This window comes from Chinchilla lanigera, unplaced genomic scaffold (genome assembly GCF_000276665.1).
Source record: "Chinchilla lanigera isolate Chin_1 unplaced genomic scaffold, ChiLan1.0 scaffold00031, whole genome shotgun sequence".
NCBI lineage: Eukaryota > Metazoa > Chordata > Mammalia > Rodentia > Chinchillidae > Chinchilla > Chinchilla lanigera.
In genome coordinates this window covers 11,107,494-11,179,582 of record NW_004955432.1, presented here as the reverse complement: position 1 = coordinate 11,179,582, position 72,089 = coordinate 11,107,494, and the positions used below count along the sequence as shown (strand labels likewise).

General features: G+C 40.2%; 1 protein-coding gene across 1 annotated transcript; it reads right to left on the bottom strand.

Annotated features, from left to right (window-relative positions):
- Nucleotides 1-15,437: 15,437 nt before the first annotated feature.
- On the bottom strand, nucleotides 15,438-51,622 carry Col1a2 (collagen, type I, alpha 2). The gene is made up of 52 exons (XM_005388041.2): nucleotides 51,402-51,622; nucleotides 48,945-48,955; nucleotides 48,363-48,377; nucleotides 47,692-47,727; nucleotides 46,456-46,548; nucleotides 45,141-45,194; nucleotides 42,083-42,127; nucleotides 41,932-41,985; nucleotides 41,786-41,839; nucleotides 41,414-41,467; nucleotides 40,954-41,007; nucleotides 40,406-40,459; nucleotides 38,887-38,931; nucleotides 38,538-38,591; nucleotides 38,392-38,436; nucleotides 37,953-38,006; nucleotides 37,369-37,467; nucleotides 37,200-37,244; nucleotides 36,993-37,091; nucleotides 36,523-36,576; nucleotides 36,297-36,404; nucleotides 35,913-35,966; nucleotides 35,711-35,809; nucleotides 34,732-34,785; nucleotides 34,196-34,294; nucleotides 33,771-33,824; nucleotides 33,212-33,265; nucleotides 33,005-33,058; nucleotides 32,707-32,760; nucleotides 31,682-31,726; nucleotides 30,313-30,411; nucleotides 28,914-29,021; nucleotides 28,201-28,254; nucleotides 27,224-27,277; nucleotides 26,482-26,535; nucleotides 26,323-26,376; nucleotides 26,128-26,235; nucleotides 25,594-25,647; nucleotides 24,646-24,699; nucleotides 23,508-23,669; nucleotides 22,699-22,806; nucleotides 21,938-22,045; nucleotides 21,517-21,570; nucleotides 21,324-21,431; nucleotides 21,129-21,182; nucleotides 20,489-20,596; nucleotides 19,958-20,011; nucleotides 19,745-19,852; nucleotides 18,947-19,205; nucleotides 18,357-18,541; nucleotides 17,225-17,467; nucleotides 15,438-16,427 (listed from the first exon to the last, which is right to left on the bottom strand). Exons 1-52 carry the CDS (start codon nucleotides 51,469-51,471, stop codon nucleotides 16,281-16,283), a joined length of 4,101 nt encoding a protein of 1,366 aa, XP_005388098.1. The 5' UTR covers nucleotides 51,472-51,622; the 3' UTR covers nucleotides 15,438-16,280.
- Nucleotides 51,623-72,089: the final 20,467 nt, after the last annotated feature.

Below are 72,089 nucleotides of genomic sequence, written 5' to 3'. Positions count from 1 at the left end.
TATCTGCAGTTTATTCATAGTTTTATTTACCATCTATATGGATAGATTTAAAATTTTGGAAGGGTATACTTTAAAGTTTTAGTTATGATTTTCTCTAGTAATATGAACATGGTAGATAACTTTATTCATCTCTAGCTTTTATCGAGAAACAAGTTCAAATACGCTATGTGTAATCAAATATAGAACAATTTAAATATGTGCAGTTCATTGTGTGCCAATTGCTTCTCAATGAAGGCATTAAAATTTATAGTGTGAGGGGCTGGGGATTTAGCTCAATGGCACAGTGCCTGCCTGGCAAGCGCAAGGTCGTGAGTTCGATTCCCGGTACCAGAAAACAAACAAAAATAAAATAAAATAAAATAAAATTTATAGTGTGGAGCTGGCCAATAAAATATAAAGCAACTTTCACTTACTCTTTGTAAGGAGGAAAATGAATATTTAATAATGCAGAATGTTTCTTTCTTACTACTCCCTGTTCATTTTATCTCATTTACAGAGTGCTCAAGACGTTAAAGACCTTTCTTGGCTGGCATCGGGCGCAATAATGAATGAGCATTTTGGGGTCTGGGGATTTAGCTCAGCGGCACAGCTCCTGTGTGGCAAGCTCAAGGTCATGAGTTTGATTCCCCGTACCAGAAAAAAAAAAAAAAAAGAATGAGCATTTGAAATTACCTCACACAGTGTGGATCTGTGCATTCTTTACAAGGGTGGGGGGAGTGGCATAAAATATTTCTACTTATGAAGATATAGAAGTCCAGCAAAATTAATGAATATCATGTCCAAGGAGGTATAAACAAACATTCAATTATTTTTTATCACATGACAGTAATTTCTTGTGATTAGCAAACTTTAGCAAGCAAACACACATGGTAGGAAATTTCAGAAAGAAGCAACTGAGACAGTAGAATCTCTCATGAGCACATCCTGCTCTTCAACAGTAATTTTATTGATTGTGTGACCTGTTAAATAGTCCAGCTGCACTGCAAATGTAACGGTGAAATTGAAAAAAGCCATCAATTTATTTTCCTCAAACCATTTCAGGACTAAATTAAATAAAAACTTTGATTTGAGACAGCCAGCCTTTTCTGATAAAGCTTTCAAATATCCAGCATGTTAAAAGCGTGTTGCTAGCTACATAAACAATGATACTTGACAAAGAATGACACTGTCTCAATCATTTTTTAATAAAGGAAAATATAGAGCTCTCCTGTGCAGCTGTACCGTGCACGGACACTGGGCAGTACTAATATGTGTTCAGGGATCCGAGGGTGCAGCCATGCGCCTCCCGGAGCTGTGCGGAGCCCTCCTGCGAAGATGCTCCATGTGACAGCTGGTTTTGCTGGCCGGTGTTTCCTGAGAGGCTCACCGTCTTGAACCCAAGCAGTTAATTTTTAAATAGTAACATAGCACAGACCTCAAGAATGAAGAGAAAGATTCATCCCTGAGGCATGTCACGCGTTGATTATAATAAAAATTGCTTAATTATTTATTAGTAGTTGCTTTATAAATTACTCTGGTTTTGCTGGAGGGCGTGAACCGTGAGATGAGAGAAAAGAGTTCCGGAGGAAACACGGACAGGGGACCCCCACGGTGAGCGTTTCCCACCCCACACTGACACCTTTTGCCGTGATCCTGTAAGTGCTAGCGGAGCGACTCTTCTAACAGAGATGGAAAAGTCAGATTTGTGGTTTTTTTTCCTTTCCTGTGTGTTGGAAGACAGATTGGAAGGGGATATACCAAAGAGGTAGGTAGCAGTTAAGACTATGAGAACTTGAAGTGAAGAGTCTCAGGGTGTCTCAAACCAAGAGCGAGGAAGCCCCCAGCACAAAGCAAAGCAGGTAGGAGGACCATTTGGGAGAGCTTGGTACGTGATTGATGGGAGACGGTCAGCGAGAAAGGAGACGACAGTTCTCCACTCGGGTGGACAGCGAGCCCCTTCACCGCCCATGAAATCACAGGTGCTGATACAGATTAGAAGGGAAACATAAGTGGCTGACTGACCCACTTTCCTAATGGACACGTTCAGTCGCCTAGAAATTTTACAAAAGCGAATTGTATGGACAAACATAATAAACAACGACAGTAAAATTACAGTCCTCCAACCAAATCACAAAAGACCAGGAAAGGATAGGAATCGTTTTTTTTTTTTTTTTTTTAGGAAGCTGATGTCAGGGACACAGACAAAAAGGGAACAGTTAGATTGTATTAATTGTATGATGTTACAATGGGTATGGATGTACTCGCTCCACTAATGAGCCGTGTTACAATGGGCATTCGCTTTGTGTCTCACCTATTCACTCATTAGAATGAGGTTTCATTTTTGTTTCCTTTATAAAGTCAATATGCAATAAGATCAAATAAATTTTGATGATGGCCGACAGATGTTGAGGGGCTCAACTTCAGGACCATCTGATCTTTTGCTTTTCAGTTCTTTCCGGCTGTTCTTTCTACTTAATTACTTTCCCCTCACTTTCTAATCCCGTCTATGTAATTCTACACCATGATTGGGTCTAGCACGCTCTCATAATTTTCCACAGGCTACACTGCTTTCTGATAAGGTGTTCGTTCTTTGTCGCTATGCTGCTAGTGCGTCTAAACAGTTTGGTTTTAGCTGAATTTTCAATCTTCCTTGAACCACGTCTTTCCTCAATTTATTAATCCAGTTTAACGCTGAGAGTTTAGAATTTACTCCTGTAATTTAATCTTCTTTTACGTTTATCAAAGCTGCTCAACAACCGGTAATTTCACATAATCAAAGAACTACTTTAACTGACCTGTCTTTTATAGCCTTCTGATATGGGACATTTATTTTTTCCAATCATTAAAGCAGACTTCCTAGAGTGATGTATGTATTTCAGTAAGGAATTTCCTTCATTACATGAATGTGTCTATGCAACTTTTATGAATGGAGGAGAGAAAGTATTGCTGTGATACATATTTTAGTAATATTTCAGGGAAGCACCTCCAGGGTAGAGGTAGTTTCCTATGGACTTTGTATGTATATTTATATAGTCTGTTTTTAGACAGAATCCTTCCTTCCCTTGAACAAGTACATTTTAATGTCTAGAGCAACCGAAGGAGGCTGTTTCAACAGTCCCTAATAACCCTGCTTTATCAAGGTAGACTGACAAAATCCTGCTGATTGAGACACTGTACATCATAAGTGTGCTCTCAGATTTTGTGTGGTTTAGTAGTAATTTAAACAAGTGCTTCCACTTTTGATACAGAAATTTCACACCCAAAATTACTACATTTTGTTAAGCATTTGTAATAAAATAAGGCTTAGTTTTAAATATACTTCTATTTCTGTCATTTAAAAATAGTCTTTTTTTCTGGTAATGAGAACCAATATATGTTTACTTAAATTTTCATTAAAAATTATGAAAAAGATTTTGAAAAAACCCTGAACGTACTGCTCATGTCGTTGAGGAAGGCTATATAAATTTTTGCGTACATTCTTCTGGATTTCTACGCATATCTGTAAACAAAAGTGGGCTCACATTGTGCATTATGAGTTATAAGGACAATCATTACACATGTTTAACTTAGGTAGATTTCACTCTGTGTGTGTGAGAGGCAGTGTAAGTAGATTAAAAAAAAATACCTTCATTTTGCTTATGAGAAGCAGCCTGAGATGGGGGGTGGGAATGTACTGCTTCCTTAATCAATTCCAATTTCTGCGTCTTTCTGTGACTGTGATCCTGATTTTCTTACGTGGTCTAAACTCAAGCCAGCTCTGTCAGGTGCTTATTCATGGAATAGCTACCTATTATAACAGAAAAGGAACATTGTATTGATCCTGTGGTGTTTGGTCTCTAATCTGGAGATGTACAAGGGTAACACTGACTACCTAAGGTCAGTTTCCGGGGGTTGGAGATATAGTTCAGTAGCACAGCGCTTGCCTGGCAAGTGCAGGGTTCTGAGTTCAATTCCGGGTACCAAAGAAAACAAAAAGATCGGTTTCTGTCACAGACGGCTTTTATTTTATTTTATTTTATTTTTTGGTTTTTCTCCGGTACTGGGAACCGAACTCACGACCTTGCGCTTGCCAGGCAGGCGCTTTTGCCGCTGAGCTAAATCCCCAGCCCCTATTTTTATTTTTTTATCTTTTTTTTTTTTTTTTTGGACAGACCGCTTTTAAAGGCTAACTTCTGCATGAGGGGAAACGCCACTGTGTCTCCTTGTTTACTTGAATATGCAGTTATTAGTATTTTACATATCATTAAGTAAAACTTTGAGAACATTTAAAGTAACTGCATGGCAATCCATCATACAGATGCCCCCTATCTACTTTAATCTACTATTAATAGACATCTGGTTAATTTCCAATGTTTTGTTATAAATAAGGCTGTGATAACTGTTGTGCTGAGACATGATATGAGGGTTGCTCCTTATTTTTACACAAATTCTTGATGCTGTTTTCATGTCTTTTTTTATGGCACTTTTATCACTCTCCTGCTGATAAGATATAGAAAGGGCAGGAATGATTTCACAATAACCAGTTAGGGGTTGCCTGCAGCGGACACACAGATAGTAAAACATGAATTTTTAGTGCACTCTTTCGGTGTGATTTTGTGGACCCTTTGCTGTGACCCCTGATGGGAGGGCTCGATTGCCCTTGGTCATGTGAGCTGGTTCAATGTCTATTTGGGGGAGCTGTTCGAGAGCTGCTCTTTGGCAGTCCCTTCCTGGCTCTGTGCTCCCAATAGCAGTGGCACTTTCCAAAGTTAGAATACGTCTGTGATCGCAGGGTTTGCCCCTCAGACCTGTGTAGCTCTCCTTCCAAGCTTAGGTTGCCCTGAGCCACTGCATTGGGTAGTCACGTGCTCTTCTGATTTGAAGGGTGGATGGAAAACTAGGAGTCTTCTGGCTTTGTGAAAAACTCTTCAATGGACACTCTTTGTCCAAAAGTCTTTAGAAAACTCAAAGATTCATTCCTAGGATACATTCCCAGGTGTGGAATAATAAATGGTCAAAAGCATAAACATGTTTGAAGCTTTGGGCATATACCGACAAACTCTGCTCTAGAAATTTGGTGCCAGTTTACACTCAGGGTCACTATATGTGAAAGTGATATTTTGGCTAAAGCGTTATCAGCACTGTTATTTTCAAAAGGAGCATAGCCATCAATAAAATGAAATTTTGCTCTGATTTTACACTTTTTTTTACTAACGCAGTTGAACTTTTTTTGTATTTTAATGGTGTTTTATCTTTTGTTATTCATATTCTTTTTCTCCCCCCACAAGCAAGCATTTTCTTTTTTTCCTTTTTTTTTTTTCTGGTACTAGGAATCGAACTCATGACCTCATGCTTGCCAGGCAGGCACTGTGCCGCTGAGCTAAATCCCCAGCCGAAGCAAGCATTTTCTAAATTGTTGTCTGAGAACTCTGTGTATTTTAAGTCTTTATTTAAAGATAATGTTCAGACCATGTGAGGTAAGGTACATATTTTTTAAGAGTAGGAAGGGGTAGGAAAAATATGGCAAAGAAAGGCAGCAAACACTCACACAAAAGTCTTAGTTAAGTAAAGTTTCTGTTTTACCTGGGAGACTGTGGGCTTTTTGCTGTGGCTTGTCGGAGGGATGTTACAGCCTTTCCTACTTCAGCTCCTGTAATAATTGCCCCACCCACGGCTTCCGAAGCTAGGGTGGCCACATTTTATACACAGGACTCTCGGGATGGGATGTCTACTCAAAGGTCACCAGTTAATAGGCTGCCTGGGGATTTACGAACTGTGCCAGAATTTCTCGCCAGGAGTTAGAATGGGGGGGAAGATGGCCAATTAGTAGCAGATCTGAAAGAACAAACACAAGGAAGGTGAGCGAGCTAGACCGGGAGTGGCACTTGGAGGGGAATGTCATCAGGCTCTCCTGCCTCGGAGATCACCCAAGCCACTGTCACCTTCAGTGTGAGCTTCAGTGAGTGGATCTCTGTTAGTTATAATTAAATTAACCTGAAGAAACAGGATGATTGTAAGAAAAAGTACTTCAGTTATGGAATTAAAACTATCTTAGTTACTGTAACTCCACAGAGACCCCATGGAGCCATTTTTATAGTTCTTTCATTTAACAATTGCTCAAAATAAAACCAGCATGTATACAAGTCTGTATTATTTATTGAGCTGAGGGTAGAGATACAGAGATGAATCCGACAGTCTCCAGAAGCCTAGAGTTCAATCACACTTCCACATCACATGGTCCTTCATTACCGCAGCTTGTCAGATCAATGGTGACCAGCCAGTTGCTAGGCAACTTGAAAGATGGGGATGCAGAATGGATGCTGCTTGGTTGTGATATGAATTCTTTTTTTTTTTTTTGAAATGTTTGTCAAGAATTGTGAAGGATCTGAAATTTTCTCTATTTTAAAGATGGTAGCCTGCCGCTGTTTAATAGATGTTTGCACACAACATGGGACTTGTGGGCCACAGAGACAAAAGACTTTATTATAGCAAGGTGAGGGACACAGCTTTATGTTTTCTTTAGGACCCCTTGTCCTTCTATCTCACGGGGGGCAGTGTGGAGAAATCCAACTGCATGTGTCATAGCTGAGAATCACCAAACACAACAAAACCAAATCTTTTACAATGTTCTGCAAGTGAACCTGCCTGACACTGACCCCATGGGGGGACATTATATTTATTATGCTGGGCAGTAACTTGCCCTCTTCTCTGGAGGGAAACCCTATCTTTGTTTTCCTAGGTGTTCACTATCATTATACAAACATCCTTGAGCAGAAAGTCCCTGGGCAAACGTTGTCAGTGTCTCTGCTTGGAAGAAATACACACGTGCCAAATGTTCTTGGGGGATGATCCCGACAATGTTCTCTGCTTGCTTTTTGAAACATATCATTCATAAACTCGGCTCTTATTTCTACTTGCTTGAAATGTCTACTTATTCTAAGCTTGTCCTGTATTCTTTTATTTTTGCCATATCCTGTTTTCTGGGTATATTAGTGAGAACTATTTGTATTTTACTTAACAGAAATTAACTTTCTTGAACGAAAACCAAAAGGAAAGTTAGTGGAAGGACTCTGGATTATTTGTTAATTTGAAGAACTACTCAGTACTTAGTACTGTTCTGGAACCTTGCCTGCCAAGGTTTGTGGCCATTTCTGGGGTGCTGTCTTTAGCTTGTCTTAACATTAGGGCCTCCATCCTTTGCTGCCGTTCTCCACTCCAAGTTTAAATTCTCGGAAGACAGCAGGTGATTGGGCCACCCTGGCTACAGATCTTCTAGCTTTTTAGTTATGCCTAGAAGGAAAGTGTCATAGAGGCATAGACCTAGTAAATCTTGGCTGTTCTTACAGAAAAAGGGACGGTGTGTTGGCAGCTTCCCAATTGCTTCCTATTCTGTCTGAATTCATTTTAATTAATACTCCGTCACTTATAGGAGGAAAACAGTTGTTTTGAGCATTATTTCATTTCATTTTTTTAAAAAATCAATTAAGCACAGTTTCTTCTTGTATGTTATTTTCTGGGCCATCGTCTACCATTTTCTATTTTCTTTCTCTGGAAAAAATTTTTGGAGTTATTTTGTGAACTGATCTTATCCAGTTTAGTACTCGCAAAATATTGGTAAATAAGAAGTAACCTCTGGAGGTGGAAGATAGGTAGGAGTATATATGTCTTCTGACCAGTCTTGATATTGAGAGGAATGCTACAAGCAAAGCAAGACTTAGCCCAAATTTTACTACTGTTACATATTTACTAGCTAGCCATCTACCTTTAGGAACATTGCTTCAACAATTAAAAAATTTTAACATTTTGTGTTCATTAGCATACCCGCTAAGACGATTTGAATGACTCTATTTGAAATGGCAGAGTAGCCAACTTTAAAGTTATAGATTTTCCTCACGGGGATATTTCCAAGTCTAATCAGTTCTGGAGTACACACTCATTCCCTTATTTCCCACATGTACCTACATACATGAGAGCTGCTGAAATATTTTTTAAAGTAAATTATTAGACAGACAATCAAATGAGCCAGAATTTAGGCTGTTAGTCATGCAGTCTTGCTAATTTCCATACTCCTTTGTAATTAACATTCCTCCTGACTGGATTAATTGGGTTTGCAATAAGTAATCACATTTGTAATACTGCAACTGTTCTCAAATTAATTGCTCATATGTTCAATGAGCCATTACATGTTCTTTTTAAAAGCTGCTTGGAGAGCCCACAGTTTGAGCGCTATGGTCCTAAACATTTTGGGGTATGTGACACAAAATCATCCAGGAATGTGATGAAAATGATAAAGCAATGGTTCCTAGATGTTTAGAGTGTAGGAAAATCACCTGGGTTTACTAATGAAAGATGCAGTTATCTTGACTCTACTACAATTCTAGTGGATACTATAAGGACTCTGGAAAGGCTTTGAGAAATATTGTATATATTGTCTTCCTGAGAAAAGGCACACTTTTACGTACTTCCGTCTTTTCCAGTGATTTGAAGTGAGGGTTTCACATAGGTATAGCTTTAGTCTAGCACACAGCTGTTTTTCCTCAGATGTGCTGCAAGTTACAATTGCCAAGGGAGTTTTAAACAGTGTTTCAGGTCAGTTAAATCATAATATGAGTAGTTGTCTATGGTGACTAAACCATCTGAATGATTTTTTTTTTCTTCCCAAAACCTAGGTTGGAGACTAGATTATCACTTTGTTTTTTTTTTGTTGTTGTTGTTTTTTTGTTTTTTTCCGGTACCGGGAATCGAACTCAGGACCTTGTGCTTGCCGGGCAGGTGCTGTGCCCCTGAGCTAAATCCCCAGCCTGAGACTAGAGATTTTCCCCTCAATATATCAATCTCTTTTTACTGAATTAGACTCAAGTGGCAGATGCCTTGCAAAAGTGAGACTAAAAAGAAATCTGATAATCCTATAAATCTTATAAGATACACAGTTTAATTTGTTTATTGGTGAGAAAGTACATCATTTTTGGCATTGATTTTCCTTTCTCTCTTTAAAGGTTCAAAGGATTTAATGGACTTTGTGCTGTTTGACAGATAACGGCCCCCAATTTGAGAAAAGAAAAACAGGCTTAAAAAATTTATACTGGCAGGCTAAATATTTATTGTGATATTTTAGTTGAAGAAGCCCAAGAAAACATGTGGAACTTAAAATTGATCCTAGAGGCATCATATTTTAATAATATGCCAAGCAGTAGTTAAAAGTAAATAATACTTTAAATAAAATGAATACTTTAGGGGCTGGGGATTTAGCTCAGCGGCAAAAGCACCTGCCTGGCAAGCGCAAGGTCGTGAGTTCGCTTCCCGGTACCGGAGAAAAACCAAAAAAAAAAAAAAAAATTAAATAAAATAAAATGAATACTTTAAATAAAATAATACAATAAAATGAATAACCCAGACAAATTTGGTAGATGAACAATTTTCTAGATGTTATCTGAAGAAAAATTTTTTAAATTTCTTTGATTAGGAAAAAACTTACCACGATGAGCAAAGTACCCAATGGAAAATTTAGTGACATTACTAAAATTTTAGAAATTATTTGAAACTTCTATATTATAAGGGAAAAGTAGATCTTTAATCAGCCATAGAAAAATTATGCTGGAAATGACTATAATCATTCTATGTTTCTTTGAAGTGGATCCACTTACAATATTACTCATATAGACATTCCAAGTGCTAGTACTAATGGGTGATTTAACAGTGTTGAAAACCCTTCAGTAAACCCATATAAGCCCAAGGCTTTCTCTGAGGACATGAATTTAGTAATTAGGGTTATTGTGCTGATAACTCAAGATTTCCACTGCCAGAGACAAAGTTTTAGAGGATCAGATTGCAAAAACGAAGCGACACAGTTTGATAGCTTCAACCTGGGTGGGTTATTGTCGAGTTGTATAGAAGAACTGGTTCTAAGTAAGCAAAGCTCATTTTAAGCCCGGAGAGCTTTCATTCCCAAACTGGCTATTCTTAATGGCATATGGCGGTGACCAGCTAAATTCAGTCCATTCTTTTGTCAGTCTTTTTTTTTTAATTGTGAAGGTGGGATTGTTAGTTTACTTTTATAAAAGATTGAAAAGACTTCCATTCTTTGAATACAAGCCTAGGAATTTCTATTCAGTTGTAGAGAAGGGCTCACCCAAGTTGCGGAAGTGTGAAACTTTGCTAAGGTTAACGGAAGTATGCTTGACTTGCAGATGTACCATCCTGCTAGGCCATTATTGCTAGAGAAGGGTGGAGTAAAAGGTTGTTAGGGAGGTCCCGCCTTGGGATGACATAATGGACCTAATGTTGCTGAGTGTCCACTGCCCTCCAACTGTACAAGTTGTTTATTCCTATCTGTGATCCTAACAGCCTCATCATTAGTAGCGCTACCATTTTCTTCATCTTACAGATGAGGAAGTGAACAACAGCATTAAATTTCATATAATTTTAGGTCCTAAGCCCTTCTTGTTTCTGTCGTACCTTTTCCTCTCTGTTCTGGAGAGTCTCTCAAACATGCCTACCCACTCTTTGCTGAAATTCTCAAAGGTTGCTCACTGTATTTTGGAGCACCAGTTTAGACAGCTCTACTTTAAAGACTTTTCTCTGTGGAACGTATATTTGTGACTTCCATTACCAGCTCCATGGGAGAGAAATTAAAGATGGATCAGAAAGAGGCAAGGCGAAGAGGGGGGCCCTGTGTCCATGAGATCTGCCACTACATAGCCTGGAGAGAAACCAGTGTGTGGGGGACAGATAGAAAATAAACACAGGGAGCTGTTCTATTTTCTCCTTCTAATTGAATTTTCATTCTCTGTGAGAGCGCGAATGGCCACGAAAGGAGTGGGGTGTTCTATTTTCCAGCCAGCAGGGGGAGCAGTGAACTAGAAGCGACAACCCAATGGGAGAAAAGGCCACGCGCTCAGCCCTGTAAGGTAGGTCTCCGTGTTCTGACCCTACACGGTAATCCTGACGGTAACAGATTCTGTTTTAAAAAGATCCTTTCTGCTTTTGCCCATTCTGTTTATGGTTAATTAAGTCATGGGACTCCAAGAGCAATACGGCACTAGAAAAAAAATCCACTTTGGTGGTAAAATGCATTTTCTGTTTATGAATTTCATTTACTATGTGGTGAATCACAGTTTTATGTTTATCTAAGAATCCACTAGGATTGTTAATTCTAGCTAAAATTATTCTTATAACTCGGGCTGGGAATAATAGATTTGCTTGGGAGCACCCAGATGGGAGACTTCGTTTTATGAGGACATTTAAGATCCGTGGAAAGAAATTACTGTTCCTCCAACCTTTTACAGTGCTGGGAACTGCGGTCCCTTTTAAGTTAAATCGTATCACTCTTTTCTAAAAATTAAGTAACTAACAAATTCATATTTTATCTAAAAGAAGTTGCTGGTTAATTAACGTCCATTATTTAGTTTGTCTGCTTTTGAGGTTTTCTGTGCAGGTGCATTTTGGTGTTGCAGTTTAAGTTTGGGTTGCAAGGTCTCAAGCCTATTAACGGATAGCGCAGAGGGCTTTTACCAAGAAACAGGAGGAATTAGAAGCCTCTGTTTTGATTTAGCAGGTGCAGTGTTGGTTTTTTGGGGTATTAAGACAGGGGAAGCAGCGTATTTTGAGTAAGATACTCAACATGAGTTACAAAAGTCTTAGTTCAGAAGTCCAAGTCTGATGAAGTGAGAAGCATGTTTCCAGTGGCTCCTAATAATTTTTTGGGTCATGGACTGCTTAAGGGTATTTGAAGACAGTTGTGAACCTTCTTCCAAGAAAAATGTACACACATAAAATCTTACGTAGTGTTTAGGCATTCATTGATGAAACCTCCTGAGCCCCAGCACAGGTACTTCTTTAGATCATTAGTCTTTAAAATTGGAGATGTGGTGGGTAAGGATGCAAATAACCCACTGAAGTATGGACTCTTTCATTTGTTTTTATTTTCTCCTTTTGCATTTGTTCCTGTGGAGGTTTTATATTACACATAATATATTAATACCATAGTACATGTAACATACACAAAGATTCAATTAGCTGTCAGAGCTCAAATTTTTATTCATAGGGAGACACAACTTAAAATCAATAGATTATCAATTTGAAGAATCATGCTAATCCAGTTCTAGACTCTTCTCCCTAAATTTCAGGGCCATTGATAGGAAACTAAATCAAGAGGTTACTGCCAGTGACTTGACTGTTGAGACTTAGCTATACAAAGTCATTTGTGCTTGGCAGTGTGCTCCCAGGCACACCCCATTTGGTGTCCCCCGCATGGTTCTGGGAGATAGCTCAAGTGGCTATGCTAATGGAAATCTCTGAGACCAGGTATGTTAATCCAGTCCTTGGATAATTTAGGAGACTTTTCTCCAGGGCCCTTGACTAGTTGGTTAATGGTGGAGCTGGTGCTGTTAACCACAAATTCTGTGCTTATTTTATTGACCTACACAGGGATAATTCAGTGATTATGGGCTGTCTGTGGCCCAGTGCTGAAGTTACTGGTATTCTCTGAGGCTGCAGAGTTGTTGAATCCCTGGATGATCTAGGCACACAGCTAGGAAACATATTTTAGCTACACGATCAGAGGGCTAAGAAACTGAGCTAATACTTCAACATTCTCGTTCCTGTTGGTACTGTAATACCAACATATTTCAACACACGTAGAGGGCCCTGGAAGGGATTAGATACATCTATGTACAACGAAGATTTACAATGAGTTATTAAATAGGTGTTCTGAGGCTGGCTTCCCTAGAAGTGCCAACTACTCTTTTCCCCAAATTTCCCCTGATACCACTGTCAAAGGCAAAGTACTCATCTAGATAGATTTTTTGTTTTGACCTGGAATGACATTTTCAACTTCTCTTATCTATAATCCAATTTCTGAACTTCCTTTTCAGTGATATCAAGTGGAATAGCTTTAAAAAGTCCTGCAGCATTAAAGATAATAAATGTGTTCAGCATTGCCCAGGTGTCTCTGCTCTTTGCCAGTGCATTATTTGCATTGATTTTAGAATTTTGGGTGACCCTTTTTATCTGATTTGATTAATATCCTCTCTCCAGACCTCGACTGTCTGCTTTTTTCCCCTCTCCTGTTCTTCCTTCTCATGCTCATGCAAGTTAGAGGTGGCTGACCTTCACCCAGCCGAAGCTTAGGAAACACCCTGAGAAGTAGCCCTTAGGCCTGGTAATCGCCTCTAAAGGGGACTGGTGATGGAAGGGTCAAGTCTTCAGGACAGTGCTCTATGTCGATTTTCTGACCCCTGGCTCAGGAATAGTCACAGAGGACCTCTTGGCTTCGTAAATACCAGACTGTTTTCATGTGTGGCTTCTGGAGCAGAAGCATTTAGCCAGATGGAGGGCTGGAGAGGTGAAATGAGATCTCTAGAGAGAGAGGCAAGTTCAATCCAAATATCCTTGTACTGTCTGAGACTGAGGTTAATTTCCTGAGAGTCCCTCTAATTAATTAATAGTGTCCTCTGCTGTCCTTGGAGAGTTTTTGTTTAAAATTCTATTCACACATTAGTTTATTCTGTTCTTGCAGCTGAACTCTGAGAACCCTGATGCTGCTGCTGCCTTGGCCAGGTTTATTCTCCCTGCCCTGTGTCTCCTCAGGGCTGCCGGCACATGGCGAGGGCAACCGTGAGGCTTTCCTCCTCCTTTAGCAAATAGGTGCGTGGGAAGCTGCACACACTTTCACTGGAGAAGGCCACTCTTCCACTAGGATTGCCATCCCTGGTTGATGACTTGTTTCTTTTCATCATATTTTGAGTTATCTTATTGTAAATGACAGCAATAAAGTAATAAAAAGTACAAGTAATAAAAGTACACTATAGAAAGTTTAGAAAATTTAGACCTAAATATCTTACCTAATAACTATACTATGTGAGAGTACCCACGCTTAACACTTTTAAAATGCATGTTTAATATATTTCTAATGACAATGTGCTTGAATATTGTATTTTAAAGACTGGATATTCCATTCTAAGCAAGTTTTCTTTTGTTCAATCATGTCATAATGTTACTAGGATACCAATAATTGATTTCACCATTTATCTTATTGTTTTTTTTTTTTTTTTGGTACTGGGAATCGAACTCAAGACCTTGCACTTGCCAGGCAGGTGCTTGTGTTGCTGAGCTGTAGCCCCAGCCCCATTTATCTTATTGTCATTTATTAGGTATTCCACAATATGTTTCCCTGTTGTTATATAGTAGATATACCATTGTGTATCTAAGTATCTGCATTTAGCTTGACAAAGGTCTGTTATTGTTCTAGTAAAGGATTGGGCCCACATGTAGTAATTATTTCCTAAATGATGGTTTTTCTTCCTTGCACTATCAGTTTGAGGGTTTAGTTTATATTTGATTTAGAGAGTCCTCATTGTTTTATCTTATAGGTTTGCCCTATTTCAGTTACTAATTTGCAGCCAGTTCTAGCACACTGATTTCAGAGGTTTGACTCTCTTTATATTACTTGATTAGGCACGTTGATGGGTTCAAGTCAGAGACAGTATGTTAGAGCTACTCAAGGACCTTGGAAGTAACCTTATCCAGTGGTTTCCTAAAGGGGGGAAGGTCAGACTTTCACAAAGTGCTCGTGAACACAGGTTCTTGAGCTCTGAATTGGATGCATGAAGACTGTGAGTCTATATTTCAAATAAGGACTCCGGTGTTCTGATTCCGGTGGTCCAAAGACCATAATTTGAAGTTGCCATTTGGTGAGCAGCTCTAACTAACTTTTTAGAGTCAATGTTACAATTTCATCATGTTCAGTCATTTGCTTTTAACACTAATTCAATCTTGAGATGAGTTATAACAGGAGACAAATATTACAATCACAATTATGTTCTGCAACAGGAAATAAGCTCCAAATGAATCTTAACATTTTACTTGACACATCACTACGTTTGAGTGTATTGAAGATGTCACTGAAAGGTGCAGGGGAGGAAAATGAACTTGATTTGGTGGGTGGGTGTTCATGGTACTATTATCCACAACTGTCTGCACTGATTGACAGCACACACATTACTTCTTAGCAGGCATTGTACTCAGCTGCATCACATTTAAGTGTATGGCATTTTTACTGAATATTTGAAACTGTTTTAGTTAATAATATTAATTGTGCATGAACCAACTTTCAGCCACAGTTACGAAGTGCTTAATGGATGATTACCTGGAAGTTTCTACGGACCTTTGCTTATCATAATCCTAGGTCAACAGTGTCGCGTTGCTTGTGTGTTACCCCTTCCAAGTAGGGCAAATGTTTAATCACGCAGAGAAAAACTCGCCCATATTATAGATCTGGAAACTGAACACAGGTTCCACAGGCTCAAGATCACTCACGCATAAGGACCAGAGCCAGAACTGCCCTTGTTCTTGGCTCTTTCCACCCTAGCAAAACCCCCTGTCTCATAATTTCTATCGAATGGTGGGCACTTGGTCTAATGGCTGGTAGAGATGCACATTTACATTGCCAAGAGCATTGAAGCAAGGAATTTTACTCAATATTTTCTTTTGGAAAACCAAACATGCTTTATTTCATTTGTTCACAATTTATTTAAACATCTCACATATACAAAATAGGTACAATTTAATTTTTTCTGCTTGCTCAAGAAACAAGGCTTCTTTGGAACCAAGGAAGAGAATGAAAATTAGACTGGCAGAGAGGAAATGCTGAATCTAAGGAAGAGAACAACTTGGGGCAGATGATCTGTATATCTTTAGTTGGGGATAAGATGGCAAATATGGGTGTTAAGTCAAATGTTAAAAACCACACAACACAACTCAATACAGAAGAGTATTTCTTCTCAAATTCTTCCAGCACCATCAACATTCTTCAAGTATCTGAAATACTGCTAATTAGCACCTTTGTTTATGAACAAAACAAGTACCTCAGTTCATGTCTGTCTAGGTCAGCACCTGGTGAGGATCACACTCACAGGAAAGTCTTTTGAGGTAGTTTAAACCTTTGGAAGTTCGGGTTTTAAACTTCCCTCTATGGAAGATATTCAGAAGCCACAAGTGGTGTGAATGTTCATGGTTTTTATTTTATTTTTCAATTTTTATTTTGGTTTTCTTACAAAGGTTGACATTTTCCACAAGAGGTGTAAGAGTGTTGAAAAAAAAAATTCTAAATCTTTTGGGGAGGGGTTGTAGGGAGGGAGTTAATTGAATTGTATTGCACAATGCTCTGATTGGTCCTTGTGTTTCGTTCACAATTAAAGCGAGTAGATGGTTCAGAAGAAGTGGAAGGATTCAGCTTTCAGTTAAAAAAAGAAGAAGAAATGACAAAGAGAGAGTTTGTTCAGGTTTTCTTTTTTTTTTGGTTTTTAATTTAGGTTTGAGTTCATTTATTTGAAACAGACCGGGCCAACATCCAGACGGATTTCTTGGTCAGCATCACCAATGTCCAAAGGTGCGATATCGAGGAAGGGCAGGCGGGATGGCTTGTTTGTTTTGTATTCAATGATCGTCTTCTCCCATTCATTTGTCTTTTTCTGTTTAAGAAAAGAAGGGAAAAGAGACATAAAGTAGCACTATTTCTGCATCTGATTAACATCTGAAACTTAGATTTTGTAAGGACCACTTTTTGGCTTGTTCAAGTCTTTCTGAAGATATGTGTCCCAGACCAACAAATTATCTTTGGACGTGAACCACCAGGGACCTTCAGGGTAGCAGCTTCCTGTTTAATCTCCGTTAAATGCAGTTCAGCATACATCCTAAGTGGCTTATTTCTACAACATTACTTTCAAGATTGGGGTGTGTGTGTGTGTGTGCATGTGTGTGTGTAAAGGGACTTGGGTGGAAATGCAATATTGCTGTAAGTGAATATTAAATTTTATTTATAGCCTATTACAGATATTATGTTATATATTTTTCCCTTATAAGGAAAATGATACAAAAAGTTGAGTATATGCCGTAATCAGAAGTAACATAAATTACCTATAACTATAAATGATATAAATTATAAATAAGACACAAATTATATCTTAGGTCCTTTAAGCTCAAGAAATTTTAAGTTCTGGGCATATATTATTGTTTAAGAAACTCATTTAAAGGAAAAAAATCTAATGCACGGACATAGGAGTTGTTTAGGTTATTTCAGAGGCCTTCAGAAGGCAGTATCTCATAAGAACTCCCTGGATTTAGCACCTGAATTTAAATAAATATATTTATGCAACAGGATCAGTAAGTTAAGTCTCTTATGCATCTGTTCGTTTAATGGTCTGAAGTAGAACTCTCCCTGCCCTGCTTCCCCCAGTAAATGTTACTCCTCGATTTCACTATTACTTACAGAGCAGCCATCCACGAGGACAGTGTAAGTGAACCTGCTGTTGCCCTCGGGGACCAGCTCCACATCATTGGAGCCTTGCAGAATGACAGCCTTATTCAGGCTGCCGGTCTCCTCGTCCAGGTAGGCGATGCTGTTCCTGCAGTGGTAGGTGATGTTCTGGGAAGCGCGGTTGGCCAGCAGGCGCATGAAGGCAAGTTGAGTGGCCATTTCCTTGGAGGTCACTCCTTCTGTGTTGTATTCAAACTACAACATAAATAATACGGGGATTCTAGTTACAAGGAGAAGGACTCAGACACCAAACATCTAAACAGTCTGGCATAAGAAGGAAGCTCATATTCAAGCCTTAAAGAAAAGGCACTTTGACAGGAAACTCAATTCACTTGTGTTTGAAGCCTCACTCACCTAGAAGGACACACCATCTAAAACGAACACCTATTTCAGTTAAGTATTTTTGTTTCGTTTTATTTTGGTACCAGGAATCAAACTCACAACCTCATGCTTGTCAGGCAGGCACTGTGTGGTTGAGCTATATCCCCTGCCCTCAGTTAAGTGTTAATGTGCTTCATTAGAATAAGAAAGCACTGAGCTAGAACTCCAAGCCTCTTTCTTTTTCTGTAATTCTGTAATGTGCTGCATTCTAGTAGATAGTAAAGTTGGTGAACAGTTTAATTAAAGATTCAGAAAAGCTACTCAGTTTTTGCAAACACCCATGCACGGTGTGGAGCTGTATAGAGGCCAGTAAACTTTCATACTACATGACGTTAGCCTGTTTTGTCAATAGTTACCAATCAAGTCAAATTTGAATAATAACTTTGAATTATGTAGCTGGCTCAAATCAATCCATCTTTTAATGTGCAACCTAGGACAGAGCTGGAACCTGAAAAAAGAACAGGTTCTTTTTTTTTTTTTTTTTTTTGATAAATCCATTTTAGTAAGGGATTAACACACAGATAACTATTTTTTTGAAAATTTTTTTTTTGGTACCAGGAATCGAACTCAGGACCCTGCACTTGCCAGGCAGGCACTTGTGCTACTGAGCTGTATCCCCAGCCCTAACACACAGATAACTAAAGAACAAATAATCCTAAGGAAATAATATGGTAGAAGCAGGAATGATTGTGGGATTCCTCACCTGGCTACCACCATTGATAGTTTCTCCTACCCAGACATGTTTCTTGGTCTTGGAGTTCCTGTACCAGGTCTTGGGTGTGACGGTTTCAGGTTGGGCCCGGATACAGGTCTCACCAGTAGAGAAATCACAGTATACTTTGATAGCATCCATAGTACACCCTTGGTTAGGGTCAATCCAGTAGTAACCTTTTCAGAAAACAAGATCCAGATCATACAACTTTTCACTGAGCATAATGTACATTCTAATAATAATGAGTCAAAGACATTGATTCCCTTAAGAAACATTTTTTATCACACCGTTATATCATCTATGCCACACTTAACAGCAAGAAGGTGACTACTTTTAAGATTAGACAGGTTCTTCTCTGCTGTTCTCCATTCAAAATCGAATCATGGTATTTACTGCCATGAAAAGAGCAAAAAATGTATATGAAGAACAGCTTGAGGAAGGGTGTTAGTTGGGAGAAGAAAATGATGCTTCATTACCTGGGTGTGATTTCACGTAATGTGATTTCTGCCCAGATACATTTGCATTTTAAATGCCAATGGGAACTGATTTCCGCGAAGCCCCGATCTGGTGCTTTGACCTACCACTGCTCCACTCTGGGTGGCTGAGTCTCAGGTCACGGCATGTGCGCGCGGGGTTCTTCCTAGAGCCCTCAGGAGTGAGAAGGGTCTCGATCTGGTTGTTGAGAGACTTCAGAGTAGCATCAACTTCATAATCTTTTGGTCTGAGAGAAGGTGGTGAGCGGGGCTGGTCAGCCCTGTAGAAGTCTCCATCGAAGCCGAAGTCATAACCACCACCACTTGCACCAGGAGGACCAGGGGGGCCAGGGGGACCAGGAGGGCCCTGAGAAGGTCAAAGAGGAGAGGAGAACTTGGATATAGTTGCAGGAGAAAGACATCAATGGGCGCATATTTTCAATTGAACTTCATACACAAGCGTATTTTAATAAGCAGAAAAGAATTGAGTTTGTATAAATACATAACTTTCTTCCAGGCACACTTGCAGGGATGAGTTTAAAAAGCCCACTGAATATGCACACTTTTCAGATCTCTCTCTTCCTCTTCCTTCTCTCTCTTTTTATGGTATTGGGGATTAAATCTGGGCTTTTCCACTGAGCTATATCCTCAGCCCCTTTTTATTTTGAAGACAGGCTTTTAACAAGTTGCTAAATTGCCTAGGCTGGGCTCAAACTTTCAATTATCCTGCCTCAGTTTCCTAGACTGCTGGGGTTACAGGTGTGCACAAACACACCCAGCTCGGATCTGATAAATATACCAAGGTGTGTCACCTTTAAGGCATTGTCGACATTGCCTTGTGTGAGTCTGAAGAAAATGTGCCTTGGGTCACTGAAGTTCTTCATTATTTCCCCAAATCATACTTACCGCAGGTCCTTGGCTACCCTGAGAGCCTCGTACACCAGCAGGTCCAACAGCACCAGGATGTCCAGAGCGACCATCTTTGCCTGCAGGACCAGAAGGACCAGCAGGGCCCTAGGGAAGGGGGATATTGAAACAAAAGCATGAGCAAAGCTGTGCAAAGTTCATCAGCCACAGGGGGCCAGTGTCAGAGACGAACTGTCTCTTAGATTCACCTACCCTGGGACCCGCAGGACCCACAGGGCCAGGAGCACCTTGATCACCATGTTGACCCTAGAAAGAGAGAATAGGAAAAATCACACATTCAAAACACGTGTCAACAGACACAATAGACTTCTGTTTTTCAAATTAAATGGAAAATTTTACTTTCAATGGGCTCTGGATTAAGAAAATTGAAAATAAAGTGGGGCTCTTTTCTCCCATTATGTCTATTATATTCAATTATTTTTTTCAGAAGCTATTTCCACAGTGCAATATTAGTCATTCCTCTAATTATATTTATTCTAAGTAGGGTTGAAGGACATTGTTGCCAGGAGATGTTAATATATGTATGTTTTTCTCCCTTAACCCTTGGCTTTTCATGTTAGGATGAAATTGCATCATCCCTGAGAAGATGGAGTGGGCCAGAAAATGGGATATGGAGATGAGACAGGATGTTTTAGGACATTAGCAGGGAAGATCTGCAGAGGGTCCTTCCAGGCTGAAGGTTTTTAAGGCAGTCTGCACACAGGATGACCGTGTGTTACTTACGGCGAGACCAGGGAGACCTTGCAGTCCATTGTGTCCCTTCATGCCAGGAAGACCTCTGGGCCCTTTATCACCAGGCTCTCCCTTGTCACCTCGGATGCCTTGTGGGCCCTATCAGGAAAGAGGAGGACAGAGAGAACTTTTACTTTTTAAAAAATGTGACACCCACCTTTTCACAAATATGGCTTGATCCATTTAGAAAGTAGCCTGAGATATCCAAGGGTCTGCATGGGTTCTTAATGTTTCCGAGAATCTGTTTTAGCTCAGTTGTTTGTAAAAGGGCAAGCTCCTGATGATTATTTAATGCAAGCAACAGAAAAGCTTTAAAACAAGGCAAGTTACGTCTATCAATTCTCAGCATGGACTAAATCACTTTTTAAAATATGAAATCTAGCCTACATGTTATCTAATTTTTTTCTTTCTTGTTTTTTGGGACAGGGTCTCGCTAAATAGTCAGGTTGGCCTTGAACTCACTATGTAGCCCAGGCTGGCCTCAAATTCATAACAATCCTCCTGCCTCAGCCTCCCAAGTAGTGGGACTACAGGTGTGCACCATCACACCTGGCCCTACCTACTTTTTAATTGGTGGTTTGGAATGATTCTTACATATTAACTTGTATAGAAAACTTCACCATGTACGTACAGTTGGACCTCTTGGACCAAAGGCGCCGACAGGACCAACAGACCCAGCAGGACCCTGTGAATCAGAAAAGAAAAACACAACCCATCGGTGAAGTCCAGGATCCTCTTCCCAATGCCCATGCTGTTCCCAAGGGTAAGGTTCACAGGGAAGCCCAAGGAGGAGGCAAAGTGAAGGGATTAGCTTTTATAGACTTACAGGTTCACCACGGTTTCCGTGTTTGCCAGCAGGACCCACAGGGCCGTGAGGACCAGGGGCACCTGCAGCACCAGTGGGCCCGATGTTGCCAGGGTAACCGCGCTCTCCCTACCAGAGGCAAAAAGAAGCTTAGCGTGTCTGGCTTATATTTGCACCATTTTAACATAAGAGAGAGATGAAAACGTGTACTGACCTTGTGTCCAGGCTGACCATCACGACCTGGGGGACCATCACTGCCAGGATTGCCCTGTGGAAACACCACGTACATGAAGGTTTTGTTCCGTGGCCATCCCGTGCCCTTATATTGACTACCCTGCCTTCATCATTCCCAGTGAACCCCTTTCAGACTGTTCAAAAGTAGAAGAACTTACTAAGCAAGACATTTTTGGAGATATTTTTAGTAGTTGGGCCCAAGTTTAAACTGTGTTAGAGCTATTCCCCAGTCCAAGTAATTTTTCCTATGGTCTATACAGGGAGGGCATTACTCGCAGATATTATGGAGAAACAGACTATCTAGATCAGAAACTTGAAGCAACAGGACCTCCGTTTGCTACGTGAAGTCACACACAGTGGAACCCTGCTTAGTTTCATTTTACAAACCAAGTTGGACTCACATCACGACCAGCTTCTCCGGGAGCACCGTTGACTCCGGGACTGCCCACGTTACCAGGGGGACCACGGGCCCCAGGAGGGCCTGAAAGGCCCAGAGGACCAGGCTCACCCTAAAGAGGTCAAGAAGATAAAATGACAGTGCTCTTACTGGGCGGAATGCTAACTCACCCTCCCCAAACAAGCCCGGCCAGGAGTTTCTAGTATGACAAGAGGAGGTAAATTGCATGAGTGTGCTAATGGTAAGAAGCATCATTCATGTCCTTTTCGTCTTCCTCCTATCCACTCAGGAGGCCAGTGTTCTGAATGTTGCTCTCTGTGTATGGGAAGCCTAGCTGCATCCAATATACCCCAAGTAAAGTGAATTTATAAAGTTGATAAAGTTTATGGAGATGAGATGACTCCTAGTTGCTGTCACAGAGAAGGTTAAATGAAATGATTCAGAACTTCCAGTGTTTCATTCTTCCTGCAGGATAAATGATGCCAGAATTTCACATTGCAGAGGAGTAAATGCAATTAGAGCTTATATCGTTCTCGGGCTTGCAGAAAGAACAAAAATCATTCTGCATAATGTTATGCTGTGTCTTTATAGTGTGTGTCTAAGTAAGGTGGTATTAAAGCTTCTTAGATAAGTGACATGTGATCTGTATAAAGAAAATGCCATGAATAAAAATCTTAAGTGGAGTTATTCAGTGATCAATCTGTCACACTGAACTGGCAGCTTTTAAAATCTTTTATTATGGTAATGAGAATGTCAAACACTCACCGAAGCACCAGCGATACCTGGCAGACCACGTTCACCTCTAGAGCCGGGGAGACCCAGAATACCAGGAGCACCAAGAAGACCCTGAGGGCCTGGGGTTCCAGGGGGTCCCTAAACAGGAGAAAAAGTGCTGAGTGTCACTGGGAAGGTCCTATTGATGATTCCGGTTAGATTAAGAACTGCGAGAGTAAGCTGTCTTTACAGGGTTTCTGCTGTGAAACACCTTCTGGTAGTGAGACAGATCTTCGGATGTCTTTTCTCTGGTGACCACAATGAGTTTACAACTTGGTGTGTATTCTTTTTTTTCACCTGAGACCAGTGGCACAACATTTTAAAATATGCAGTTGAGACTTATGAGCCATTTGGGAGTGGGGTAGTTTTTCATAGACTCTGCAAGGAAGCACATTTTTAACTTGGCCTCCAAGGTCTGCTAAAGACACTTTTGAGGGCAGCAATCCTACCGGTCAGTGTGTGCTTAAAGGAATCCGTAGCTTACTGAGATTGTTTAATTTACAGTAGCGCAGCCACAGAGTGGGCTTGGGTTCTAATCCTGGAACCGTGGGTGCTTTCAGCAAGGCTGCTGTGGTGAACCGTGAGTTCCTTTGTGGACTGTCATTCCTATTATGTGCTTTTTCAGCATCCACTGAGCCACGACACCTCAGTGTGTGTTGGATTTGCTGTCTCAGCTGAGCTCTACCTGAGAGCTCACAATACTCATCAACAAATACATGCCACTTGAGGATTTGTGCAGGGGCTTTATTTTTTTTAACTCAGCATAAGGTATTAAGAGAAAGAAGTTTGAAATCACTTACAGCAGTACCAGCCTCTCCAGAGGGACCTTTCTCTCCAGCAAAGCCAGGGGGGCCACCTGCACCTGTATCACCAGCTCGACCCACTGGACCTTGGTCACCACGAGGACCTCGGATTCCTTCCTTACCAGCAGGACCAGGGGGACCAGGGGGGCCGGTGATACCCTGTGAAAAAATGTACAATGTTATTTACATCTGTTCATGCTCATAGACCTGGGAGATAGCAGCAGAGGTTCTCTAGAAAAAGATACACCCTGTGAAACAACAAAGCAATACCCTGGCCATTTTGGAGATAGGGTTAGGACATTTTAACGTTGTCATGGAAAGAAGCAACTCCTGCCTCACTTCTTCTGAGAAGGTAACAAAGCAAACAGTTGAGACAGTCTCTTGTGAGTCTCCCTAAGAAGAGGCAGTGCCACACTGCTGGTACTCTGGAACACTGCAATCAGAACTATGTGGAGTTGTAAGAGTGAGTTTTAAGCGAGGAAGAGTTGGATTTTGGAGTACTCTGCTTATTTCTTTTTGAACAAAGCCAACGCTGGCATTTAGTTCATAATTGAAGAATCACATATGCTCTCAACTAGGTTTAATTAAATGCCTACGGGGAATGAAGATTTTTCTGTTACAAATCTGTAAAAGGATTCCAAGAAATCAACATCTTTGCTATTTTTTTCCCTGAAACCTTAACAGGAAGACTTAATCCTTGGTAATTAATTAAATTCTCTGGAGTCTCGACAGGAGAGTCTGAATCAGAATTAAATTAGAGGCCAAACCACCTTTAAATTCAAGAACAATTATACCTTAACAAAAGAGGCAGAATGTTAGCCATAAAGGGTAATTAGATATAGAAATATGTGATATGTGACTAAAACTATTCTTTTTTTAAAATTCTTAATAAAGCACTCATGCCCCCTAAAGGGGACTGACATTTTCATAAATAAAAGCATCTTAAACTGAAGTTATAATACGTAATTTGTGATGGTTTTGCCTTCACGGTTCAGAAAAACTGACTAGAAAAATACCAGCAAATATTAGTGATGTGTTTTCATAGGGAGTTTTCCTTTTTTTACTAATTTTCTACCAGAGGCCAGGTCTTTTGGTAGGAGTAAATGAAGACTTATGTTTCGAGGGATGAACTTACAGATGGTCCAGGGGGACCTGTCCGTCCAGCAGCACCAGGGAAACCAGTCATACCCTAAGAACCAAGCACATAAAATTCCACAGTCAAACCAATGCCAAAGATTTGGATAAGATAAGAATTTGTTCTTTAGAAAATTCTCATGTGACTAGGGATGCACCCAAGAGTAGGTAGTGGGTAGTGGGTAGTGGGTAGTGGGTAGTGGGTAGTGGGTACTGGGTAGTGGGTAGTGGGTAGTAGGTAGTAGGTAGCAGCCTGACATAGGTTATCTTTCAACCAGGACCCTGAAGGATCTCTTTCCTATCAGCTTCCTTATCAGAGGGCCAACATCTACAATATCCACATTTTGCACTAAGGTTTGATGGTCCTTTTTTGAAATGGTAACATGTCAACTGATGGTTGTAAGAGCAAGAACACTGCACATTTTGTCATTAGTACACTGGAGTGTGCATCCCTCCACGACTCTCTCAGCCACCTGGCTGGGCTAGGGAGATGAATGCTGGATAAGCAATGGTGTGTGCAGAGGAGGAACAAGTGACCGGGAGCTCGAATTACCACCAGTGAGTGAGTCAGTGGAAGAGCTCTAGAGGGTCAGGAGACCGCGCTGAACGCAAAGATGAAGGACTTGGCCACCCCAAAGAAGGGGGGCTGTAACAAAAAGATAAAGGGTGCCGAAAAATGTTTTATCCACTTCACAGTTAAACTGCTTGGGGTTAACTTTGATTCCTACCTAGGGAGGTGGCAGTAACATAGACTGTGCTGAGTTTCAGGGGGAATTAACAACCATGTAATGGACTTCAATTCCAATATTGGAATGACGGATCAGAATGGGCTGAATCTCAGATGTCTCCTTATTATAGTTTGAATTTATCAGAGATGTAGAAACTTTCAAGTTGTCCCTAGTAGATTCTGAAGAGGGAAAAGTGATCCAAATCCACTGTAAATACTCACAGGGGGACCTCCATCACCACGACTTCCGGCAGGACCAGGGGGACCATTTGGACCCTAAATGCCAACAAAAAGATGGGGTCAAATCACAAAACACAAAACTCTTATAAATGACACTTCTTTGTTCAGCATCATTCCCGTATCTATTAGAATAAAATTCAGAAATGAAAAAATAGTTGTCTATGTCATATGAAATGTTTTTATTTTAATATTTTAACTCATGGATTCTTGAAGAATAAGATATTTATAAAACTTTTATAAAGTGTAAAGTGGTATGTAAGTGTTAAGTCTGCTTTTTTTTTTAAGAATACCATCTTCAGGGGCTGGGGATTTAGCTCAGCGGCACAGCACCTGCCTGGCAAGCGCAAGGTCATGAGTTCGATTCCCGGTACCAGAAAAAAAACAACAAAAAAAGAATACCATCTTCAATCTAATATATCCCTAGTATATAGTAGGCACTTGGCTGATGAATGTTGAATTTTAAAATATTATGGGTAGCTACAGAGGCTGTGTTGGCCATTAGGGAAATGAACTTACAGATGGGCCTGCAGCTCCGACAGGACCGGTGGGACCAACAACACCATTTTCACCCTTAGGCCCCTTGGTGCCTCTCTCTCCTTTAGCACCAGGTTGACCAGCAGCACCCTGTGGAACATGAACAGTTACCGCTTGGTATTCTGACTCGCTCTACTCACGCTGTTTCAAGATTGAGCTCCATTATGTGATACTCACAGCGGGACCAGCAAATCCATTGGGGCCAGCAGGACCAACTTCACCACGTTCACCCTAGGGGAGAGAATGAGTTTCAAAATATCTTAGCACCTTGAGGTCCATAACACCTAAAAGTTTTGCTGATGTTTTTGTATCCCGATGACCCAGATTTTCACTTACAGGGCTACCCCGAGGACCAGCAGGGCCAGCAGGACCAGCGGCACCAGCTTCACCCTGGGATGGGACCAAAGAGGAGTTTATTAAATGCCCTGCACAGATGCTCCAGGAAGCAAGAAGGAGAACATTGGTAGACAGTGGACTACGGTCAGAGTTTGTAATTGCCGTGAGAGATAACTCATGCACATCTCAGAGTAAAATAAAGTGGATTCTTACTCCACTTAATGTTGTCTTCATTGTAAGGGTCAAAGTGGTATGGGTTGTACACTTGCAAAAACACTATAAATCAGTATCCATACTACTAAGAGGAGGACATTTTAATTTTGAGATGGACGCAGAGCTGATCTATTTGCTGTAATCTTTGCGATACAATAAATAAGTGGGCTGTTTGATGCGAAATGGGCACACTATGTATCTCATTGATTTTTTTTACAATTGAAGGCTTTGGGAAGGCTTAGTGCATTAGGATATTGTTCATGGGCAACAGAGAAAGTCTTTAAAACAAATGATAGGGATTACGGTGTAGATCAGATCACCGGCCCATCTATAAGAAGTGAAAGAGAATCTTAAACACACAGCATGTGTTTCTCGTTACCCTATCAGAACAGCTTGGTTTTTAAACACATGGACTTGATTATAAGCTGTGAAAATGAATTGCAGGGGTTCTTGGAACTAGGGTGGGCAAGAAAGTTTAGATAGTGTTGTCAACTCAGAAAGTTATAACTCAGGGAAGATGCATGCTTACCCGGTCACCTGTGGCTCCAGCTGGACCAGGGGCACCTATAGCACCAGGAGCACCCTAGTACCAAAAAAGAGATGTGTCTTATGAATAACGCTTCATGCCATTAAAAGCAAATCTTGTCATTCCTGACTGCTACACTTTCACAGGAACGGAACGTTTTTAATGCACACTCCAATCAGACATCAAGAAAACCTTTGCTACATTTCAGTTCTAATTACGAAGACTACTAGAAGCCACTTTCAGGAGGAGAGGATTCCAGTAATAAAGGTTATGGAAACATCAAGGGCAGGTTATGAATTTGGGGGATTTGAACTCTCTGCTCTTGTAAAATTCCCTGCAGAGGAGAAAATGAATAACCTTGTTAGGAATTGTTAGAACAGTGTGATTGGAGGCAAAGGCTATTAGCGCTGGACTGCCACGAGTTACCAGCTCCCAGGGAGAGGTGAAAGGAAAAAAGAGGAGAGGTGGTTGGAAAAGCCATGAAGCAGACACCCTAGGCAGGGTAATTATTCCGTACGGTATTATCTTTGGCATCTGTAGGGCATTAACAGCTAATCTTTGGGACTGTTTTTTGATGAAGTCCTAGAACACACGTGGGCATGACTGTAGACCTTGTTAGGGGTTCTGGGGTTTAACACGTAAGAGGATTATTGTTTTCTTTTTAAAGCCTATCATTACTTAAGATAATTGCTTAACATTCTGTTAAACCTAGAGCTTTCGGCTTGTCATTTGCAGCTGGTATATTTGATACTAGCAAAGGTGGAAAATTCAGGATGTGATTTTCAAATTCCTGTTCAATTTTTAGGGGGTACATGTGAAATGATACTGGAGATAGATCCAGGAAGAAATGGAATACTATTTTACTCAACTTGATTCCTTTCTTCTAGCTCTATTTTGGAAACTTCCTCAATTGAAATTGAGTGAAATGTGAAACACAAAAACCCAAGTACACACGAACGTAAAAACAAAATTCTACTTACACGAGCACCATCCCGGCCAGTGTTACCGGGTTCACCTCTGTGTCCAGTTTCACCCTGAAAGTATAAAGCAAGAGTGAGTTTTTATTTTCTGACTAAAGTTTTAAGTCCACATCAATCTGAAGTGCTTTTAGAGAGGATATTATTATACCTTTTGTCATTTAAGATTTTTAGTAATTTCTCATTTTCTTAAGATGTTGAATGAAGGGGAAAAAAAAATCAGAAAAAAAATAGTTGAAGCTCATTTCAGGATTGTGGTTGAACACTTATTTTCTAATGTCCATTCACCCCTCTCGCACACAATCAAGCAAGGTACCAATTCACGTGGACAGAACTGTAAGGCGCCATCACAATGGGCTTCCGTGCCTGATCACTCTTATGGCATAGCTAATGCAGCAGCACGGTTGACAGCTGTTCAGTATAGCTTTTTCCTATTAATTAGGGCAGGATGAGGCATTATTGTTAGTGGCATTAAAATGAGCCTCATGTATTACTCAACACCATCTGTTTCCATGAAATTCCATGGTAGCAAGGAATTTTGCCAGATTAGTGTGAGTTTAGAAGTACAGAGGTGCTAGGTGGCAGAGGGAAATGTGTGTAGATAGATATCAAAATGCTACCAGACTACCTGCCAAGAATTGTGAAAAACTGGGAACCCTTGTGCCAGAGTTCATCAACGGTGTGTACGAAGGTTGTATGCTGAGGGTAGAGGGTACCTTTTCTCCTTTGCCTCCAGGGATGCCAGCAGCACCTCTCTCTCCTGGGAGGCCACCAGGACCAGATGCACCAGCAGTGCCAGGAGCACCAACCACACCGGGTTCACCCTTGAATCAAACACACGTGAAGTCAATTATTTCAGTGGCAAAAGAAGAAAGAATCAAGCCCTTGAAAGATTCCAGTGTAAACATCTAATAACTAGTATTCATGCCTGCTTAGTGACAAAAAGAGAAGCCATTGAAAAGAGGGAGAATGCCCTGCAAGATGTTAGTAATGGTGACTAGAGAGAGGAGAGTAGTGGATGGGGAGGGCTGTGATTCTTCTAAAGCAGCCCCCAATCTCCTTAGTGGAGACTAGCATGGAAGAGAATGGGACAAGGGGAAGAAGAAGGTGAAATGTGTTTGCCCACAAAACTTCCTCAAAGATAAATCTCTTGGTGGAAAGAGAGCCCATCTGCTGGGGAGATGTTTGTGTCTCCTTAAGAGCAGAGATGATACCTTCCATGTTTATATAAAACTGCAACTGTCCACACTTCAGGACTGTTGACTAGCTTCTGAAGCCAAATATTGGTCCCTTTGAAAGGATCATCTCACACAAATGTATTTCCTTTCTTATTTGTTCTCTCCTTCTTACCTTGTTTTCATTTCTACCTTATGATATCCTTCCTCATACTAAAATAGCTTTTGACAGTTTCTCTTTACAGTTTTTAACTTGAAGGTAAGATCAGAAATGAAATGAGTCCCCTTCTTTGACAACCATTGTTTTTTTTTTGGTTTTTCTCTGGTACCAGGAACCGAACTCACGACCTTGCACTTGCCAGGCAGGCGCTTTGCCGCTGAGCTGAATCCCCAGCCCGAGTCCCCTTCTTTGTACTGTGGCTGAAGTGACCTGTTTTTCAGACAGGCATCATTTTCTCCATTTTAAAGCCTAAACCACAGATTCTGCTTTGGAACAAAAGTTTTCAGACTTATGTTTTTGGGGTGAGTGTAGTATCCAGTTAATTTTTCTTATTATAAGTTATTCTATAATTAAAATTTACTTGAAGAAATTTTACTCTCTGGGGGGATGGTAAGAGGGTAAACGTTTGTTCTCTAAACAAAAATAATGTCCAAATGTATAGGATGGTTCTCAGTTCAAACAACAGCAAGAACAATGCGATGGGAAAAGGGTGAAATTTAAACCAATCCATTTCTGTGTATAGAACACTGAGATCCCTGTAATTTCAGTTTTCTTTTGGAGTTATTCAGATCCACTAGAATCAAATTGCTCTGCACTGAAGTGGAAATTGGCACACAACTGAAAGTAAATAAAAACCTGAAAAAATTGTGCTATTTTAAAGGGTCTATTTAATCTAAGACACACTGAGGCATACCGGCAATCTATACAACAGAGTTTTACCTTGTTTCCATCAGGTCCTGGGGGTCCAGAAGGACCTCGGCTTCCAATGGGACCAGAGGGACCGACAGCACCACTCTCGCCTGGGGGACCACGTTCCCCCTGAAAAATAGCAGTTAGATGAAGTCACTTTCAGAGCTACTGCTTTATACACCATAGGTCTAGAATTTTAGTCTTGGTTTGGCCACTTTTCAGGGAGTTAAAAGTATTTTCTTTTGTTCTTAATTTCTCTACTCACAGAATGAAGGGGTGGCATGAAGTAATCTCTAAAATCTCACTTGGTTCTAATGTTCTGGGGCTGCAGTTTCAAAATTTGTTGCTTATAGACTGTGATATTCAACCTTTTCTTGCTTATTAATTATTTATTTCTGGTCTTTTCTGGGATAGGTTTATGTGTCAAAAAAATACATGCTGGGTCTTTGTAACAGTGAAAGGAAATGACTGTAGCATTTTAGTTAAACAGCAATATCAGGTACAAATAAGATTATATTTTTATCTCAGTCTCCTTTTATAAATTCATGCAATAATGATGGAATAGTTATAATATTTAACACACGATATGAGTATGTGTGTATTTGTAATTTATCTATCATCTATTTAAATATCCCCCAGCTTGCATTTAAGAATACTTATTGCACAGGTCTACTCTGCAACTATATCCAAAGAATTTAGAATAACTTGTTTCTATGGTACTATGGTTTTCTGACACTAACATTGGCTTTCCCATGTATATGGTAACTAGCAACATAATGGAATACTTTAGTGGCAAACTGACATTCCAGTTATGCTAATATCCACAAACTAAATGTTTCTTTTCTTTTTTTTGTGACTTCTTCAATGTTTTTTCCCCTTTTTTTCAATTTTTACTTTTTACTAGTATATGTTTATAGTATATAATGATTGCATTTCTTGTGGGGAGTTGGTACATGGACATGACACACTTAATTCTTTTTTCATCCATTTCCCCTCTTGAGCTCCACCCCATCTGTATTTTTCTTTATAGAATTAGACTTGTGAGCTTAGCTTTAGAGCTTAAACATCAAAGTAAGTTAGGAAGGCATTATAATCTCAATAAGGTACTATTTTTCCTTGGCTCAAATTAAGCCACTGTCATAAATATATCATGTCTCTATAAATTGTTAACTGTAACATATATTAGTTCATTTGTGTTTCTTATAACCTTATGGTTATTGAATAGAAAATACGAGCAGCTAAACAAAGTCCATTATGAACTTAGACATCTGCATGGTCTCTGAAGATCATATTTAACTACACAGAAGACGGTTCACAACTTGGTGCAAGGAAGGTCATCAGGGGCTTAGGAGAAAGCACATTGCCAAGATTTTATGAAAGTTAATTAAATAACACTTACTCTTGCACCAGCAGGACCAGGGAGCCCAAATTCACCAGGGAGACCCTAGGCAAAACATGAAAATAGATAAAGTGTGAAATGTATATGTGATTTCTAAATTCACGGAAGAATATGCTGTTGAAGAGGTTCTGAAAGAGGGAAATAAAGCTGCCCGTGCTCCACCTGCAAAGAAGCCTAAATATACAGACTGAGAGGTGCAACAGAATCTTCCGTTGTCTATGGAAAAATACACACAAAGAGAGAATTCAATTGATACCAAAGGTAAATCAATCTTAGAACTTGGTATCAGAAAATGTGGGTTTCCCATTTGGTTTATGGCTTTTAAAAAAGTGACAAAGCAGACCATCTTCTTTGATAATATGAAAAATAATAATGAACACTATCAGACACTGCCTATTTTTAGCTGTATAACAGACTGGCTTCTTAATAGAAATTATCATATTTTGTACATTACTTAGTTAATTGTATACCCAAGTGTATCTCTTTTATTACTGACCAGCTGTCTCTTTAATGTGCCCCGCTGTTGACAAAGGAGATGAGGCCACAGAATGTAACTAAATTGAGGCGCATTCATCACAATTACAGAGAAAATGACTCAGAACTCATGCTCTGATTGTGGATAGCAGTGTCATGTCTGAATGCCAAGAAAAACATTAAAAGCAATTTTTCAGGGTCTAGTTTGATGGGAAATCAGTGCATTTGCGTTTTCACTATGGAGAAGGAAATAATTTGTATTTTAACATGACCAAGAACAAAACAAAAAGTAAGGCTATTACATGAAATATTCATTGATAGATTTTACTTTTATAATGTGGTATTCCACTCAACCCATAAAGCAAAGTAATTTGAACTCAAATAAGTGACTTTGTTCATTCCCTCTCAGCATCAGTGTAAGTAGAACACTATCATTAACACATGAGATAGGAAATTTCCTTTTACATATCGTGATGGTGCTGTCCCAGGGCATTAGGCAGAAGGAAATTCACAAGTTTGGGTGGGTTTCTTTTATCACTCATTTCACTCACCCTTTCTCCTGGTTTGCCAACTTCACCAGTTGGACCTGAAGGGCCAGGCAGACCCTAAAGGAAGAGAAATATAAATCTCAATTTTATGGTTATATTTAGGGAATGTACAAATTCTTGGTGAAGGGAGAATGACCTAAAATCAACATGAGCACTATTAGAAGTTATTAAAGCATTTACTTTGAAAAAAAAAAAATGTACCCTGTGCTTCAGCTGAGAAGCTGTGTTCTATGTGGGAGGGGAGAGGGATACAGGAGCTGGAGGTGGACATTCTGGCCAAAGGCTGTGTTTGTTGACTCACCTGGAAACCTGGAGGACCAGCAGGACCCTGTTCACCTTTGCCACCTTGGACACCCTGAAAGGGACAGGATAGACAGCATAAATAACAACATTTGCGACCCTTGCTGCCTAGCTATTCTAACTTTTGAACAGGAGAGTGGAGATGATTATTTTTTGGGACTGGTCCATTCCGGGGCAGAAAAGCACAGGCGTTAGGGTTAATACTCACCTGGGGTCCAGGAGGTCCCTGAGCACCGTTGTTTCCATCAGGACCGGGAGCACCCTAAAAATGTTGATCAGAAATGCTGATGGTTACCTGCAACCCAGGCAGTTGAAGATAGCTCCGAGCCTCTTTTAAAGTTAGTTTCTCAGTACACACTTCCTTTTTTTTTTTTTTTTAAGCACAAATTAAACCCATCGTGGGTTTTTGCCAATGCCAGAATGCTGCCTATACCTTTCGATATGGTTTAAGGGAACTCCATGGACAAAAAGGCAATATGTAAATGCCATAGGCTATGAATACATACTCAAACCCCTTTAATCACAAGGTGAGTAAAATAAAGACCAAGTGCTTCTGTAAGTATCTTTGACTGGGCATATATTCTGATTTGTTATAGCTCACTGCCTTATATGTGTGCTTAAAAGAAGACATTTATGATGATAAAGGACCCCTGGGGATGCTATCTAGGGAAAAAAAAGAGCAACGGAATAATATCAGATGGCCTTAAGGGATGTGTATTTCTCTGCTAAATTCTATGTGAAGAGGTTGCACAGAAGGGGGTACTTACCCGAGCACCAGCAAGACCAGGATGACCTTTATCACCACTTTTGCCAGGATCACCCTGTAATAAAAATTAAAGACAAAACAAGACAGAAAACAGTCTTACATATTTAATGTCCAATTAGTTATGACAAATTTGAAATTTCTTGCTGATTCCCAGTCCTGGAATTCTATTAGCCAAGGTACAATCCATCATGATGTAGGGCTGATGACAATAAGAGGCCCATTTGTCTCCTGAGGCTTGTGTCTCAGGAGATGGGGTTTTAGCAAGTACGTAGGGTATGTTGGGGAACCTTTACTGTGGTAAGTTGCCCACTGTTTTCCTAGGTTGAAAGGACCCTTCTTCCCCCTTGAGTTATACTGGACTGATAAGCAGGCAATGCTAGTTTTGGCGAAATGTAACAAAAAATTGCTAAAGGGAGGAAGTCTTACAGTGGGGCCTTTGGGTCCAGGGAATCCGATGTTACCAGCTTCTCCTCTTGCACCAGCCGGGCCAATTGGACCAGGCCTGCCATCGATTCCAGGGAGACCCTGAAATCAAAGTATATTGAAAGTTTACTCAGCATTAACATGGTCTCCAGACCTCTGCCGTGGGATGAAGCAGAACAGTTTTCTGAATACACAGATTCTTGCATGAAGTGTCACTAAATCATGAACTCATTTTCCTTTTCTAAATAGAAAGTGGATATATACACAGCCAGTTCAATCTCATATGTATGCAATCCCCCCCCCCATACCCTTGTCACCTGCTTCAATTTTCCCTGCCTTATTTTGCTTTGCCCTTCTTGGCTTCCAGTCCTGTATTCATTTGAAGTCCCTAATTACAACCTATTACTTTGTGTTCCCAGATGATGTAGGTGGCTGATATTTATTTTCAATGTATTCATGTATAAATAAACCACAAAATAGGCTCGATAAGGGTTCAGTAAGTGTCCTTGAACATATAATGGAAAACGAGAAATACTTACCACTGGCCCTTCTTTACCAGCTGGGCCAACATTTCCAGGGGAACCAGGAAGACCCTGTAAAACAAATAAGGATGCTTTCATATCGGCACTTCAACTCACACACTCAAGTCTCAAATTAATTGAAATCTCACAAAAGCATCCCCCGCCCACTCTTTATTTATTTATTTTTTGCCCGGGGAAGTCATTAGGGATATTAGCTGCTAGCCAGGAGGTGTGAAAAGAGATCTGCAAATTTTCCTCTTTTTTTTTTGTGCCTTTCCTTTTATTGAATTTTAGTGCAACAGATCCAGTTACAGATATCACAAGAAACTGTTAAGCAATATGCTATAGAGGCAAAATGTACCACGCTATTTACCTCCTAATAGAGAAACTAATACTTTTAGTAAGCAATTTCCAAAGTGGTATTTTATTGCTATATTTGGTGTCTCTATTACTTGTTTATGGTACAATTACAGTTGATATTCGCCCATAAGAGATAATGGAGCAAAAAATTACTCTATTGCTATGGATTAGAGTGTCTACAGATCTAAAGGTCATTTCCCCATAGCTTGTGTGATGCTGAATACATTACAAGCCTTTGTGATTGCTGGAAAAATGATTTCATTTATGAATCTAATAAACTAATAACGTATAGCCCTGATACATTTCAGGAACACCTTATATAAAACTCACAAATTAAGATAAAAGATTCATGCTGATAGGAGAACCAATTTAATTTGGGTATATTAAAATAAATCTATTCTCCCAAAGAACAGATCAAGCCATTGTATCAAGTAATAAATAGGGAATTTATGAACTAACTAAATACATGAAAAATGTCTATGGAACCTTGATGAAGTTAAATTAAAAAGGCAACTGTCGGCAAGTCTCCTAACAAATTTACTTCAGATGTTTTTATTGTTATCTTCAACGTTAGCCAACCCATTAAAGAAGAAAACATTGCCAAATGTGACTTGGTTAGAATCCATCTGAAACTTACTCGGGGTCCCATGAGACCAGGCTCCCCAGGGCGACCGGCATCTCCACTGGGGCCTCGGACTCCAGCAGGGCCGGTTGCGCCACGGCTACCAGGAGGGCCCTGTGAGAGAGAAAGAGTAGGGAGAAGGATGCTAAAGCCCATGACCCACACAGCAGGAAAAGGGTCAAGTTCCTTCCGGGGATGTGAGGGAGGGACAGCCTACCATGACACCAGCTCTGCCATCAGCTCCAGGAAGACCACGAGATCCAGGAGAGCCCTGCAAGACAAAACATGAAACAGAAGAGGATGAGAGAAAACTTCTGAATGTGACAAGGCAGAGTGTATTAAAACATGGCACAGGTAGAGGCCATGTTCACTCAAATCCCAAGGGAATGTGTAGATGAATACCCTGCCAAAGGAGGGCAATGTTGTTTCCAGACCAATTTTATAACCTACCGAATTGAGTCACTGATTTAAGAAAAACAGATAGAAAGCAGATGCTTCTTTCATTTAGAAAACGCATGTAGTGATTTTGAACAAGCCCCTAGTGAAACGGTGTCACCACTGCCTCTGGTGTGTCAGGGTGTTCGGAGTGCTTAGAACCTACTCTCAGCCCAGGAGGTCCCGGGGGTCCAGCAGATCCAGCTTCACCATTAGAGCCTCTCTTTCCTTCTTCACCACTGGGACCAGGAGGACCTTGGGCTCCAGCAGAGCCCTGTGTAACAAAAAGAAAAAGAGAGGAAAAGTTGAAAAACCGTTATACCCTATGCTGCTCCAGAAACTGGATTGCAAGGACAATAACTCCACAAAATTGTGATTACAGAACTACTTACAGGCTCGCCCTTGTTTCCAGTTTCTCCTTTGGAACCAGCTGGACCAGGATCACCCTAAGATCCAAGACAAAGTGTTGGTCATACAACAAATGTTTGGCAGAATTCTCTGGTGGACAAATCTCTTGGAACATTTATGGGTTAAGGTAAAGAGGACCTTAAGTTCTCCGACAAATGTAGCCCTTTCATACTTAAATGGCCTGCTTAGGAATGGTGTTGGTGGAAGGGCAGGACTGAGGTTGTAGAGCTTTGCCTTATTTATCTTTGCACATGCTCCTGGGCTAGCAGGAGGAGCGTGTCTGTGAGCATGCACGGACAAAATGAACCCCATTCATATATAGATAGTTACAGAGGAAACACAAACTAAAAAAGCTAAGGAAAGAAAAATAGGAAGAACCAACTGTAAGACAGTGATGAAATGATGGTGGAGCTAGTATTCGGGGGCACTCAAAGCCACTGTTTTAACTACTTACAACAAGTCCTCTGGCACCAGTAGCACCGGCAGCACCAGGGGGGCCAGGAATACCTCGGGGACCAGGGAGGCCAGGAGCTCCAGCCACACCAGGAAGACCCTAGGAGGGAACACAGAGCATCTCAAGGTCATGGGCTGTAGAGGCAGCGCTCATTAAACGCCTTTAAACCCAGAGAAGCACATGCTGGCTACCCGGATCTGTACTCACAGCTGCGCCCTTAGAACCAGCAAGGCCATTAGCTCCAGGGTTGCCCTATGCGGAAAAGGAAACGAGAAAGTTAACTGGAATAATTCAGGTCTCTTTGGACCTTAAGCTATTCTTTTCACCCCTTTCCCCAGCATTCTGTTGTGTAAGGTTAATGACCACAGCTACTTACAGGAGGTCCAACAGGGCCAGAAAGACCGGGAAGACCAATTTCACCACGGGGACCCGCAGGGCCAGAAGGACCAGTGTTACCCACGGGCCCAATTTCACCCTAAAAGAGGAAATGACCCAGAGGAATTACACAGCAAATAATGAAAGTGTATGACACCAAGTATTAAGACATTTCTTCAGAATGCAATCATTTTTCCTATCTGGTTTGTCACAAGATTTAGGATTGATTTCTGACATTCCTGGCTTTGTTCCACCATTGTGATTATTATTGCTATCTCCTCTCTACCTCTGTCTCTCTGCGGCTGACACTTGTCCTCAGTCAGTGCTGACTAGTTTGGGAATTTATCCCACAGGAGTCCATGGAATCAACTTCCATGTTGCCAGCTATATCTATACTTCGAGTGTGCAAGGGTAGAGATATGATCTATTTTAAATGTGGAATGAGAAACTGTTCATTCTATATCACATGGGACTAGTTAAAAAAACTTTTCTGTAATTATCTCTCTTTCTGCAAATACAGTTTTGATCTTGCATTTGACAATAAAACATTTATCAGGGTAGGGACAAAGTCACCAGCGTTTTTACCTTGGGACCAGGGGCTCCTGGGAAGCCTGGAGGGCCGGCAGCTCCAATGGGACCCTGAAAATGGTAAGAAATTTCCTCTATGTGAATGAAGACAACAACTACAGAAGAATGAAGTAGCTGAGAATGTCACCATCTTACTGGATACTGACAATGAAAACACGGACAGGTAGCGTGTTGACATTAATGTCTTATCAAAGAAGACATTCAAAGTATCTAAGGCAGGGCTGACTTGACTTTATACTTCAATCCACAGTCCCAAGTCCTTACAAGTAGCCTTACCAATCCTTATAAATCCTTACAATACTTATAAGCAGAAACTTCGAAAGACCTCAGAAAATGAAGTTAAGTGTCTGAAATGATGTCGCTTTATAGATTAGTGAAGAAGGTGGTTCCCACCCATACTCTGAATCCTGTGAAGTCCCCCAGTATGAGAACTTACAGCAGGACCCACAGGACCGACACTGCCATCACTGCCACGGGCGCCCTACACAGGAAAAGAAGGGAAAGAGTCAAGTGGCATATTAACTGGCAGACAGCAGAAGATATTTTAAAAGGATAATAAAGAACAAAAAACGAGATGCTTACAGCTGGTCCAGGGGCACCAACACGTCCTCTCTCACCAGGAAGGCCACGAGCTCCCTGGAATCAGAAATATGTTCATTAAAATCTACAATGCCTGCTTAAAAACTATCACAAGCATCATTTGGTTTGCCCAATTTTCAATGTGTGCAAGAGTCCACTTAAAATAAATAGGTCTTGTTCTGATACCAACCAAAAGGTAGTGGATTTAAATTAAATAGGCACAAGGCTATCAGAAAAATATCAAAGATTACATTGCTGAGGAAGATGGTACTAATTTGCAAAGACATTAAAGAAGTTCCAGCTTGCAAAGAGTGTACACATTTGGATTTCTCTTAAAATAATCAGTACTTACCGCTTGACCTGGAGTTCCATTTTCACCAGGGGCACCGGGCTCACCCTATGTGGGGAAGAAAGATGGAATTCTTGTTCATTACCTAGATGTATCAATTGCTTTCTTCTGATTGGATGGTTTTTTACTCTACCATTTCAATTTAAACTATATATGTATTCTATAACATTTCTTACACATACAGTTTCTTCATTATTACAGACACCCACGTTTTAAAAACTGCTAAAATCTGAGTCTTCATTTAAATATATCAAGTGTCAAGGCACTAGGAAGACGAGGTTATTTGACTGTACCATTTCTCAAATTTCCACTTTCTATTATGGGTATCATTTAGACTAGACTTATATATTAAAGGATGATATTATGAAAACAGATGGCAAATGATAAATTTGCTGTCAGTATAACCATACTTACCCTCTTTAAAGTTATTGTGAGCATTCAATGTTATCAATTTAATAAGTATGCATGAAGGCTTGGAGCCTCATAATATTTCTTAGAGCTGTCATATTTATTTCCAACTCATATTTTTAAGCTTTCCTTCAAAATAATCTGACTTAGGTACAGAAGAAAACAAGGTATCTAAGGCCACATAAGCACCCTGTATTTTTAAGGTTCTAGATGAAGTATATTTGTTGGGGAAAGGCATCGAGCAGGCATCAGGATTTCTAGCCTATGCCCTTCTAAACACTAAATGTGTCACTTTGGACCAGTCACTAGCTCTTGCTAAGCCTCGGTTTCCCTCCTATGCAAAATGAGCGTACCTACAAACTCCTTGCAGCGCTAACATTTTATGATAGTGTGATTAGTAGTCTGAGGTGTTATATGGGGCTCCTGGGAGAATGAGTTTGACCTTATCCATTTGTGAGGCAGCTGGAGAGTGGGAACAGATTCTCCATATTCATGTTCATTTTTGGTCCTGCTAGTATTCATTACTCATTAATTTGTAATTACGTTGGTATTCACTTTAATATCACATTATCTCCTTAATAGGAAAGAGAACATTTGATAGTTGAAAACACTGTCAGAGAAGAGCCTAGCCAAGAGATAACACACTTCTGAGACTTTAATTACCTAATTAAAATTTTTTTGAGTGTGCACAGATAAATCATAGCAAAGAGGTTGAAAAGTACGTTGTGACATGAATGTACCCATCTAATTAGTGTATGGCAAAGGAGAATTTACTGTTTAAAATAACAAAGTGTCCCAGTATGTTTGTATGTTTATTTACTTCTATTTTGGCTGCAGAGATTGACTAAAATGATGGGAGGAGGAAAGGAATGGAAATGGGAAATTAGTGATATTATTTGTGTCTCAATTGTTTAACAGACTTTACATGAAGTAAGTATTAATAATTAGCCTTTTTGTCAAAGGATCCCATAGTCCCCTCATGGAGGGATTTAAAATATGGAAGAGCAAACAGGATACTTTTTAGAATATGAATGATATTCAATAAAAATATGCTTTTTGGTGGTGGTGGTGGGGAATTTAGTCAATTACTGACAATACCTCTAGCAGCACTTACCTTCACGCCTGGAGCGCCAGCCTGTCCCTTCAATCCATCCATACCGTTGTGTCCCTGGAAAACAATCCTTACTATTAAAATGCTGATCCAAATCTTCTACCTTGGCAATTACCATCTCCTGGGTGAAGCTTGTGCCCATTTCCGTAGAATGGAGATTAAGGCTCTACATAGAGACTAAGGTTTTAGGTCTAGGTGAGCTGTACACACTGACCCTGCTAAGCCACCTACCCATGCTCTCGAGGAAGGGAGGACTAGATGCTTTTTCACACCCCTGCTGTAGTTAATATTTTATGATTTTCAGATGTTATCAATACTCAGACATAATATGTATTCTGTACAATTTCTCGGTAGCTATCCTGTTTCTTGGTAGCTGTGAACTGATTGAAAAACTCACTCTACTTTTGGTCTTACTCTTAAATTTTCCCTCCCCTTTGGCAAGCTCCAGGAATGTGGAAGCCGGGATGTGCTACCCAGGGACTAGGTACAGTGGAGTTATTTTCAGAAAAGTAATCAACATTTTCTGTCAACTGGGTAAAGAATGTGCTTACCCTAGGGCCTTTGAAGCCAGGAAGTCCAGGAGTTCCAGGGAATCCACGAGCACCCTTAGAAAGAAATTCAGAAGAAGGTGAGTGCTTTTCGTCATAAAAGGACAAGGATTCGCTTTCCTTCTGAAGTAACTCTTCTCATCAAAGTTCAGGTTTAGAATCAAAGGCTAACATGTTTTAAAGCTCAGAGTCACAAATTAATTGCACTAATGTGAATATCCAAGACTATGATATTTGTAGAATACACAGTTTAGCTGCCTGCAGTATATGTGGTATCACTAATTCACGTTATTTGCAGTAATAAAAGTACATGCATTACGTCCTAGGTTCCTTGGTCAGATGCCTTAATAACTGTGACAAGGGTGAATGACGTCCATGTGTCATTTAGATGAATGTTTGATTTAGCAATTAAATCTAAGAAGCTTCTACTGTTTGGGTCGCATACTATTATAAAAAGCCTCACCTGTGGCCCAACAACGCCTCTCTCACCAGGCCGTCCAGGTTTTCCGGGGTGACCCTAAAACATGAAAACATCGTCGGGTCAGACTTGACTTGGGAAACCATCAGGCAAAAGTGGAGGTATCTTGTTTTCACAACAGAAGAGAAAGGTATCGCATGAAAAGTATGGATCCAAACACAGATTTAATTAATAATCGCATTTCCCTAAACACAAGCAAGTTAATTAATATTTCATTAAAAATAATGCTTCCCATATGGGGAGAGTTATGTCAGGCATTCTCAGCTTTGGCAGAACACTTAATTTGCATCTAGAAATTCTTGTCAAGGCAGGAACGTGGAAATGGTGCTTTGGAAGAGCTTAAGAGTAAATACTTACATCTTCACCAGCCTTGCCAGGAGGGCCAGCTGGACCACGGGAACCTGCAGGACCCTGAGAAAAAGCAATGTGAGTCATTTGGCAAAGGCTGTCTTCATAAACTTCTTGAACAAATGTTGATCTCAAAGGGAGAAAACTGTACTCACAGTTTGACCGGGCTCACCAGGCTCACCAGCAGGTCCTTGGAAACCTTGAGGTCCCTAAGAGAGACGGGGAGGGAAAAAGTTGCATTCCAAGCCTTCCTTTTTAGTCCTCTCTCTTTTTACATAAGAGAAATGACACGCCTTGCCTACTTACAGGGGCACCAACAGCACCAGGAGGTCCTCTCGGTCCCATTAAACCCTGTAAAGAGGACAGATATGATTAACACTGATACTTGTCATGCGTTTGGTTAGGGTAAAATGAGTTGGTTTGGGTTAGATAAATTAGTTTAGGTAAGCTGAAGTTAGATAAGACACTGCCAGGAATAGACATTCTGTGCTGGACAGATTTATCTTGCTTTTATTTCACAGTTTTTGTCCCCCTTGAGGAAGAAGCATCTAAGACCCCAAGTTCCCCCCACCATTTCTCTCCCTTGGTTTTTCCTTCTTTTCTAGCCCAGATCAGTAGACCTCAATGAGAACTATGTGGGATTGTCAGAGTTCCCTTAAAGTTGTGCACAGTTGTCCACATTGAGATTGTTCTAATGCAATGAAATTGATCTGTTGCCACGGAAGTTCAGAATACACAGTTGGCTTCGGTGTCGCTCACAAAGAATTCCATTTGGATTCCTTCGATCATATGTCATCTCCCTGTGCCATACTTAGCTAAGAAATTGATATCTTTATTGCCACAAGGGTCACAAATTGAAAAAGATCAAAAGTCCTTCTTAATGATTGGAGATGGAAGCTTGCTAGAACCTTATAGCTCCTTTAAGGGCTGTTGATGACTGATAAAAATGTCAAACCAAAGTGGATTTAATGAGGGCTGAAGGCAAAATAAAACGTTACTGAAACAGCCTACTGAAGAGTCCACATATGGTATTATTGAAAATACAGCCCAAATGACAGCAGATTATTTTCCCTTTTGTTCTTTATTTTGAAACACAAATGTAAGAAACAGAAGGCTACTAGTTTGCAAGCTGAATACACATTTTGCTGTTTCCAGTAGTGATACCTAAGTAAGCTAGTCTGTAGGGCCCATTGTTTATAATGCTGAAAATATTTCACATACATGTCCTGAGTAATTTGTTCATGGCGCATCTGTAGACATGACTATGTCCCCGTGTAAATGCCTATACTGAAACACTATGGATTTTATTTCAAATGCCCATCATGCTAATCACAGGAATTATTTCTACTGTTTTGGAAATTGCTTTGACATTCAAAGAAGCTGTTGATTTTCCAGAAACATATTTTTAGGTATACAGTAAAAATAATTGTCTTTGACATCATGAATTTTTAATTACGTTTATTCATTTGCCATGCACTTGAGAGCGTTTTATTTACATTAAAGGTAGTTTATTTTGTGGGAGCTGTGAGATGAACTATGATTGCTTATTAATTCAGAAAAGAACCCTAGGGGTTTTAGATTTATTGATTTTCCAACTTGTAAAACTATTTTAATACCTTATTGCTGCCTATCTTCCCTGTTTGTGAAATACATATCTGTAAATTACATACGTCTATGCATGTATGTGGATGTGTAAGCTTAAATTGTATTTCATTGATATTTAAATATAAAATACTCTGCTTTCTGCCCCCCAGAGAGATGTTCCAAAGACAGGGGAATCTGAAATCCATATTAATTTTCCCTTGTTGTGTGTGCTTTTTTTATTTTTATTTTTTTTGGTTTTGGTTTTTCTCCGGTACCAGGAACCGAACTCATGACCTTGCGCTTGCCAGGCAGGCGCTTTTGCCGCTGAGCTAAATCCCCAGCCCCTGTGTGTGCTTTTTTTAAAAAAATGACATTTACGAACAACTCACTTCATTTCTCTTTTGGCTGCTTCCTGAGAAATAGGTGCTGCTTTGGAACTGACTAATGTCTGACATTAGCAGAAACAGCTGATTTCAAATATCCAATATAAACAAAACTGAAAGGCCCCTCCTCCCACACTTTGTCATTTCAATCTGAACATTTTAAATTACCAGGAAAAAACAGCAAATTGGAAATCATCAATTAAATGTACATTACGTCTCAAGTGAGAGCTTTAATTTACAGAAAGTATTACCTTGCCCTTATAGTGTATTAGTTTATTGCGGACCATTAGCTCTAGAGAACATGGAACATGGGACACGTGGGCCAGGTAAAATTTCTATTTTAAAGATTACTTTAACTGTGGACAGATAAGTACCTTTGGAAACAAGTAATTAGCATCACCAAATTGTGTGTGCATGTGTATTAAATTCTGTAGCACTTAATCAACCTAATAGTTTTACTTCCAGTAATGTTTTTCTTCTTTTTCATATATTATACTAGTACACATTTTGGTAAGATTTCATCAGTTTTTTTTTTCCTAACACATTACTTAGGTTTGGTAGAAACCCCACTTATGTGATAGGTCAACATCATCATAACATCATCACGAGCACATACAGAATTTTTCTAATTTGTGACTCAAGTGATAGGACATGTTCCTGGCTATTTGTGTTGAGAGACAAGAATGCTACATTTTGCATGCATTCTCTTTTATAATGATTTATAATCCACAGAGTCAGAAGGAGTTTTAAAAATTAAAATAGAGCACGAAGCACATTTGTGTATTGTTAACTCCTTGGGGGACTCGGGATGAGTCCCCTTCTTTATGAATACATAATATAGGGGTTCCATTGAAGGTACCTAGTAAATATTTGTGACTACTTTTCAAGAACTGTATAGGCCAGAGTGTCGGCTGTCAGACACCTGGCCTGGTGGTTTGCTCTAGTTCTGTCCTTAACTACCTGCAGGACCTTTGGAAAAGACCTTAAATTCTGCAGTTATGAAACGAAAGGGCTACATCACAACTTCTCAATCCTTTCTGACATCTCCCAGGAACTTAATAAACACGTCTATGCTTCTAAATGTTGCTTAACATTCCGAGCAAGGTTAAAGCATGTAAAAATATTAACCAGTGTCAATTAGATTGATTTGCCTAATTTATGGTTACTATGGCCAAAGATTACTTCTTTAGGCATGAATACCTGACCCGTGTTAATGAGGCATATTTGTAAAGAAAAGTGAAGTCCTTCACCAGGGCTTAGGTTTCGATAGACTTGAATAAGTTTAATTCAAGTATTAAGTATTCACCCGAGTAGCTAAATAAATGACACTGTGAAATTTAACATAAATGTTCTGTGTAGTACATATTTTGGATAAGATAAAAAAGAGGTAAGCATACCATTGGTCCAGGGCCAAGTCCCACTCCTTTGCCATCATACTGAGCAGCAAAGTTCTGGAGAGGTAAAGAAAAATATATAAATGTTTAACCTATGTTTACCTGTCTTCATTTTTCCATTTTGCTTAAAAATTTTTCTATCGTGGTGAACTCTCCTAACTTTCTTTTTAAGACTTTTCTTTTGCCCTGTGGGGTTGGAAATTTTTTTTTTTTTGGTATCTGGAATAGAACTCAGGACCTTGCGCTCACCAGGCAGGTGCTTGTGCTGCTGAGCTATATAACCCTGGCCCTCTTTTGCCCCGTGAACTCTTTTCCCTTGTTCAGACTTCCTGCCTCTGCAGAGGGGGAGGGAAACTTCCTATGTTTAAAGTCACAGAGAGCTCCTAATAAACTAAGCAAAGATCAAAAAGATAACTTTGCATTTCCACCTGTTGCCGTTGCCCATGAACTATACAAAATGATTAAGAGACCTTATTCATGCTGGAGTTTCAGGAAGGCTATAAAGAGTTTTAAGTTTGGAGGAAAATTAAATGAAAATGCCCCTTGGAAGGTTAAACTTTCAAAAATAGTTCACAGTAATAACTTGACCGTTAAAGATCTCTCTTAGCGTGGTAGCTCTATTAAAGAAGGTGCTTTTTAATGCACACAGTAGATAAGCAATCGTAATAAGATCTTTAGTGGAGAAAGGTCTTATGTTACTAGCATACAGTTGGATATTAGAATCAGAGTTCTGATTCATAGTGCTAACCAATTAAGCAAATATGTTTTCCTTCCTGCAGCGAGGCCATTTGGCACTCATACTGTTGTTAAAGACATAAACCTAAAAAAGATATTAATGAAGAAGGAAAACATACTTTTCTCCAATTAGTTTCAAGCAAATTAAACCTAAAACTACTTTGAATGTTGGTTCAGCAGACTTCCAACCATGGACAAAAAAAGGGTAGAATGTTTGTGAAATTGCTTAAGATCAGGGATTTCACTTATGCATTGCAATCTAATCAAACTCTTTAATAATACATCTCTTATTTGTGCCTTACTGATAAAAGTGATCAAATCCCCAAATTAAAGAATGGTGCTGATGGCCACATCATGAACATAAAGATCGGTAATGAAATTGACAAGGGCTCACAAAAAGATTAGGTAGAGCAGAACCTTGAATGAAAAAACTAAGAAATGCAATGAAATATATTAATACCCCCCCAAAGCAGATTCTCCCTTAACTGCTAAAAATAAACTCCACCATGAGTCTTTTTCCCCAGAGAAGAAAACTAAAGAAACTAAAATCAAATAAAAGTTAAAAATACTTAAGACACCTTACCCCACCAAGACCAGGGGGGCCAGGAGGGCCAGGTGGCCCACGAGGGCCACGGGGACCATCTTCACCATCTCTGCCTGGGTTGCCGGGTGGACCCTAGGAGGTGCAATGCAATGACAGCAGGGTTAGACAGGCCACACAGAAACTATATGACACTAAAAATTAAAACCCAAAAATATATTCTTCAGACTTTTCATTGTGCGTGAAGGGTGGAAATTAATACACCACATTTGATACTGACACTCACTTGTGACATGGGTCTATTTTTAAAGGAGCTTTAGTAGCTGACATATGGGGAGTTTTCCTGGAGGAATATCTCAGCTATTAAATATTAACTCATAATGGAGCCCCAGTATTCAAATAGAGCTGGACATCATAGCGGGGGATGCTAGGACCTTCACATGTATTGGAGTGCACAAATGTTGTCCTACGTATGTTGATTGTTAGTTTCTGACTTTGAGGCATGTACTCAGTGTTTTGGTATGCTGTGTGTGATTAGTAGATTCATGGATAAGGTCACTCTATCTCAAGATAGAAAAGTATGTGCATTAACTAAGATAATCAACTGTTACAATACTACCTCTAACAAAATATTGGAATGGAGTGCATGTAAATCAGCATTTCAAAGTAAATATGAAATATATGTATTTAAATACTGGTTAAAATGTTATATAATGAAAATAATGCAGGGCCATGTACTTATACATGTCAATTAAGTGCTCACTTTGGCAGCACATATAATAAATGTCAATTAAGCATAGCAGGAAGATCTAACAGTGCCTCAAATAAAATGTAAGCCTGACTTGTACATGTACGCATTTAGAAAGAGAAATATGTTACTGACTGCTGTCTCCCTATTATTCCCAAGCTAGAGAAGAGATCTTACTTCAAAAGCAAACAAAGCATATTTAAAAGAAGGACTCTGTGGTGGTAGGTAGATACTTTTCTATTATGTACGTGTTGGACAGCTCAATTAAAAACAAAGAAAGATAGACTATGCAAAGAATATGGCTGTCTGTAATAGTTTTTTTCTTTTTAAAAGGATAATCTTAACCAAAAAAGAATATTGATTACATATAATAATGCTCATTTACCTCCTGTGTAAGGCTTTATCTACTTAAAAGGTGGTACAATTATCTGGATACATAATATTCTATGAATTGTCAGTCTCCTGTAGTTTCTAATATGTAGTTATTCAAATATGGGCCAACACCTTATAAGAGTTCAAAAATTACATACCCTTTCTCCACGTGGTCCTCTATCTCCAGTGGGGCCCTACAAGGAAGGTACAAACAACACAATCAGAAATGTCTAAGTAATATCCAGGGAACACACCAGTCATTCTTGATAATAATTAGTTGGCAAGGCTGATCTAACCACAGTGTTACTATATAGTAGCTAAAAAGACTGACACTATACCGTAGATAAAAGTATATTGTTTTATTATAATTACATGCACATTTTTTTTTTACAACGGAGGACTGCAAACTGTTGTAAAATTCGGCCATTAGGTCAACATTATATACAGCATTTTTAGTAAGATGATTATGCTGGATAAAATGGTCATTCTGTTACATCTTTAACACATAGCTACATACTGTAGTCCAAGTCCTTTACAATAAACTTATTTGCTACCTACAATTAAAACAGTATACGTCTACCTCCACAATAAAAATAAAGTTTTTTTTATTAACATGTAAATCAACAATTTGTTTAAGTGAATGTAATTAGAGATGATTTGGGAAGATAATAAAACTTTGTCTCAAAAAGCAAAGTTATTTTATCTTAGGTGTTCATGAAGATAAAATCCTGACAAAGTATTTTTCTTCTATAGTTTTCTGTAAATTTAGCTAAACTAAAAGTTGTCTTTGATAATTTCAGATATTCATGGAGAAACATTAAACTCTTACCTTTTTCAGAGTTTCCTAGGAAAGAATAAATAAAAGGTTATTACAAGGATAATTGCATATATTTTTCAGTTTTCTGCCTACAGACTTTATATTGTCCATTTACGGCTATCTTAATTTAATATTTCAAAATACAATGTGAAATTTTTACCACTAAGTTACATAAAATATGCTATGTGCAAAACCAAATATACGTATACTTATCTGTACTTATGTTGCAAGCTCAATTCACAAGTTAGGAATTTGTTCATAATACTTTTGCAAATGATTCCAAGAGAATGACAATGTTTTCTAGCTTAGTGAAGTCTTGTGTTCTGTGGCAGCTGATGTTAAAACCCTTCCTCTGTATTTTCTATGTGTATTTTATGAGGCTGGCCTTATTCAGTAGCACCACCCATTTTGGAAAATGGGTGGATACTTTCTATGGAAGCCAGGAAATTTTTGATTACCATTTCTCTTTATAATTGTCTTGGAAAGCCTGATTGGTAAATACCAATGGAGCTTCACCTTCCCCCTCTACAAAAGACATGACTGGACGTGAAGAAATCTAAGTTTTAACTTTTTTCTAAAAATAATTATACTCACCATTTGTAAAGCTGAAAAGAAAAGGAGAGAGTAGGAAAAAATTATTAGCATCATTTCATTGATTAGTAGGAGTAATTAACAAAATGATACACAAGTGTGTAAAATTGAGTTACATAATTAAAGAAAAAATTGTATTTTTATTAAGAATGTTCAAATTATCTGGAAATTATGCAGGTCCAAAATATGGCAGGGATAAGTAAGGTGATTTTTTTTTTGCAGTAATGATATGTAAATATATTTTGAATTAAACTGTTAATTATTTACTCTTTTATAAATGTTGTGAAATATTAATATGTCTGAAGGTTATTTCTAATGCTTAGCAACTAGACTGGAAATTACACAGCTGAATCACTGACTATAAAACAATACCATTAGATTGATAAAGAAATAATTTGTAATTTAGATCATTTTTAATATCTAAAAGTCCTTCTAAAAGAAGTAAAATTTAGGATAGGATGTTACCTAAAGGAGACTTTTAAAATAAAATATCAAAGTTACTTAACACTTCACTGAGTTTTTGCCACTCGTAATGTCCTTTTACAAAAGATTTAATTTGCATACTAGTGACTAGGAAAATGGATTAATTTGGACAAGTGAACTTTTGCTTTAGATTAGTTTGCTTAAATTAGGTAAGATCGATTTATGAACATGAATCAGTTTTGTTTCTGAGAAAAGATTGTTCTGTATACATGGAGAGACTGTGGATGAAAGATACTGAAATATAATGGGTAAAATAAACTGAGGCAATATCCCCCCTTTTACCAACATGATAAAGTCCTTAAAGACAGAGCTCCTGTCCTGTATTATAAAATTACAGGTTAATATGGGATACGACGGTGGCCAAGCTTGCAATGGGATGAATCAGATGCTAAAAACTGGTTTAATTAGGTGGCCAAGGCGTGTGTCATTTGCAGAGAGAACATCTGTTTCGACAGTCACAATTCAGAAGGGTGGACCACGGCCAGCACTGACATTTAAGGGCAATTTCTGAGAATCGCTGTTAAATTAGAAAAATGATATGTTTGCTTCCTGGTGTCCATCAGTAGGAAGAATTATTCCTGCTTTCATTAACGGAAGCCCGTCTGATTTTGGATATTTGCCTTTTAATTACTCAGATGTGAGCCATTTGGAAGAGCCTGTATTTGGTAATGTTTATTCCAGACCATGGAGGCTGTTGGTGAGTCGCTCTTTGTAGCTTCAAACTTCTCCAGGTCTGTTTTCAAGTGTTTCTGTAGGAGTTAACTTTTCCCTTACACTTTCAGGTCTGGTACAACACTGACTTGGTAATGTGAATTTATTCAGCACAATGGGTCCTTAGTATCTACTATGTATATACTAAAAGTGGATGGAGGGAAGACACCCACACACACACCCACACACATATACACCCCCGTAATTATGCAATGTAGACACCGTGGCATGGGGTGGAGCCAGTTTTCCGAGGGTTGGGCGTGGCCGGATGCCCATCTTCATCTCCCTTCAAATCAGTATCTTTGTCTAGCACCTAGGCGGCCATATTTAAGAGGAAGACGGCCTGATTTCCCTCATTCTGTCCTGACATGTAAGTCTTGTCATAAAACCTAGAACTAAGAAGTGGCCTTGGAGTCCATTTAATTTCCACCTCACATTTAAGAGAAGGGTCAGTCGGTGTTAAACTCATAGAAAAAACCCCGATCTCTCGAGCAGTCCGGGTCAAGGTGGGTACTTCCCAGCTTGCGGCCTTCTCCAAGTCTGGTTATCACTGGGAGTATGTTGAAAGGGTTGCTCTAAGGCTCAACAAAACAGGCAGCAAATTTTATTTAAGTGATGTTAGCATTTCCACGAGCGGATACTGACAAGTCAATTTCCGTTTTCAGAGGGCATCCATTCTAAATAGTAGGACGCCTTCCCAGGATGCATGGACCAGCCCTGGGAAAAGCGCAGACCCTGCATAAACCCAATAGCCCTGCGCTGGGATTCCATCGCCTTAAGGCCCAGCCCCCTGTGGTTTCATTTTCCTCCCTCTAGAGGGCGCCTTCCCCTCATCGGGGTTCTGGTCATCAGGCTCAGGATCCGCATCGTTCAGCCCAATTTTAGGACGCCCAGAAGATCAAAGTTGAGGAGGCGAGTTTTGCAAAGCTGAGCTAAGGGACTTCCTAAAGCAGGCCTCAACATTTACGAGGCGGGCCGGAGGACAGCTGTGCATTCTCCGCCTTGGGGAAAAGCCCTTGCGCGCCTCGCGAACGCCACTCACTTGGGTCTCCAGCTCGAGTCAGCTCGCTTTCTTTAAAAGAATGCCCTAACTTTTGGCAAGAGTCACCCCTTTCGTGTTTTCACTTTTAAAGTACTTTTTGGGTGCAGACAGCCTTCCTTCCCTGCAAGCTGTGCGTGGGCTTCAGGGCTAGGGCTTCCTCCTCCAGCCCCGGGTGCCCACCCGTCTGACCTCTCCCCTCTCCCCAGCAAGCCCAGGGCACTTACATTGGCATGCTGCTAGGCACGAGGTGACTGCGAGCAGCAACACAGTCCGCGTATCCACAAAGCTGAGCATGTCTACCACTTAGACATGCAGACTCCTTGTGTCGCAGGCCCGGGTCACGGCGAGGATCACCTGGCGGGCGCAGGCATGCAGTGGCGGCAGCACCTCCAACTTAGCCGAGACCTCCTGCCGCCGTGGTGCTAAAATAATAAAGCCCGGATCTGCCCTATTTATATGGCAAAAGTTTCCCCGGCCCGAGGGCGCCTCCAAAAGCGCCTCGGCCAATGGGCGCGCGGGGCCCGGGAGGAGACTGTGGGGGCGCAGGGGCGGGAGCTGGGGGAGCGGGGGAAGGGACGTGGCCAGGGGCTGGCCTCTTAAATTGGTTCCATTCTTTTTGAGGACGTGGACACTTTTGAGGGTTTCGAGGGGAAAGTCTGACTCGCTGTCTGGATACCTCCGCCCTCCCCGGGCTCCCGCCCCTCCTGCGCCCTTTCCAAGTTTGGAAACGCGCGGGGACACGTCGGAGCGCCCCGCGGACACCGACGTGGGCAGAGCGGAGGGAGCCGGGCAGCGGGACGGGGACCCGCGGCCCGAGATCAAAGCAGGAGCTGTCCAGTCCTGCCGCCCTGGGTGCCCCGCGGGCCACGGGCGGGGCGGAGGGGGCTGGGCGCGCGGGCGGGGACCCGACAGCGACAGCGTGGCGGCGCAGCTCGAGGCCGCCTCCCGCCGCCTCCGCCCTGACCCCGCCGCCGCCTCGGGGGCGTGCACGTGCTCGCTCAGCCAGCAGACTCCCCGTCCCCTCCAGCACGGGCGAGGGCAGGGGTGTCCCGCCCTCCGACGCCTCCGCTGGGTGTGGGGTGGGGCGCAGGCAGGCGGTGGCGTGGCACCCAGCACCGCGAGGGTCCTCTCGGGGAGCCCTCGACTAGGCCAAGCCACCCGGGAAGTCCTTCGGCCTCCTCCTGCTCTGCCCCTGCTAAGGCGCCTGCTAGACGGGATTAGGGGGATTCATCTGGCTGCAAAATGACTGCAGGGGGTACCGAGACGCTGGCTTCCTCAGTCTCTCCTTTCCGAGGTTACAGCGGAGAGTCTGCTCGCCCCTTCGTGTTTCCAATCTTCACCACTATTCCGTGTCTGGATTTACCAGCTGCACCCTGAGCCCAGACCCTTGGGCGAGCCCCGCTCCCACCCCAGTCCTTGACCTTGCAGCCCGTGGCTGGCCTCCCTTCCAGCCCGAGCTGCCCTCTCTGACTTACTCCTACTCCGCTCCACCCCAGGCGCCCAGCGCATCTAGGGGACCTTGCATTTGAGTTGGGGGTGTGAACGATCTTCCCTGTCAACACACCACTGGGCGGCCCCTCTAGTGTGAACTTTAATTTTCCCCCTCCACACGCACTCTCGGCCTTATGTCCCCTCCATTGAACTCTCTACACCTCTTCAGAGGGAGGAGAGCTGGAACCTTGACCCTAGGCACTGGAGGCCGGAGGCCGAGGTCCTGAGAACTGCAATTCTGAGGCTGTCTTCCAAAGCCTCTTGGGGATCCAGGCTTGGGAAGGTTATGTGCTTCAGGGTCCTCCTTGGCCTAAGCGGCGTCCTTGCTGGCTGGGGCCGCGGTGGGTCAGTCAGTGTCCTTCTGTCCATTCTGTCCTCAGAAGGGGAGCAGCTATCGGTCAACTATGTTCCCTCAAGACAAAAGTGGATGGGATCTTTGGGAATCTTTTCTTTTCTCTCCCTGACCTTTTTTTTTTCTTTGTTAGAAGAAAGAATTTCTGTGTGGGTTAACTCTTCCATAGCTGATACAGACCACAGGCGCTGGTTCTTAAACTGGTTGCTTTTTGAGAATTAGGGAAACGGAGGTTGAGGCACACGTGTATAAACGGAGAAGAGAAACGTCTCCGCTAACCCAGCAGAACGAGGTGGGTTAAAAAGCATTCCTGGAAACTGACGCAGACACCACCAAGAGCTGCCGGGCTCCCTCCCTGCTGATGTGGCCTGGCCTGCGGCTCGCAGCAGGCAGCATTTGGTGGGAGGCCCTGGCCCTGCAAGGAACAATGAAAATGGAGAAGACGGAAGGGAAATTTTTCTTTTTCTCTGAGTGGAAGACAGATTCCAATTCCAGCAGCTTTTATGTTTAATTTGAGCACTCTTTGTCTCTGTCACTTTTGGGGGGAAGATAGTTCCCTCCATGTTTGTTTTAAAGGAGGGATTCATTAATGCTTCCACTTAGATCTGCTAATTATTTTATGCCTACAAATAACAAGAAGTTTTTGTGTGGATGGGGGTGGGACCGAGGGAAATGGAGAACAGACTTAAAGCCTGAAGGGAAGTTCTTGATTATGGCCTGAATGGTATGTGGGGAGGGGGTGCAGAAAGCCACCGGCAGGAAGAGGAATGGGGGCGGGGTGGTGTCAGGGTTGAGCCCGGAGGGGTGGAGAAAGAGAGCAGAGGCTATTGAAGATTCGGTTGCTTTACTGTTAGAAAAATGCTTCTTTCTCTCCCATTTCATTCTCGGACAGGAGAGCAAAAAAGTCGATCGCTTTAGTTTCCAACAATGCAGCGAGTACAGCTGGACCACACCTCCAAAAGTGGCCAGAGGGTGGTTGAATCTGACAGATACAGGTGTGCAGGACAGCCTGTGAAGGCTGGCGCCTTACCCTTAGACTCTTTTCTTTGACTAAAATTATAAAGCTGACTGATGCAGCTTCTTTTAAACATGTATTGGGACGGCCCTCTGAGGACCCTCTACGTGAAAAGCACAAATGCTACCTTGCGTTTTCATTCAGCGTCTAGGTAGGGTGTGTGTCAAGCAACTGTAAGAAGCCATTTGCTGGTAGTTAAGGTGATAGATGAAAAGATCTGAGGACTCACTTAGATTTATTTGGAAGCTCTTGCTCTACATTATATCAGACAGGATACCGAGTTGTCACTGGTAATGTACATTGAACCAAGGAGTATTTAGCACTGTACTAGTTGGTGGGTAGAACAGAATGATGTGGTCATTGCCCTCAGGGTGACAGTTCGTTGCAAAAAACAGAAGAATATGATGAGTACTGTTGAGTTAACGGGGGATCTAAGGTAGACACCTAATCTAGATTTAGGTGGTAGAGTCCAGGAAGGCTTCTTGGAGGCTGCAACCCTTTTGATCAAGTCTTGAACATAAAGAAGATTTTATTTTATTTTTTTGGTTTTGTTTTTTCTCCTGTACTGGGAACCGAACTCACGACCTTGCGCTTGCCAGGCAGGCGCTTTGCCGCTGAGCTAAATCCCCAGCCCCCATAAGGAAGATTTTAAAAGAGGAAGGACACAGTGGTCTAGGCACAGAGGCACCGGAAAATTTGCTATCTGAGGATCAGGAAGCATTTCAGCCTAAAGAGATGGTAGGGGAGGGAAGGAAGGGGCTAGAAAAGATATTGGTGGATTAGCAGGGACCACTTCGCTGCAATCTGGGGAAATGATTAGAAGAAGACAGTAGAGCCGAGGAAAGCAGGAGGCTGTGGTAGTAGTTCTGAGAGATAGAGGTTGTCGAATTTGAGAAGTTGATGAGCTTTGTATGTATTTCAGAAATACAAGGAAGACACTGATGAGAGGGAGGGAGAGTCCCAAAAGCCATTGCTAGAACTGGCTGGTTGGAAGTAGCGTCATTGAGTCAGGGGACATTTGAAGAGGAGATGAAGGATCACAGGATGAAGTAGTCAAGTCATGTTTAGGTTAGGGTGGTTAAGGGCCATTCAAGAGCACAGATCTCATGGATACTATTTGGGCTCGAAGTATACAATTTATACTTGGTCTTGATTTATGGGTAAAGAAGTGAATGAAGTTACTGATATTGTGGTGATGGGTGGAATCTCTAGGTTGCATATGTGCATGGAAACAGGAAAATAATAAAACCTAGCATGAAACCATGGAGAATACCAGCATGTAAAGGATGGAGAGAATAGGAAAACCATCAAGATAACAGGGAAGGAGAAGCCATATCCAACGGAGGAAACACCACGATCAAAGGAAGGGACTAGGTGGTTCTGGATGGAGGGAAAGCATAATTTTCTGGATGGTGAAAAATTCTGCATTTTCCTAGAGGTCAAGTAAAGGCAGAAAAGATTACCCAAATGAGCACTTGAAGGTCACCTCTGACACTGGTGAAGGTGGTTTCAGTGGAATGGAGTCCAGGGCTGAGAAGATGGAAGAAGGTGATGCAATAAACTTATGGTTTTAGTGGGACTAGTTCAAGGATAATGTTGGGATTCACATGAAAGAGAACTCTGCATGCCATCACACAAAGTAGCTGTTTAGTTTTAACAATAAACCCCATTTTAAAGTCACCACGGAATTATTCTTCTTTAGGTTTCTTATGTTTTACCTCTCTTCACTTGCTTTTCAGTGTTGAAGTAAGGAGCATATAACCCTGTATGGACTTTTTTTTTTTTTATCTAGGTAAGGAAAGATCATTTTTAAATGAGATCCCTTTAAAACATGTAGGCAAAAGTCAATTTATCTTGTATTTTATACATCTTACCTTAATCTTCAGTGCCCCATTTTTCAAGTTTAGAACTATGAAATAAACAACTATATATATATATATATATATATATATATATATATATTTACTTCTGCATGCTTCTGTGTGTTCTTATGCACAAAAATATGGGAATGGTTGTTTTGTGGTACCTTGTTATTGACTATTCCAAATCCCATTACTCAGAGGGATTTATTGGGACATACAAATCTCAGCTTTCAATTAAGTATACCATTTTCTTTGAGAAGATGCTAATTGCATTTATCCAGCTGGTTCCCAATCCATCCTTAATTTGAGGAGCACCAGAATCTAATGCATTCTAAAAATCCACTCTGGCTTATTATAACTTTGGATGGTTTGGTTTCCAGCCTTGTATTTTTTCATTCTTTCAAGCAACTGGGGAAAATAAGACTTTTACTTCAGCTTCCAGAAAAAAATCTGGGTGTTAGTAATTGATTGATTCTCTCATATAGTTGAATTAGCATATGTACTCTTTGAATCATGCATTACAGATAGAAAAAGGATTGCAAAGGTTTAATTCTATGTGACACAATGTTCAGAATTAATATAATTTATATTTCACTTAAAAATAACTGGCAAATTAAGTTAATGATATTGCCAATGAACTCCTTAAAGTTTAAAATTTGATTTTGACCTTTGTAAGTCTCTACTTGTATGGATAATCTTCCAATTAATTAAGGTGATGTATTAACTACCTATTATAGTGTGCTAAATAATGTGGTAGGAATTTTACACACATTGTCTTGAACCACTAACAATCATGATCTAAATCTTGGTGCAGTATGTTTTATTATTTTTAATTTTATAAGAAAAATACCAGGCAACCCACTCGGGTTCCCTTCTGTCTCTCTCTCAGACAGAGCCTTTCTTTCCCCAATAAATATATTCTGCTCTTAAAAAAGAAAAGAAAAGACCCTGAGGCTCAGAGATATACCTCCTGAATTAATGACATCCAAATAATATTTACTTGGTAACAAAAGACTGATGTGACATAACTGGAAAGTAGAAACCTGAGTGTAAATACTAATTTTTTTCTTTAGTGATGGGTTATATAGTAATGTGGGTTACCATTTAACCTACACATTAAAATTTTTATTGATAGAGTCACAATCAATACCTGGAATTTACTTAAATAATACATACGCAGTATATTTTGGTCAGTTCACCCAAAGGTAGCATCTTAATATTCCCTGAGATTTCATAAACATTTTACTTTATTGGAGAACAATAGTTTGAAGAACAGGAACAATTTAATTTTATTAATTATAAAATTATAAAATTTTAGAGTTGGAAGATAGTTCAAATATCCTATCACAATAAGTATGAATGGATGGTACACAGTAGGTGTTCACTAAATGTTAGTTTAGTGAAATAATGCATTTATAAGTGGGACAATATGGCTAAAGAAGGTACGTGACTAGCCTGCTCATGGTATACATGTAAACCAGAAAGCCGATCTCTTAATTCCTGTCTCTTGCTCTTTCCTTTAAATTAAAATCACATCTGCCATCTGTCTAGAATATTTAAAAATACTTAACCCTTAAGCAATCTGAAGAAAAGCTGTCATTTCATAAGGAGAAAATGGAAGCTCATTAAAGGTGGTCCTTGGACCAGTAATATTAGCATCACCTTAGAACTTGTTAGAAACACAGACGCTCATGCCTCATCTCAGACTCCCTGCATTAGCAACTCTGAGGGGTGGGTTATCAGCAATCTGTGTTCAACAAGCCCTCCAGGTGATTCTGAGTGCTGCAGGGCTGAAGAATTTGATGATTGTTACTTGAGTTTAGATGAATCACCCTAATGGCATCATGGAGAGCAGACTTGAGCAGGACAAGATGCAAATGTGGGAGATCCTGTGAGGAGGAGCACTCTTTTTCCCTTCACGTCCATGCCTTCTTCTTGTTCACTTTTGGTCTCCTTTACATATATTTGTTGACTTGTTGTTTCTTTTTTCGAGTTTTATTTTATTTTAAACTGAGAAATAATAATTGTATAAGGCTGGGGAAATGATAATTGTATAGAGCAGTGACACAGGGTGTGCTTAGCATGCACAAGATCCAGGATACTGGCTTCCATCTCCAGTAGCACACACACAAATTTTATCTACTTGTGGTGCATGGTGTTATGTTCAAATATATTGTGAAATGATCCAACTGTATTAGTTAATATATCCATCACCTTTAACATGTATCATTTCTTTGGGTGAGGGCTCTAAACAATCTCTTCTTGCTATTTTGAAATATACATTATTAACTCCAGCTAACGTGCTATCCAATAGACCACTAGAACTTATTCCCCTGAACAAAGGAAACTTCTCATCCTTGACCAACTTTTCCCCTTTCTATTGCATTCTTCACCTCTTGCTTCTTTTCTTGATTTTCCTTCCTAGGAATGGGTGCCTGAACATTCTAAATGACTATTCATTTTTCTTTACTTATAATATTTGTAACATTTTAATCTTTTTTGGTTGATCCCAACTCTATTTAAAATTATTTGGATAACATAACGTTTATAGTGGAAAATGTATATGCAGAATACATTCATTCACTATTCAAGGAAGCTGGGAAGAGGATCTGTCGATGTTGCAGAAGAGACAAGGCCAGGGAGGGAGAGGTAAAAAGGATCAGGATTGTATATGTATATATATCCTCCATGGCGAATGTATTAATTGGGTATCACAAACATACACTGATAAAAAGAAAAAATGAAAAATAAAAAAGAAATCTGGGCGTGATCCAGCTTTGGACTGGTGCTATTGAAATCTGAGCCATAGCCTCCATTCCTCTATGGACCAAGTAACTTTGCGTACAGTACCTTGGAATTTACCACTTGTGGATCCGGAGTGTAAACCCCTTGGTAATTAAAAAGATCAGTGAGGAAAGAAAGATTCATGGCTTACTATGAATCCATCACTCATTCCAGAAATAGACTCAGATGATATTTTTGAAACATTTCATTTATACATTGATATTATAGACTTACTCATCTTAGGCCTTCTTTGTAGCTTCTGCGTCACATTTGGGTAACGGGGTAAAAATAGCACTTCAGAGCCTTAAAAATGAACTTCCTTTTGAAGTGATCAAGAAAGAATAAAAATTCCTACGCAGAATTTCATAGTGTGCAAGACATCAAACTAAAATAGCTACAAAAAGTCATTGTTGGCTCCTGTGTGTTCCTGTCGGTTTTCTGATATGGACCTCACTCTCCAACTCTGGCCATTCCTGGACACCTGCAGACATAGTTCTGCCCAGACTTTGGGAATAAGCTCTGTCCTTGTATAAGGTGAATGCAAGAAGCTCTAGTTCTAGCATTTTTAAAGTGTGATTCATTGTTTTAGACTCTGTGGTCCCGTTCTTCTGTTTGAACACCGATTTTGCACCCCAGGCTGAACTATATGCCCATTCTTGCATCATATTTTCTCCTTTGTCTCCTTACAGTTGACTCGCACTTTGGCAAATGCACCTGACTCCCGCAAGATAGGTAAAACAAGTCACTCCATTCGTTTGTAGGTTCATTTTGTCAATGAACCTATGACAGTCTGTGCAAGACAGTTGTAGAAACTGGGTGTGAGGTGTGATCTCAGCAACCTCCCTACTGTCCCTTCCACTATTCTGGATGCTGGCATGCCCGGGACTTCCATGCCACGCCTCTCTGAATATATCTGTTGCTTTTGCTTGTCTTCATTGCCGACCAGACCTTCCCAGGGCTCTGTACTCTAGCACATGCAGGCCGCTACATTTCTCCCTGTAGGACACCTCTGATTTAAGTTCTGGCTTCTTGAGTCCATCCTCCCTATGCGTCTACCTTCCAGCTGTCGCCTGCAGCTTAGTTTATTTCTGTCGTGCCTGCCTCCAGTCTCTACTTTTCTTTTAGAATCTCCATTTGAGAGAAAAGGCTACACTTTGCCAGTTTCTTTTCCGTATCTTGTTTGAATTGAATTCAATAAACAATGATGGAGCTCTTGCTATGTGTCTGGTGCAGATATGCGGGTAGACAGAGGGTCAGGAAAGAGATTCTAATCCCAGGAAACCCTTATACATATAGCAGAGTCAAAAAATAAGGAGAATTGGTAATTAAATTAAAAAAATTGGTAATTTATTCAAAAAATAAGGAGAATTTTTTGCAGTTTGAGATGTCAGATTTTAGAAGGGCAAAAAATTACAAAGGGATTAAATGAAACTCTCATAAAATCTTCCTTGTATCATCTCTAAAATGAGAGCATCAAGATAGAACGTTAAAGCAAGGCAGTATCAGCAACGTTTTGCACATCTAAAATTACTAATAATGGTTACAGTACAATTGCTTTCCATTTGCTATCTCTTGTTCAATAGAAATTTCTCAGGGTCTCTCTCCCCTGCCATTTCAATGAAATACCCATAAATTTGCCTTGCTTTGCTGAAGATAATATGCATATGAAAAGATCTTTTCCCTTGTATCTGGCTCTCCATCCAAACGTGCAGTGCCTTTCTGATTTTGTGATTTGGAATTGTTGACTCCTGCATCCTTGGTTCCAGAGACAACTGCCCAGCAGACGCACTGTCAGCCTCCTCTTACACGACCATCACTCCTACACTCCCTTGCAGCTGTAGGAGTGCCTTTTTAAGGTCCTGGTTTACTTTTCCTCAGGTTCCCTTATTTCCTAAATCCTCAAGGCAAAAACCTGTTACAGCCATGCCATCTGCTTTACTTTACTTTTTTTTTTTTATTCCCGACATCCAATTTCCTCCTTTTTCTAATTATCCCCAATAGGAGTGACTCATAATTCTACACTGGATCTTAAATTTTTGCGGTTAGGAAAAAGTGCACCAAACTCAATTTACATATACAGAAATTCCTTGTTTACTAAAATTTGAAGTAAATGAGGAGGATTTACTTTATGAAACCTGAGAGAATCATGCATTGGCTTGTTAAAACAAAGAGATTTTGTAGTTTTGCAGTGAACAATGTATTCACAAGGTCTAAAGGAGTTCGTTACAGGAAAATGAGAAAGCAAGAATGAACTACTCTGGCTTGGGAAAGCTGAGGTGACTTCCACAAGAAGGGGACATTGGAACCGAATTCTGGAGAAATTCAGGCAGAGAGGAAAAAATGCTAGGAAGGTGGTCCTATGTGTGTAGAGAGAGGTGACATTTATCACAATGGGTGCTTAAATAATGAAATTTATAACAATCTCTCTCTAGGACAGGGCTCTCAGCCTAAGTTAATTTTGTGCCCTGGGGAACATTTGGTAGTGTTTGGACAGTTGGTGGTATTTGACAGTATTTGGTGGTATTTGACAGTTGTGGCTGGGAGCAGACATGTGTGCTACTGGTAGTTAGTAGATAGGCCCCTGGATGCTGTTCACAGTCTGTGATACACGGGACAGACTCCATATCAAAGAATTGTCTCCTTTGAATGCTAATATTGCAGCTCCTCTATGGGGTAAGTCTTATGAGGACCCTCATCACCTCTGTGTCTATAGAATCTAGCATGGTTGGAGTCAGAGCTGGTATTCGTTTAACAGTTATTGAGAGGATCAGTGCAAGAAAGGAGGCACATTTGCAGAAGAGCACTACGTATTCTGAATTAGTGGTTGGGATCTAATTAAAAACAGTTGGAAATCTATTGGTGTGACATTAATCGTGAAGGACATCTTGTAAAACATACAGTCTCTTCTTAGTATATAGCCCCTGAAGGACCCCGGGAGAATTTTGGAGGAGAATGATTCTACCTCATTTCTGTTTTAGCAAGACGACCAAGCAGAAGTGGAAGATCCAAGAGACTAAGCAGTCACTTAGAGAGATATTGTAATAGTGCGCACCAGGGAAGAAAGAGGAGATACTTACAAGTTAGAACTGAATGTGCTCATTTGTCAGTGAAGTATGGAAGATGGGGGTGAGATCTTTGGCTTGGGTATTGGTATCATTACTTGGGATGAAAAACACAGGAGAAGAAGCAGGATTTGTGAGTGTGTGTGTGTGTGTGTGTGTGTGTGTGTGTGTCCTTGAACATTTATTAAAGCACCAAGTTAGATCATTATACTGAACAAACTTTTGATTAACCCATTACTCAGGCACTGAGAATATTAAGATAAATAATTCCAGTGTTTAACAAATTGCCAAATTCATAGCAGCACTATTCACAATAAAGAAAAGTAGGAAACAACAGGTGAGTGGATAAACAAAATATGACCTATCCATGTGATGGATTTTATCCAGCTATGAAAAGGAATAAAGAAAATACAAGCAACAGCATAGTTCAACCTTGAAAATATTATGCTAAGTGAAGGCAGCTAGATGCAGTGTGTCATATTCCACTTATATGAAATATCCAGAGTAAGGAAATCCATGGATACAGAAAATATGGTAGTGGTGTCCAAAGGCTTGGAGAATAATTGTTTAATGCATACAAGGTAGGTCTCTTTTGAAGACCATATATATGTTCTGGCCCTCAGTAATGGATGGTTGTACAGTGCTGTGAATGTATTAAATGCGAGTGAATTTTACACATTAACATGACTAAACTAGACCTTAAGGGGGTCAACTCACATGGTTTATGTTATGCAAACTTCAACTAAATCTTTTATAAAAGAAAATGCAGTCTTATAAAAAAATTAGTAAAAATATGACAAATGGATGAGAATCATGTGTAACTGTCTCTAGTAATATACAATGTTTTTCAGGCTGCAGAAGTTATATGGACAAAGCCCGAGCAACAATGAAAGCTCATAGCAAGAGCAGGGAAAGAGCAGGGACTTAAGAGACCATTTGCTCTATTTTTACAATCCTGATTGCTACACTTCATGTGAGGCTTAATGGAGTTATTCTAGAGACATAAGTGGTGCCATCAGTGTCTTGTGACCAGACCATGGCAGAAATCTGAAGTAGGGGAGTTCACGAGTTCTTAAAAATTTAATACTTTTCTTCTCTAGTCTCCATGGTACTGGCAGAAAGCAAAGCCAGAGAATGGCAGTGATAATTAGGGACATTAGAAATACAAAATAAATGTTTAGAAAAAGAATAAATTCATGATGCAACTTAAAATTGTATGGTCTTTAATCTTGTAGATGATCTCTCAAAGAATCTTCACTACTTGATTTGTTTTTAAAAAATATAGAATGGGCTGCAAATGTAATGTAGGGAATAATAAATAGAGAGGGTGGTATTATAATTAGCTAAAGGTATGCATCTTTCTTGTATAAAGTGACTATATTTATGCAGCTTTTAAAAAAGAAAATGTTTCCAGTGTGTTTGTCATACCTTTCAAATATGGTAACGAAAAACTGGAAACATTGGGTAATTAGAAGAGCCCCATCCCTCAGAAATAGAAGAAATATCATTTAACCTATCTCCTTTTCAGAGAATGAATCATTTATTCCTTCCTTCAGCAATCACAGGTACCGAGAGTAGAAGAATGCTTATGATGATAATTGCCTTCGAGTTGCTCATAATTTAGTGGGGACGTGTGAGAGATAAACAATGTGGAAAGATTAGCAATAGAGATCTTTCTGTGAGAGAGTACACAGGAGGTATCTAACTTTGCCTAAGTCTGTGAAAGTCGTTCCGCACAGGGGGATGATAAAGTCTTGGTGGGTAAGGATTTGTCAGGTAGGTACTCCAGGAATAAACAAGAATATACTAAACCAAGGTAGCACAGTGAAATCACGTTATTCACTCTTTATACTTATTAAATATATTTTTTATGCTTACTATGTCTCAGGCACTGTGGTGAGTGTTGGGAATGTAAGACAGATTCCTGCCTTCATGACCTTCTAGGCTAGCAGAGCACACAGGTGTTCAACCGTCTACACAACAAACCTGGATGAATCGTATGACTATGTGGCAATGACTCTGACCTAGACACGAGACACAAGAAAGAACCCTACAGAAGTGACAGACCTGGAACTACAATGGTGCTCCAGTCAGTGCAAGCTGTTAGAATAATACAGCATGCACCGGTAGTGCAGACAGTAGATATTTACTTCTCACAGTGACAGTCACTGGGAAGTCTAAGATCAAGGTGCGGGCAGATTTGATTCCCCGGGATGGCTGCCCCTATTCCTGGCTTGCAGATTGCCACCTGCTTGTTGTGTCTTCACATGGGAGACAGGCTGGGAGAGCGGACAGGATGCTTTAGTACATTTTCTTCTTATAAAGGTGCCAATCTCATTACAAGGACCTAATAACCTCTCAAAGTACCACCCTCCAAATACCACCCCATGTGACTTACAGCTTAAGTATAAAAATTTGGGTGAAAACACTCAGTCCATGATAAATAGTAAAGATTAAATAAAGGAAAAGAAATAGGGGAAAAAATAAAGAGGCCGGACCCGTAAAGGTGACCAAGGATAATCATGCAGATTTTGAGAGCCATATTAAGGAATTTATCCTGGTAATAATGAGAATTCAGAGGGGTATTAATTCCTAACCCAAATATCAACCAGCATCCTCACTCCATGTCTATCTCTGGTCCAGTCTGTGATTAGAAGGGTAGCTCTGTCTGTGGTCTCGAGAATGGATCAGAGGTTGGCCTGTTCCAGCTTCTCTTTATAACTTCATTACTCTTGATCCCTAAAATGGGCTTTCTTTTCTGTCTGTCCACTACCCCTCAGAGAAGACTTTTTTTCTTAAATCAGGGAGACAATGAGATCTCATTTTAATGTAAGCTTTACAACTAAAATCTCATTCATTTTCTTTCTTTCTTTTTTTTTTGGTCTTTTTGATACAGGGTCTTGCTATGTAGTTCAGGCTGGCCTTAAACTCACTTTGCAGCCCAGGCTGGTGTTGACCTAGCAAGGATCCTCCTGCCTCAGCCTCCCGAGGGCTGGAATTACAGGCGTGCACCACCACGCTGGCTCCAAAAGGCTCATTCTTGTTCTATGAACCTAGTGTTAGCTGTACATACATAACTTTTTTTTTTTTTTTTTTTTTTTTTTTGGTTTTTCTCGGGTACCAGGAACCGAACTCACGACCTTGCACTTGCCAGCCAGGCACTTTGCCGCTGAGCTAAATCCCCAGCCCCCATACATAACTATTTCTAACTATTTGGATGCTTTGCTATTTCCTACTTCAACATATTTACATCTCAGCTTTTCAGAATTCTATTAAGTCAAATATTTATCCTTTTTGCTGACTCTCCTGATGCACTCATATGAAACCTCAGAATTATCTCTGATTCTCCCGTGGTCTTTGTTCTTCAAATGTAATTCATCATGAAGCCTTATTTTTTTCCCTCTGTGAAGTCCCCCTGTGAATTCTTCCCATGTTGCTACCACTATTGATACTAAAAGGCGAATAAATACATTTATCCAGATCAATTATGCACCAGCTAATCAAAATGTCTCAAAATATAGCACTAGTGTAGAGTTTGTGGACAAGAAATTCAACAAAAGACATTTAATAGTATAATGTCATTGTAGAATTTAATGAGCAGCAAATATATCAGTGAAGGGGTGATTAATTCTAATTATGGAAATTAAGGAAAAGTTCATAAGAGAAGCACAACCCTAGAAGAATCTTAAAAGATGAGTAGGTATGGCATGGTAGATGAGAAAAGGAGGAGGTAGGAATACATGATTTGACCAAGAGTATTGAAGCTTACAGACGGTATGGCGTGTTGAAGCTGCAACCATAGGTAGAATAGACAGAGTACACATCATGCAGCAGAAAGCTGCAGGGAATAAGGCTTTCACCAAGAAATACATCTCGCAATACCCAGTTTGGTACCCCAGCTTATTGACTTCTTTGGCTGTTTCTAGTTATTCTTCCACCTGTATAACAAGAATTTCTTTTGCCTGGTATTTAGAATAAGCTTTCAAAGCAATATCTGTATCTATTGCTGATTCATCTATATGTCTCATTTGGTCACTACAAATATCCCTTGAAATAGCACGCTCGAGTTAACAACTTTGTCAATAACACACAACCAAGTTTAGACTCTAGACCTTCTTCGTCTAATTGTCAAATTATTGCCACTTTTCTACACATTATGTGTATTTCTTCCAAAGTAACTGTGCTATGGTTATCGTTCTACTGCTCAAAAACTTCCACTGAGTTCCTGTTATCCTATATCAGTGGGAAGAGGCCCTTTGCTTGGTATTTTGGAGATTATTCATAATTTGGAATCACCACATATATTGAATCTTCTTTTCTACTACTCAACAAAATATGTCTTTGTATTTTGGTTAGCTATTGCTACTTACCAAACTATCCCAAAATTAATAGTTTAAAACAACAATGTTATATCTTTTTATTTACAAATCTGGAATTCAAGGAAGGTTTCACCGGGTGACTGCTTTGTGTTCACTGAAGTCCCTTGGGATTGATCTGACATCTGGACTGATGTGAAAGGTCCAAGATGACCTGTTCACGTGTCTGGTGCTAGCAAAGATGACTAGAAGGTAGAGATCAGCTGGAATGCTGACCGAAATGCTTATACATGGCATGTCCTGCACAGCAATCAGATGTCTCATTTAGCTTGGAGAGACAGTGTTCTAAAAGTGCAAAGGAGAAACTGCAAAGCTTCTTCTGCCTTAGCCTTGGAAAGTATGCGGTGTTGCTTCCATTACATTCTATAATAAATAAGAGAGGCACAATGTCAACTGTGACTTAAAAGGAGGAGTCTATAAGGGTGTGATTGTCTGGAACCCTGATTCATTAGAGAGCAACTCTGGGGATTAACACATTTAACTTTATGGATTCTTTTTTCTTTATTTTCAAGAGAATAAAAAAGAAAAGAAATATTAAAAATGATACATACTTTTAAAACAAGATGATAAGAAATCAATAATAGTTGTTATATTGCATATTGCTGTCTTCAAATTAGTTGTTTAAATTACCAGATATAGGCATGTAAAATTGATTAAAAAATTAAGCGTTAACTCTTCCTTTCCATAAACCAATAGGAATTAGTAGGACAATTATCTTAGCTATCTCGTATATATATCCTTTCTCTTTCTTTCTTTCTTTCTTTCTTTCTTTCTTTCTTTCTTTCTTTCTTTCTTTCTTTCTTTCTTTCTTTCTTTTTCTTGTCTTTTCTTTTTCCTTTCCTTTCCTTTCCTTTCCTTTCCTTTCCTTTCCTTTCCTTTCCTTTCCTTTTCTTTTCTTTTCTTTTTTCTTTTCTTTTCTTTTCTCCTTTCCCTCATCCCAGTTGTTCTTTCTTTTTGAGCAGTTTCTTTCCCTTTCACAATATCCATTGTATCTTTTGGATTTTATTTACTCTTTCAGTTCCTCACACTAGGGAGACAACACAAATACGAATTCTTGTTGTACTGGGACATTCCATCCGTGTTTCTTGATTCTGGATCTTTATCCATCTTGGTTTTCCTACTAGATTCCATCCAACACCTCTTTGACTTACCTAAAGCCTACCTGAGTTTCAAGGATTAGTTTCATATAAAATATTATAAATTGTTCTCTGAATATTTTTATGTTTGAAAAATCCTCTCCCAATTTTGGAATACAACATGATTTATTGTCTGGGAATAAGAATAGAAAGGGCAGACCAGCTTGGAGCTAACAGGGTTAAAGAACTGACAGGGCTAGATACCTGTTTGCCTATGGTAGGCCAGCAATAGAACTCAATAGGAGATGATAGTATAGCTTGGAGAGAATTGAGCTTCCATTTGCAGAAGGAGGAAATGCCAGATGAGCAGTGGGGTTGGGAGGCATGGTGAAAAAGCTGGATAAATGGGTCTTACAAGTAGTAAGGGGAGAAGATCTGGAGAAGAGGTCAGGAGGAGGGAGGTAGATGTGGGAGACTCCTAGCCAGGAGAGGCTGGTTAGAAGCTGCAGGGTGAGAGGTGTAAGATAAATAAGATGGCCAGCGGAAACACTGTGGAGATGGGGCACAAAAGAGCCATGGATTTATAGACTTGAGGAATACCTGAGGGAGATTTTTACAGCAGGAAGAATATGAGGATCTGTAGAAAGAGTGAGGAGAGTAATAGGGAGAAAGTTGGGCAATTGCATATCTCCATAATCCAAGGGAGGATGGAGTTTAGAAAGTGAAGGTGGTCAAATGTTAAATGCTGAAAATATGATTAAGGAACAGGGTACTAAAGAACACCACTGAGCTTTATGAATAAGATACCACTGACTGCTCCCATAGGAGTCATTAGGACAAATCTAGATTATACCCAGTGTAAGTGAGCCATGCAGTCCAGAAGTGAGAAATAGCCAGATAGGCTATTTTTTAGAAGAAGATTAGTGATTTTTGAAAAGGATATCTTCTACAATAGAATTACAAATAGGGCTCTTTTTTTTTTTTTTTAGCTTGGTCCTCAGGATTGAATTGAAGGATTCATACATGCTAGGCAAGTATTCTACCACTGAGCTACATCCTTGGACCTGTACACAGAATTATTTTATTTTATACTTCATTTTATTTTATTTTAACTAGTATATGTTTTCAGTATATCTAAATTCTTTTTCATCCCTACCCCAAACTCTTAGTGATGATTATTCTTCTCAGATGGTGCCATTAAGGGAAGAGATTGTGTGTGTGTGTGTGTGTGTGTGTGTGTGTGTGTGTGTGTGTGTGTGTGTGCTATGCAGAAGTGTTTTCCAAACCCAGCTCCGCATTAAAATCATTAGGGGAACCAAATTCACTTTCTAAGGTTCCACAGTAGACTTACTGAATGAAAAATGTTAACTTTGGGCTCCAAGAATCTGCTGATGAAAGACTGCTTGTAGATTGCTGGTATGATTTGGGGATATACAGATGTCTCAGGCTTCACGAAATAGTGAACATCTTCATGGGAGTACAGCTAAAATGGAATTAAGCTTAGATTAGAAAACTGCTAAGTGAAAACTGCAGTAAGAACTCCCAATGTAAAGAAGCAAAAACAGAAGACAAAAATCTTAAATTGAAGACCAGTATTTTAGTAGTTACAGAAGTCATAAATTTAAATATAGACTTTTTTTTTTAACTCAGCAAGCAACGTGGACAGTTTTGTGAAAGTCTATCATCAGAATTCCAAGCCATTTTCCTCTTTTTTTTGGACTTAGCTCAGGGAGGAGGCTAAGAAGGACGTAGTTTGTGAGGCGAGCTAAACCTCAGGAATTACTTCAAGCCAAACACTTTTTCTAACTATTTGATGTCTGGAAGTCTGAGGCTGGGGGGAGGGGAGTGGGCAGAACTTGGGCTGTGGGCCTTTGTCATTTCCTGGGAGGTGCCCCGCACTTAACCCTTAATGGAAGCATGTTTAAATAGATTTTGACCAAGAGCTGGGCCAACTTTATGCTTATCTTTATATTTTCAGCTTGTTTTTTCTTTCCTTACAACTCAGCGGAAAAAGATTGTTTTCTCTGCAAGCAAATAGAGCCCAGTGAATGTGAAGGTTACCAGCACTGTTTAATGCTTCTGTTTTCACACCTTCTTGTGATAATTTGAGACACAGGCACAAGCAATGCCGCATTTTGTTAATCCTATCTAGACACGAATTAACTCATAGGGTTATGCTGCGTCTACATTTTTACAAGAATTTTTTTTTTCTACAAAATAGAATGTCTGGCTTTTGAACTTGCAGACCAGGAAAGGGTTACAAAATCCTGTCTCTTCTTGATGGATAACAGCTGGTAAGAAAGCACAGCATCTCCCCCATGCTTAGCTCTGGCTCATAGGAAGGATCTCACCACCGGTACCATCCCCCACGCCTCTCTCCACTGAGTAAAATTCCTTGCGAAGTAAAATCCTGGGGGTAAGCAAAGGAAGCAGCTTTGAGAGGACCAGGCACAGGATGGTTGTAGCTAAAAAAGGGGGCCTGAAGTGCTACAGCTCATGGGCAGTCTGCAAGATTCATGGTTAGAATGGTGTTTCTGAAAAGGAATAATTCAGGACAAGGAGTAGTCGCAGCCTTGTTGAGATTTTGAGCCAGAACTGGAAACCCTAAACCCCAAATCACAATTAAGTCTGAAAGCTCCGTATCTTTCCTAACGTGAGCAACACTTGGCAGTTTTTTGCTGTGCAAACTTACGGTAGATAACCGCTTCCGTTGTCCCTCTAATCAGTGACTTACAGCACTGGGCTTGCTGGCGACAAATAAATAGGGATGCACAAAGATGGGTGTCCACACAACGGCACACCCTTGGGTCAGCATAATAACCACTTAGGCTGTGCAGAAATCCACATGATTCATGAGGCCCTTAACTAAACACATTAAGGAACTATATATTATATTTTCTTCAAGTCAGGATCAGTGCTTTAAATAGCCATCAGGCAGGAGAAGTTGAAATGTTAGGCTCAGAATGGTCTCTCTTGCATGTCCTCCCTCCCTCTCTCCTTCCCTCCCCCCTTCCCTCCCTCCCTTCCTCCCTCCCTATTTCCCTATCCCCCCTCCCACAGAGTACCAGTGAGCAACGCTCATCTTTTGAGTAAAATTAACTTCTCAAAAGAATAGAAATAACTTCATTTTCACTTAAATCCAAGGATAGTTGGAGTGGGTCCAATATACTAACATGCTCATTTTCAAGTTAGAGAGTGGGAGGGGGAGGGTCAGGGAAAGGGGGAGGGAGAGGGGGAGAGAGGAGGGAGGGAGGAGACAGAAAGGGGGAGAAAGAGGGAGAGGGACAGAGAGAAGAGGGAGAGACAGATAGAGAGAGAGAAAGAGAGACAGAGAGGAGGAGGAGGATAAGAAGAAAGAGAGAGGGGAGGATGAGGAGGAGGAGCGCTGGGTCCCTGGTTGGTGGCTGAGGACAGACTCCCTCTGGGCGGTGCCTCGGGAGCCACGTTGGCTTCTCTCTGGAAGGGGGGTGGTGAGCAGCCCCAGCTGGGCTGTGCTCCAGCTGGTCAGCTATGTGGCACTGCTCTTATTGTTGAACAAAATTCTTTCCTCATTACACATCTCTCTTCTCAATGTAATAGAAAGTACAGCTCTTGGGATTTTTCTCTTCATGAATTTGAAGGAAATCAGAAATGAGAAACTCATTTTCTCTTCATTTTGTAAGGAACTATTTGCAGGTTCTGTAGCTTGAAACTGCTTTTGTACAATGAATTCTAAGAACACAAGGAAATAAACAAACTTGATCAGCCCTCTAGGATAAATATTTCAAAGAATCTATAATTTATCATGGAGGAGTCCATTAGGGTTGATTGGCTGCTTTTAATGGACTTTGATTGTGTGGTGCTTTGTTTAAATTGGTTGTGTGAATTTAACGATTAGTCTAATATTGTTCCTCTCCTATATCTTAAAGAGTAACTTCTGGAGCTGGATTATTAATTTTTTTGGCAAATTATTAAAATCTTGTCAAGAATAGAAATGAGAGAGGGGTAAGATTCTTCTTGAGCATCATTTTTTAATTGGTAAATTAGGGATAATATTTTTTCAGCTTCCTTACAGAGAATGATGAACAGAAGTACTATTTGTGAATTTACCAGTTGCTCTTAAAAATAAAATAGAGAGGCACTGCAGAATTTAAATCAGAGATTCTCAAGTGAGTGTAGAACTTGGAAGCTAGGAATGATGGTCACTTAGGTTTGAAACTAAAGACTGTAGTCAAACTTGAGGGTTCTTTTGGTTCTGAGGCTTTTAATTCCTGTTTAATATAGCCCCCCCAGTAAGAAAGAACACTACAGGATCAATTACCATTGAGTTAGTGCCCTAATGTATATAGAAATTGTGGATTCCTACCTAAAGCTGACAGATACACCATTTCTAGGAGTTGGTCCAGCAATCTGTGTTTTAAGAAACCCTCCAGGTGATTCCCTCTGGGGTTCCCTTATTCTAGAAATGAAGAAAATGAATACTGGAGATTTCGTTAGAGGACTTCTGGTGTGACCTCATCATTTCAGCAAACAGTGCCATGAGGGGAGAAGTGCTTTGACACCATGGAAAACCCCTTCAGACTTCAATTGCAACTGTCGTGCTTAGGAATAAGCTGTCTTTCCAAAAGGTGGAGGATGGAGTCAAGGTTTCAGCGGAGCCACGATCCGCAGGACCAGCTCCCCTTCCATGATTCTGTGCCTATTGTGACTGGTGCACCTTGCTCCAGGGCTACAGACATCTGGGAACTGTAAGACTTTATCCTATTGTGCTTACCCAGCCACAGCCATCTTTCCATGTAAGATGACCAGGCTACTGCGCATGGCTGGAAGTTTCAATATCTCCCAATCAAAATGTGTTTCTACCATACTGCCTTTGTTGCTGGGCTTTACAGTATTGCTTTTAACTTACAGTTGT

Coding starts and splice junctions, on each gene's coding strand:
- Col1a2 (XM_005388041.2), bottom strand. CDS start 51,471: ATGCTCAGCTTTGTGGATACGCGGACTGTGTTGCTGCTCGCAGTCACC. Junction 22,807..23,507: donor CTGGAGAGGCTGGTACTGCT/GTAAGTGATTTC, acceptor TCTCCTGTTTAG/GGACCCCCTGGAACCCCAGG. Junction 19,853..19,957: donor TGGGTCCTGCGGGTCCCAGG/GTAGGTGAATCT, acceptor CCCCTTCCCTAG/GGCCCTGCTGGTCCTTCTGG.